Below are 69909 nucleotides of genomic sequence, written 5' to 3'. Positions count from 1 at the left end.
ACCCCGAACCCCCGAACCCCGAACCCCGAACCCCGAACCCCGAACCCCGAACCCCGAACCCCTGAACCCTGAACCCTGAACCCTGACCCTAGACCCTAGGCCCTGAACCCTAAAACCTGAACCCTAAACCCTAAACCCTAAACCCTAGACCCTAGACCTTGAACCTTAAAACCTTGAACCCTAAACCTTAAACTCGAAACTCGAAACCCTAAACCCTAAGCTCTAAACCCTAAACCCTAGACCCTGAACCCTGAACTCTCAACCCTGAACCCTAACCCCTAAACCCCGAGCCCCGAGCCCTCAACCCTCAACTCTGAGCCTTGAGCCCTGAACCTTAAACCCTCAACCCTGACCCCTAAACCTTGACCCCCGAGCCCTGACCCCTGAGCCGTCAATGTTAAACCCTAGGCTCTCAACCCTAAGCCCTAAGCCCAAAGCCTTCAACCTTAACCCCTCAACCCTAAACCCAAAACCTTAAACCTTAAACTCAATCCCCACACCCTGAACCCAAAATCCTAAACTTTGAACCCTAAACCCTAGAAAAAGATTGAATTGCCATCGAAAAGAGAGATTGAATTCTCAATTAACCTTGGTACCCAATACTGAGCCGATCTCTAAGGCTCCGTATCACATGGCTCATGCTGAACTAGAAGAATTGAAAAAGCAATTAGAATAGTTACTTGAGAAGGTATTCATCTGGCCAAGTGTATCACTATGGGGATCGCCTATGTTGTTTGTAAAGAAGAAAGATAGGAGTATGAGGTTGTGTATCGAGTACAGGCAACTTCATAAGGTGACAATTAAGAACAAGTATCCATTACCACGAATTGATGACCTGCTTGACTAATTTACAAGAGCTGCAGTTTTCTCTAAGATCGATCTAAGATCCGAATACCACCAATTAAGGGTTAAGGCAAGTGATGTGCCTAAGATTGCATTCAAGACAAGATATGGGAACTATAAGTTTTAAGTAATGCCCTTCAGTTTGATGAATTCTCCTACAATCTTTATGGACTATATGAATAGGATCTTCAGACCCTACTTAGACAAATTTATAGCAGTTTTCATTAATGACATCTTGATATACTCCAGAGATGAGGAAGAAGATGCAAGACACCTGAGAATAGTATTGCAAGTGTTGAAAGAGCACAAGTTGTTCTCCAAACTAAGCAAGTATAAGTTTTGGCAATGATAAGTGAAATTTTGGGGTCGTGTTGTTTTTACTGACAGCATAGTAGTAGATCCACATAAGGTTAACGCAATACTACAATAGGAGAGACCAACTTCTGTAACCAAGATTAGAAGTTTCTTGGGTTTAGCTAGCTATTACCAGAGATTCATCTAAGGGTTCTCTCAGATTGCTTCTGCTTTGATAAAGCTAATGCAGAAAGATCAACCATTTGTCTGGGTAGAGAAGTGTGAAGAGGCATTCCAAACTTTGAAAGAAAAGTTGACTGCATCGTCAATACTAACCATTCCAAATCTCAAATAGCCTTGTGTGGTCTACACCAATGCATCGCTTAAGGGGGTTGTATGCAAATGCAAGATGACAGAGTTGTAGCTTATGCATCTAAGCAGCAAAGTCTATATGAGGAGAGTTATCCAACTCATGATCTTAGTTAAAGGTGGTGGTTTTTCCCTTGAAGATATGAAGACATTACCTTTATGGTTCATAACTTGAGGTAAATGTAGTGTTCAAAAAGAATTTCTCTTTATAATGTGTTATAGATGAGTGATTGATAATGAATATGATAAAGAGGAATATAAGAGGTTAAAAGTGATGTGTTTATGTGTTATAAGTGAAAATGAGAATTTATGCTCATTTGGGTAGTGCATGGTCATGAGCTCAGCATGTTGATGTTGATATTAAATAATTGAGATTATGAAAATTGAGTGAACATCATATATGGCATGATCAATGGGGTGGAAGTTCGCCTAAGGATTGGAACTAGAAAAATTTATATGGTATTTAAGCTGCCCTCCAATGCACGGGGGTATAGCATTATCTCATAATGTGTCAAGAGATTGTCCCATAGTTTGTTGAAGGATTATAACTTAATTATATCCACCAGTTCAATGAGGAGAATAGCTTAAGATATACGACACCTCAAAGATTCAAGAGTAGGAGAAGCCGTGGTTTGAGAGTAAGTCATGTGATATTTGGTCGGATCATAAATCACAATTGGTGAGCTTAGGTAGTTCAATCACACAGACGAAGTCCTATTCAATGTTATAGCCCACAGTTTCAGTCAGAGAAAATAAAGAAGGTATAAAGTTGGTTGATCATTGCCTATGTAAACTTATGACATGTCATGAAAATGTGCTAACTGGATTAGTAAGATATGATATGTGTTAAAACATGCTTTACGTACTTGGATTCATATGCATATTTTTTATTTACAATTGATATATAATTGCATAGGTAAGTTTTACCTTGATTACTGAGTAGCTAGGCTCACACTTTTTCTTTAACATTTTTCAGGCAATAGCTCTGGTGCTGAGAGGGACAAATCTACTAAGGCTTAGGAATTTATATATTCCTTTAGTGTGCCTCTTGTATCTATTTATTTTGTATAATAGAATATGATTGTCAATTTTTAGTTGCATATCGTTGCACTTACACTATTTTGTTGTTGCAAATATCTAAGTTATATTTTGGGCCCTAAATATTTATGTATGATATATATATGTTGCACTCGAAAAAATGTGATACGGATGGTGCGCGAGCAGAGTTCCCAGCCTTCGCGGCGGGGACAGGATCGAATGAGGAATCGCCACCAAGATTTTGAGGTAAATCTTGGAAAATCAATTAATGGAGGATAAGGATAGTCTGTAAAGACAGAGAATAGGTTTCGGAGTCGGTTGAGTATGAGAAAGGTGTTGGGCACCCAACAACACCCGTGAGAACGGTTACCTGAAGTTTGTTATGCTCTACTAATATAGTTTTATAATTATTTTAATTATCCCTTTTATATTCATGCGTTTTAAAAAATGATAAGAATTAAGTAAAAAATATTTATTTATTTACGAGGAAGAACTTGACTTAGAATTTGACTCTAAAGCCTACGTACCCTATGATAGGAATCAAAGTCCATATAGTTCCGGCTTGAAAGTTGTTGGTGAAAATATTTTTTGAAGAGAAATTAATTAAAAATAATTCACTAATTTGCAAATAAAAAATTTTTGAAATTTTGATATGTGTTTTAAATTGCAAAAAATAATTTAATTTTAATTATTTTCTTGATTTTTGAATTTTTGGAATAAAGAAAGAAAAGGGTTTAAAATTATTTTTCTTTATGTTTTATGATTGGGAGTTTTAACTGCTATACCTGCAGAACCTTATTAGTTCATACGGTAATGCAGTTGTTCTAAATATATGCGAAGATTCTAAAATCTCACACGATAAAAAAATTTAGTAATTTAATTTATTTATTTTTAAATGCTAGTAATAAATTATTTAAGCAAGTATGTACATGTTTTTTTTAAAGAATTTTAATCATCATACCTGCATAGCCGTATTAACTTATACAATAATATAATTATCCTAAATATCTATAGAGATTATAAAATCTCACACGATAAAGGAATTAAATACGTCTTTAATTTAATTAATTTAATATATAATTTATATATATTTTAAAAAAACATAATCGTTATATCTGCAGAGTCTTATTAACTTATACAATAAATACGATTATCTTAAAAGTCTATAGAGATTCAAAAATCTCACATGACTAAAAGATATAATTGGTAAATATGATTACAATTTAAATACATTAATTTAGTTAATTAATTTTCTAAATTGTGCATTATATGATTATTTATAAAAATCACAAAAATCACTTATTTATTATCGAAATTGAGAATCACTATATCTACGAAGACTTATTATTCCACATGATAATATGATTAATTTAAGTCCCTACGAAAATTCTTAAAATCTCAAATGGAACTTAAATAAATTATTTAGATTATAAAAAGATAGTTAATTTTAATAGTGGGTCATTAAAACTCTTAATTACTTTATATAAATTGGATCTCTATACCTGCGAAATCTTGTTGATTTACACGGTAAGAGATCATTTTCAATGCCTGCGAAAATTCTTAAAATCTCATATGACAAGTAAATAATTAGAAAGAAATCTTCTCTTATTCATTTCATTTTTTTAGATAAGAATCCAATTCTTTCCTCTCAACCTTTTATAAAATAGGCTCGTCATAATAATTGAAATCGTACATGTTGATAGAAAGTGTCATACGGTATAAGTGTAACAATATTATAAATAAATAAAGGACCTTAGAACTAATACAGAGATGAAAAATCGTGCCCCTACATTTTAATATTATGAACCCTAAACCCTGAACCCTGAACCCTAAACTCTCAAACCCTAAACCCTAAACCCTGAACCCTAAACCCTAAACCTTAAACCCTAAAACCCTAAACCCTAAAACCCCAAACCCCAAAACCCTAAACCCTATAACCCCAAACGCCGAACCCCAAACCCTGAACCCTAAAACCCTAAACCCGAACCCCGAACCCTAAACACTCATCCCTGAACCCTAAAACCTGAACCCCTAAACCCCAAACCCCAAGCCCCAAGCCCCAAGCCCTCAACCCTAAATGCTGAACCATCAACCCTAAATCTGAACCCTAAACCCTCAACACTCAACCCTAACCCTTAAACCTTAAACACGAAACCTGAATCTCGAACCTCAAGCCCCAAACCCTATAAACCGTAAACTCTATAAACCCTAAACCTTAAAACCCTAACCCTTAAAAACCTAAACCCTGAACCTTGAATCGTGAACCATGAACCCTAAACCCTAAGCCTTAAAATGCCAAACCCTAAAATCCCAAACTCTAAACCCCCAACCATAAACCCTCAAACCCAAAATCCTAAACCTTAAACCCTATGCTTATTTTTTGTGTGGGGTATGCATTGCGTTTTTCATCATTTGTCTAAATGTTTTCTCATGCCAATGAACATCCCAATGAGATGTTTAATTTAAAAGTCAATTAAGATGTATAATGATAAAAATAAACATGATTTTTTTATATATATTTTCGTGACTAATTTGATATTATAAAGAAAAAATAGATCACAAATATAAAATACATTGATAAATTAAAAATATTAGTTTTTAAAAGGTAGAATGAAATGATAAAAAAAATTTCAACTTTACCCATAGGCACTTATAATATGAAGGAAAGGAGTATATTTTTATCAACTCGTTTTGATATTTTCAAGAAAAAATAATAAATTTAAAAAAATCTAAAATAAAATAATAAATTAATACAATAAAGATCTTGACTGATTGGCGTATCATCACCTTCCTCTTTCTTCCTCTTCTCACCTTATCTCTCATACCCTCATCCATAACAGCACAACATGTCACCTCTTTCCCTATCATCTAATGGATCCCTCCCTCAAAGTCTTGCCTCACTTTGATCTTTTGCCAGCAACAACAACCTCCAGTTCTTTCAATCTCTCAAAGATTTAAGGTTTATGTATCACATGGAGGATATGGCATCTGCACACAAGTCGTTTGTATGTGATCCTGATCAATTGAAAAGTGCTAAAGAGGATATTAAGCATATTCTTAAAAGATGAGAAGAAGCTTTGGTTTTGAATTTGTCAATAGTGTGGGTTGAGTTTGTGAGTGGTAAGCAAGTAGAACAAAGAGTAGTTCTATATTAGGAGGAGAGAGGAAGGAAGCATGTGAAAGAAACAAAAGATTTGCATAAGGTTGAAGGCAAAAAGAGGTAAAGATAAGCAAGAGAGAGAAAAACCTGAACGCTCATTATATCTTGTTTGAAATTTTTTTTTAATTCAAACAGGATCTAATGAATTTTTTACCCCCCCTCCCAACTGAGGTTTGAGCCATCCCAATCTCAATAAAAGGGTAATCCAAACACACACTTCATATTCCCCTTCTTATCTTACATCCTCTTCCTTTCCATGTGTCCCTCTTGCATTGTCTGTATCCTTCACACCTCTTCCTCCCCCTTGATCCAGCACCTTCCTTCCCTTTTTTTAATAAATGTAGAGCTCCTCTCCATACAATATAACATTTTTTGCTGGAGGCAACATTTTTTATTATAACAATTCTAAAAGTATTGCTTAATGTAGATATGAGCAACATTTTTTATATGTTGCTATTAATACTCACTTTAAGCAATAAATATTTAGTAATATTTAAAAATTATTTTTTAAAGTAGAATAAGCAATAATTTTTAAGAGTTGCAATAAAAATTTTAAATAAGTAGTATAAAAAATTGTTGCTTATAATGGCACTTTTATCGCAAAACATACACACATACATACAGTTAGGGGTGTTCACGGGACGGGACGGGACCGGGACACCCCCGTCCCGTGTCCCGTCCCGAAAAAAATATCGGGACTGAATTTTGGTCCCGTGTCCCGTCCCGTCCCGAAAGTCGTCCCGTCCCGTTAAGAGTCGGGACGGGACCGGGACAAGATCGGGACGTCCCGCCGTCCCGATAAATGGAATAATATGAAAAAAAGATTTGAATAATAACATTTTTTAAAATTTTAAATCATATAATTTATTAAGTTTAAAATCAAAATAACGCAAGTACATAAATAACAATAATTTAAAATCAACTATTGAATTATATTAATCACACTACATATTATAATAAAAAATACAAGTGATCTTTATGCTATAAGACTAGCAACAACAGGCAAATCAAACACAACATTAAATAATTGTTCTTCTACTTTAGTGAAGATGTACTAAGCCAATTACTCTTCTAAAAATAAGTAAGAAATATGTTATAAAGAAAATTTTATTAAATAGATAGATATAAGAATAAATTATATTAATATAATTAATATATTATAAAGAAAGATATCGTCATGTTTACTCCATGCCATTAAAATATCAATATAAAAAAACTTTAGTTTTAAATAAGAATTACAAGTATTAAAATTATAATTGATATAATTAATATAAGTATAGATTATGTTAATAATTAATATATTTAAAATAAAAAATAATATATATAATATTCGGGACGGGACGGGACGTCCCGATGGTAATCCCGTGTCCCGTCCCGTCCCGCACTCCTTTCCTGTCCCGTCCCGTAAAGTCCCGTCCCGATTATTTTCGGGCCGGGACAAGACCCGTCCCGATATGATCGGGACGATACCGGGCCAATCGGGACGGGTCCGGAATGAACACCCCTACATACAGTGGGAGTGAGGGCCACTCGGTTCGAGCCTTTTTTAATAATTTATTAGGTTTCAAAGCTCAATTCGTTGTTTTGCCGAAGAACTACTTGATACTGGAGTGAACTGGAAAAAAAAATCCTTGGCGTAATTATGTTTAATCCTAGGCGTGCAGTCTGAACTCGACTGGTGACAGCTTGACCTTCTCTTCTAGATTTCCGCAAAAATTAGATCCGCTGATCCTACCAGTTCCAGGGCGAAACAGTATCAATTCCAATGGATCCACGACTGGTCGAAAACGACGAATCCTCAGTCTTGATTGATCATCTATCTCCCCATTCCTACCCTCAGCACGTTCCTCGCGAAGTTCGTTTCGATGAAACTGATAATCACTCTCCCATAAATGTCAACTGCTACTTGCACTCGTGCTCTTCTTCTGACGATGACAAGGATGATGGTCCTCACTCTATTCCTGCCGCCAATTCCATCAAATCCACCAATAAACGTCTTGACTACATGCTTCAATTTCTTGATCGCAAGCTCTCTGCCGACCATCACAACGAACATTCAGGCCAGGGGAGCCATTCCCGCCCTGGGTTACCTGAGTTTGTTGCCAAAGGTGGAGGGAATGGTATCTTCAAAGTTCCCACACGGGCAGCAGTCCACCCCTTGCGGCCTCCCAGTCTTGAATTGAGGCCGCATCCCCTGCGGGAGACTCAGATTGGGCGTTTCTTGAGGGTTATTGCAAGCACCAAGTCCCAACTGTGGGCTGCCAGCGAGTGTGGGGTCAGGGTCTGGGATTTCAAGAATCTCTGTGCAGCCTGGTGTGGCGTTCAAGAAACTATCAGGAGTGGCGACGAAAACACTGCTCCTTTTTCGGAGTCCGTAGGGACTTCACCTGCACTGTGTTTGGGTTTGGATGAAGGAAACAGATTAGTATGGAGCGGACATAAAGATGGCAAGATTCGATGCTGGCATATGGATCAGGATTTAAATGAGAACTGGAGCCGGAGGACTGGATTTCAGGAAAGCTTGTCCTGGCAGGGTCACCGCGGCCCTGTTCTTTCGATTACTATTACGTCTTATGGTGATTTGCTCAGTATTTATGCTACTGCTTTGTTTATTCCCTGATTTCATTGACTTCATTCTTTAAAATAATTACAGAAACCCGGAATAGGCTACCCCAGGCACATACGAAAATTGGGATGATTTTTTTTTTTTTTTTGGAGTGGGGGACTTGCCACGTTCTCGGAAGTGAAATGGAACAGCTGAAAATAATATCTGAATTACGATATGTAAATGAAATTTGCTAAAACAAAAAAGGAGCTTACATGTTACAAACGACGATAATATATCTTACTTAGCTGGGTACAAGAAGAAAACGAAGCAGAAACAAGCAAGGTATATGGCTGATAATGCTTTTGGGCACTGAATTACCAAGAACCATGGCTCTTTTCTTTTTAGGTCTACTTCAAGCCTCTTAAGTAAATGATCCATGTTCTTTTGGCTAAAGAGTTCTTCTCTTATTCTTTTCAATCCTTTGAGCAACCCGCAAGACTTTTGGGGAAGAGACAAGATGAGTAAGAGAGATAATTAGTTAAAGAGTAAAAGCTAGTATAAGAGTCACATCTTCACCCCAAAAAAGAAAAAAAAGAAAAGAAAAAGTGATCTTGTCTTGAAAGGTCTTAAAAATCTTCAATTAAAACATGAATAAAATTGTTGTTATCTAATGAAGGGAAAAAAATTTTGTCTTACAGTTGAGATGATACCTAAACAGAAATGAGGGAAACTTGTTAAATCTTCAATTAAAACATGAATAACTTTTTAGGTTTATATTTCTTAGACATGCTGGCAAAAGGATAAATTGGTGAATAGGGTTATAGTACACATTGTTCCTTGTTATGATCTCCATTTGGCAACAGGAATAGAAGGCTTTCAATATTTTCTTTTTTCCACTTTTGCTATTGATTATTTTTGGTATGAAATTAAAAATAATGTATTTTATTTTCATTTGGCTCCCTTATTTTATTACTTGAAGAATTTTCAGTTGACCCTTAACCACTTCTTTTTCGGCCCAATCTGCAGATAATTTTTGTGGTCTCCCGTTGAGTAGATGAATTATTTTATCAACAAATATTTAGAGAAAGGAAAGAAAGTTTACCCACAAGTAAATTGATGAGGACTGGCATGCGAGTAAATTATGTTAGCAGACTTATTGGATATGATTTTTACTACCTTCTTGCATTTTAATTTGATTAGCTCTGTAAATATTGTTTCTTTTCTTCCAGTCCAGTTTACCCTGAAGTACTGATGATGTGCTTTTTTCTGGCATTAACAAATGCTATTGCTCCTTTTCTCACACCTGTTAGTAATGCAATATTTGGTAGGTAGAAAAGTGTTATCTAGAAGTGTTTTCCAGTTAGAAAAGTGTTTGGTAGGCACTTATCCCATTTTCTTTCTAGGTACATTTCTCATTTCCTTTCTGGAATGCATTTGTCTATGTACCAAACATGCAGTAACTACTCATGGCTTTCTGAGCACAATGTTGTTGTCATTATCTGTGTGTGCACGTTGATAAACACAGACATTGATGCAAGAGTTAGTCATCTTTGGATAATGAAACAAAGTTACTGCCTGCACAATGCATCAAACAAAAGCCACAAACAGAGCCATAGCAATATGAAAATTGAGTGTTGATGGCTAGGCTATTATTTCTAATGTTTGTAATATATTGATCTTTCTTCTTCCCCTTATTTTTTCTGCATTCATCTTTATTGGCTTGATCCAGGGGATTTGTGGTCGGGCTCAGAAGGAGGAACTATAAAGGTATGGCCTTGGGAGGCCATTGAAAAATCTATTTCCCTTGCAGAAGAGGAAAGACATACAGCTGCCTTATTGGTGGAGAGGTCCTATGTTGACTTGAGGTGCCAGTTGTCAGCAAATGGTTTCAATAACATGCAAACTTCAGATATAAAGTACTTAATATCTGATAATTCAAGAGCAAAGGTGTGGAGCGCTGGGTTTTTTTCATTTGCTTTGTGGTATGAATATGATTCACAGGCCTAGTCTCTTTTAGTATTAGCATTACGCTTGACATTTTGTATTTAAAATTTTTTAGAGGTTACTAACAAATTTTTCCTTTTCTTCCTCCCTCCCTTGTTCTTCTTCTTCTGTTTAGTTGGGGACATAAAGTACCTTTTGTTGAAAATGTTATTAAGTTATTGGAGATAATAAATTATTCATGTTAGCAGTTTGAGATTTTTGATTGAAATAGTTTTTGACATAGTTAGAAGCATCTATGACCAATTGTTAAAAGTTTTATCTTTAAATTTTAGCACAATGTATGGTGGTTTTGTACTTTGTCCGCACTTAAATGTCCAAAGGACTTCCACATGAGGAGGCATATAGTCTTTGAACAATTTGAGCTCTTGGGATAATGTAGTCTTTGGCTAAGATGGCGATGTATTTGTAGAATTTATGGCCAATATAAGGAGATAATGATGGATGTAATTTGGTGCAGACATATTCTAGAAGGAATGAGACAGGTGAGATGGGTTAGTCCGGGGAAGTAGAGAATATAGGCTGGGTAACTATTTTGGACAGGAATCTTGTGACTTACGTGGGAGTTTGGCATGATAGTGTGGTAGGCAGATCTTAGACTTGGTGTGGAGAGACTAGCCTCTGAAAGCTAGACCTCTTCTTCCTCCTCCACATTTTTCCTTTCTCTACCACTGCTATTCACCTCTGCTGCTCAATTGTTGACTTGTAGTGTCTTTTGTACCTTCATTTTATTGATATTCTCTCCTAGTCTCCTTGATAACCTATTAGATTTGTCATCATGTGTCCAAAAGATGATGCGTGTCTTATGCCAGTGGTTGTTACTTTACAGGGATGCACGTACAAGAGAGATTCTGAAAGTGTTCAATGCTTATGGCCAAATTGAAAATCGGGTGGACATTTCATCAATGCAAGACTTTTCAGTTGAGCTTGTTTCAACTTCTAGGAAAGACAAAGCACAAAGTTCTATTGGGTTCTTTCAGCGTTCACGCAATGCCATAATGGGTGCAGCAGATGCTGTTCGTCGAGTAGCAGCAAAGGGTGGTTTTGGAGATGAGAACCGAAGAACTGAAGCAATATTGGCAACCATTGATGGAATGATCTGGACAGGGTGTTCAAGTGGCTTGCTGTTGCAATGGGATGGAAATGGCAATTGCATGCAGGATTTCCATTACCATGCATCTGCTGTTCAATGCTTTTGTGCTTTTGGGGCACGTATTTGGGTAGGTTATGTGACTGGTATTGTCCAGGTGTTGGACCTCAAAGGTAATTTGATTGGGGGATGGGTAGCTCATAGCAGTCCAATTGTAAAAATGACTGTTGGAGCTGGTTTTGTTTTCACACTTGCTAATCATGGTGGCATTCGTGGATGGAACATCACTTCTCCAGGACCCCTTGATAGTATATTGCGCGCAGAATTAGGTGGCAAAGAATTTTTATATACAAAAATAGAAAACCTAAAAGTCTTGACTGGCACTTGGAATGTCGGACAAGGAAAAGCGTCTCAGGATTCACTTACTTCATGGCTCGGATCTGTAGCCTCAGATGCTGGAATAGTTGTTGTTGGGTTGCAAGAGGTTGAAATGGGTGCTGGATTTCTTGCAATGTCTGCAGCAAAAGAAACTGTTAGTCATCATTCTTGTTTTATACTAGAAGCATATATATATATATATATATCTTTGTTATCAACAAATGCTAACTTCTTTGTTAGAAAACAAAATAATGCTATGGTAGAACAAACTTAAAAAAAAAAAACTAAATAATGCTATACGATTATTATTTGGATGAATGGTGTTTGTTAATTAGTGTCTTGCCATGTGACACCCAGCTCTCAATGCTATCAGTGTAGCTCTCAAAGTCAATGATTTCATGCTCTGTGTCTTCTCATCATCTATAGCCTGCTATAGCTCCTTGCTGCAGCCTTTAACCATCTGCAACAGGCCCTTGTATCGCAGGGGTAGCATAGCAACCTTGTTGTATTGCAGCTATAGCAAGTGCTACGTGCACTGTAGCAACTTGTCCCAAATGCTTGTTATTTTGCTATATGGAAAAGGGGTAAGTTTCTATAATTCTATTGCAATGCCTTTGCCTCCGTCCAATGGTTAAGGTTGGCACTCTCACTTTAGAGGCAGTTTTCAACAGCATTGAGGTAACTGGCAGACATGTCTCCCCTGTCACCTGATCCTTATCCTAAATTTTTGCTGTGATTTCCACCAAACTATGACCAAATGGCATGGGATTTTATACTCCGAATATGATTTTATTTACATTTTATTCCATCTATAGGATGGTGCTTAGGATTCTGATCCTTTTTAACAGTCTGATGCTCATATTCCATTTACTTTAGCTTATTTCCCTGATTTGCTTCCCTTTTTGGGGCCCCCTGTTTGTCAGTTTTGATGGCAGATAATAGGAGTTGTGTTTTAGATGTTAGTTTCTGGTTCTGTGGGTGTCAGATTCTCCATATATGTACTCACTTGGTGTTGCAAAATAACGTGGAGTTTCAGATATATTTTTCTACCTTTCTGCTTCAGATTGCTTCACACAAAAACCTTTCAAATTGCCTAGAATTGTCTACAATATTAGACTTATAGAGTTGATCGATGTCTCTTGTGTTGTTATATATCTCAGGAGGCTGGCTGTTAATCTTTGTGAAAGAATGGGACAAATATGCTTTGGTATTTGTTTAATGGAAATGGAAATTTGACCTGTGGGCTGTGGGTTGAGTGTTCTTGTGTTTTTGTGTTTGTACTGTGAGCACAGCTCTTTTCTATTTTTGGTGAAATATATATATATATATGATGCTTAGAGCTATTAGTTAGCCTAACTCTTCATTCATCTCCCCTCCCCTAACCACACCTTGGGAATACATATAGGTAGGACTTGAGGGTAGTTCTGTCGGGCAGTGGTGGCTAGATATGATAGACAAAACACTGGATGAAGGTTCAACTTTTGAACGTGTTGGTTCCAGGCAACTTGCAGGCTTGGTCATTGCTGTATGGTGAGAATCTAATGTAAATAATTCAAATTAGCTGGGAAATCCTTTGATGTTTCACCAAATAATGCCCACTTTTTTGGTTGTCTCGTTAGATGATCGTGCTTTTCTTCCCACTTGTTATAAATGATATTTATGTTTGGAATACATTGATATGTATGTTCTTTCCTTGTTAGTCAATTTGAATGTATGTTTTCATGTTTCGATCATTTATTTCCCGTGGTATCTTTCCTTGTTGATTTCTTCACATGTAGTAGTTTGACTCAAACTTATCTTCTTTAGGGTCAGAAATAATATTAAATTTCATGTTGGGGATGTTGATGCGGCAGCTGTTCCTTGTGGCTTTGGACGTGCTATTGGCAATAAGGTAGGCTTGCTTTGTTGATTTTCTATTATTGTTTTTAAAATTCTAATGCTGCTCTCATGATTTTTAGCCTTGTTTATGTATGACTTTCCGATACGGATGCTAAAAGCATGAAAATTTTGTTAGGTTTGCCATGATATGGTATAGTTTTAATCTCACGTATAAGGAAATGTAAGGTTTTAAGAACCTTGGCTATTGAACCAGGGAAAACAGTGATTCAATAATCAATGGTTGGATCGTGGTGGAGCTAGTTATGATTAAATTAATATAAACAAACAACAACAAGCCTTTATCCCACTAGGTGAGGTCGGCTACATGGATTGCAAGACGCCATTGTGCTCTATCATTTATTAAGCTTTTACATGGTTTTAAGCTTTTATGATTAAATTAATATATAATTAATTTTATGTATTAAATTTAACATTCGAAGTAAACATTTTATAGAGTATTACTTTACAAAATTAAAATTATAAGATGAGATTAAATAAATTTTTACGTTTTTATTATTAAATTTCACTTTATTAGTATGTAAAAAATAAAAAAGCAAGAGGGTGAAAGGTTACTTTCTCTTCAATTTAGCAAAAATCTCATTATAATTCTTCAAAATTACTCAATTTGACAAATCTTCCAGAATAAACATTTATTTTATTAAAAAAGGACAAAGCATCATGCATCTTTTTAAAGGCTTATTAAGACTAAATTAATAAGAGAAATTTTGAAACAAAAATGTAGATAAATAATTGGAAGATTATATATATATATAATTACATTAAAAGAATAATTGTTCAGGTAAGCAAAATAAATCAAGGAAACTTAAGGAAAAAGAAGAAGGAGAAAAAAGACAAAGAGCAACTTGATCAAAGATGACAACGATGACTACAACAATAAGAAGCCTGCTCCCTTTAGGTGGGGTTGACTACATAGATTATACGATGTATTGTGCTCTATCATCAACCAAGTTTTAGGAATATTGTTAATTAAGAGGCCTTATTCAACAACTTCCGTTAGTATTCTCTTTAATCTTCCTCTACCCCTCTTTACAAAACTCAAGTCCGTTTCACTCTCTTCATCAATGCCTCCTACAGCCTTTTCTATACATGTCTAACCCCAAACTATTTCTTATTGTTTTTTCTTAATAGATGCCACGCCCACTTTTTTCTCGTATATGCTCATTTCAGATTTTATTTTTTTGTGTATACCTACACATCTATCTCAGCATTCTTATTTTTACTACTCCAACTTTACACTCCTGTTGCCCTTTTAAAGCTCAACATTTACCATCATATAACATAGCTAGTCTTGTAGTAGTTCGAGAAAACTTTCCTTTGAGCTTATTATGTACCTTTCGATTACAAATAATTCCTTTAACATTTCTTCAATTAAATCTTCCAACTTGCATTCTATCTGCAACATCCCCTATCAATTTCATCATTGCATTAAATAACAGTTCTCAAATATCTAAACTTTTTCACTTAAAATATAATCTGATCTCACAGTCTCACATCTGCTAAATTACTACTAACTAACCTCTTATTAGAATTACAATGTAAATATTTTGTCTTACATGATCACAGAGTATATCTAATATTCTAAAATCTAAAGCCACACATTGACAACTTGAACCAAGGGCAAGACTCCTTTTTATAAAAGCTGATCAGGGACAAGAGGTGTTGTGTAAGAGTTGTTAATGACCTGTAATTTATTTATTTATTTTGATTTGATTCTTTTGTTTTTTAAAGTTCTTTTTTTTTTTTAATTAGTCTAGTTCATATCATGGAATTAGTCTATTTTTGGTTGGTTAGGCTGGTTTTTGGTTGGTTCCCTCAATGACCTATAATAGGGGTTGTCATGGATTAGACCAAGGCCAGTTCCACTCCAACCAGTTGAACCAATTTGTCTAGTCCAATTTTTAAAACATTGAGGAAATGTATCAATTGTTTATGTTGAAGGTTAAAAAAATTAATTATCAACATTAGCAAGTAATGAGTGATCTAATTATTGAAACTCAATTGTCTCTAATCATTTCTACCAAGAGAGGTAAACCTACTCAATGTCAAGTGCAGACTTCAGAAGTCAAGCAATTGATTTTTAGTGATATTGTTTTAATACCAAATAGCTCTCAGATGTCCAAAGTATTAGTGTATTGTTTTTAACCTAAAAGGCATGGTGCTTTTAAAGGTGAAGGGGCAAAAATGTCTTAGAAGTTTTCCCAAATGAGCACTCAATACCCTTACCTTTTAGAAGAAGCAAAATTGGCTACTTGGCCTTCTTTACTAACCTCTCCTCCTCATTCTTCTTCGACTTATTGGGGTTGAGGATCCAGTAACACCATAGGATGAGGAGGGCGTGTTCCTCATTGGTGGTGGCACTAAAAGGGATGGACTTCAGGGTGAATGGATTTCATAACCACGACCAAGAAAGGAGCAAGAGGGAGACAAAGGGGGAGAAGTCAAAGGGAAAGGACTCAATTGCTGAAGAGAGAAATGGACTCAGATGCAAAAACATTAACTGACCTCAATTTTCCTCATTAGTGGTGGTGCCAAAGGGAACGGACTCGATTGCTAAAGAGAGAAGGCATGTGGGAGAAGGCAAAGGTGAATGATGGGCAGGTAAGGTTTGCTATGCTAATCCACATGGAGTACCATTCAATGCAAAAGACTTGCTAGCTATATATCCAATAGTCAAATGTTAGTCAAAGGTTGAAAAAGTGCAACATTGCTCTACTTTTAACACTTCCGAGGGCATATTGCTCCTCCTAAAGGTACTGATTGCTTCGTTGGGAAAACTTTTAGGGTATTTTTGCCCCTAAACCTTACTCCTAAATTCACGTTATGTTTACCCAAGCTTCATAGTATTTAAAAAAAATGTTTGAATGCATACATCATGCATACATATACATTTGAGCATTAATATTATTTTATTATTAATTATCAAGGAAAAAGGGCTAGGATTCAATTGAGCATCATGCATTACTTTGTTTTTATTGTAAAGGAGAATTATGCTTAAGGACCAAAATGACAAGTCATATAGATAAGGACCTTAAATTTCTAAAATTATTTTACAAGATCAAGTTTCTTCTCAAAAAGTTCAAAAAAAATAGTGTGTGATGACTGAAATACCCACAAGACATAATTTATTTGAAAATTCCCGATTTCTTAGCAGTAAATTCCCCATATGTGACTGCTAAATGAGGTAAATTATTGATCTCATGGATATTTTAGTTATTACACAGCTTTTGTCTTTTCAGAGAAGGTGATGTGAAAAATGGTAGAAGAGTTAGAACAGAGAGATAGAATAGAATAGAAATAGAAGAAGGAGAATTCAGGAAGAAGAGAGAGATAGCAGACGGAATCGAGAGAGACAATCAGGAGGTTTTCTGAATAATGCATTTTATTATCATGATCAGGCTAATTACAACTGAGAGGGACCCTAGTATTTATAGGATTTAGGCAGAATAGTCAAATGAGAATAATAAATGACTTAACTACCTTTAATAACCACTAAGGACCTAAATGACATATGTTTTTATTATTTTCATATCAATACCCCCTCCCAAGAGACCTTTGCCCTCAAAGGTCATGCATAGCAGTTCTAGGGAGCTTTTGCTGAAATATTGAAGAGGAAGCATTAAACTCTTGGAAGCTACTGTTCACTATCATTGTGCATTGTCATTGCTCACTGTTGACGCCGGAATAAATGGCAGAAATTCATTCAGACTTGACCCTAATAGCATTTTGATCAATTCTCCTCTAGACCACAGCAAAATAATTAAATGGGTAGGGAGTAATTGAATTATTAAAGCCCAGCAAAGAACTTCCTTTGTTAATGGATTTGTAAATAATATTGTCCCTATGATTTGACCTTTGAGGCCATGTATTGGTAGTGGATGATAGCTGGCACCCACTAAGACTGCAAAAGTAATACCCATTTGAAATAGAGGAAATCTGTCATTGACCTATGCACCCACCTGTGCAATACTTCTACAAAGCTAACACCTGTCCATCCGCCCAGTCATGAGAGACCTTAGCCATGCTGCTGCCCTTTTTGTCCTTTTCCTACTTCTTTCTTACTTTTAGTAGTTGGTATCACCTTTGCGGGTCCCACCAAAAGAAAGAGATGGGTGCCTTTAACTTTTCAGCACTTGAGGCAGATCCCCACGTGATTTGAGCAGCGGAAGCGAAAAACTCACCTAGAAAAACAATGACACAATATTTTAAGAAAAGAAATGGACAGCAAAGATGGCTTCAAAGATACAAAAACAGACTGCCATGGAGAAACTAGAGAAGACAGCAATGAACACAACAACCTTCCTAACCTTCTTTGTATTTGCTCAAGTAACCCAGCCCTCGATCTGAATTGGGTCTTCAAATGCAAGTGACAACAAACATGTATGCAAACTCCAGCTGCGAAGGACTCTGAACAGCCCCATTTGCAGAACCTTGAACCCACACCTTTGGAATCGAACTCACACCAATGCTCCTTCTTGATGTCACCATCTTGCACCAAGGGTTGTTGCACTCTGTCACATGTTTCTTGAGGGGAGACTAAAGAAGGCCCACTATCTCTTTGAGTGGCAGAGGGTTCTTGCTCATAATTTAACTCGAATGGGCTTGTTGGGGAGGTGACCAAACCAAATCTAACTTCTTCTTCAACATTCTTGTCATCTTGTGATTCTTGCACGTTAGTGCATTCATGGTTTAACGATGGGGAAGAGAAACTTTCTTCTTGAGCCAATTGACCCGCATCAAATTTGAGGTGCAGAGGTTGAGTATTGGCTCCAGCACCCACATTTGCACTATTCTTGACAGGTGCCCTCTTCTCAGCTTGCCATTGCAACATAATCTCTTGCAACCATGCCAAACTCCCCACTTCCTGCATTGTTCTTGGTTTGAAGACACGTACTGGACCAACATAGTCTTCATGCAAGCATCTCATATATGCATTCGCCAAATATTCTTGTGTAAGTTGCAGCTTGCAAGAAATGGAATCAAAGGTGGTGTTGTAGTCTACTAAAGTCCCTTCTTGTCGTAACCTCATTAAGTTACCCATAGGTGCTTCATATGAAGACCCAAAGCATTCTTTAATGGCCTGTTGCAATTCATCACCTTCTTCTTGATGATGATGGTGCCCATTTCTACCATTCCTGCCACAACACCCCAGATTTTTGGATTCTTCCTCTCGATCACGCATCAGGAGTTGAATCTGGTTGGAAAGACCAATTACTTGGTCACTGAGCATGGCAACGGTATTCAGCTTGGTAAGTCTTTGTTCAACCTAGTGCAATATTCCTCCATTTCTTGTTGAGTCTGATTGCGCGTGTTCACTATACACCATCAGACAGAGGGAATCGAGAGAGAGAACCAGGAGATTTTCTGAATAATACACTTTATTATCATAATCAGGCTTGTTACAATTGAGAGGGACCCTAGTATTTATAGGATTTAGGTAGAATAGTCAAACAAGAATAACAAATGACTTAACTACCCTTTAATCAGCACTAACTACCTACATGACATATGTTTTTATTATTTTCATATCAGAAGGACCTTGATCCTCTAAAATATTTTCAGAAATTTAAGTTGGTTGTCTCCAAACAACTTGTTGTCTTGGTCCTTGTCTCCTCGAGCATAATTCTCCCCTTATTAATTATATAAACCCTCAAGATTATACCAAGAAACTTATATTACCATTTTTGTTGATTATATACCATGTAAATTTCATTATCTATATTACCATTTTAGAAGCACGGTTGATGTACCACAGAGATTGGGATGTTGTTTTATACCACTTTATTAGGGAATGTAATATAATATGCTGATCATTTGGCTAGGTCCTTGCATATTTAGATGGAATATTTTGTATTTTTTATCATCCCCCACCTCTTCAGCAAGAGGCGGTGAATAATGAGGGAGATCTGTTGAACTCTGTTAACTCTCTATAAGTTCGTTTGACTAATAATATATGTGCAGCATTTTATCCACAAAAAAAATTTCATTATCTATTTTTTTATTGTTTTGAGGTATTTTCTAATTTCTATGTATTAGTATATATTGCCATACTTATGCCTTGTGTATTTGACAGATTCATGTATCCCATACCATTCCCCACACCCATGTAACTTAGGATGGAACATCTTATACTGCAATTGTTGTTAACTGTCTAAGTAGATGTGTTCCAAATGTTGAAAATTCTTTTCTGTATATACCATGCTATTTTATATGTATATCTTATGCTTCTTAAACAAATCTTATACATCTTATACCATGCTATTTTCTGTATATACATTGCAAGCAAACTAACATATGGTTTGGTTCATTGAAAACAATATTTTCTGTTTTAACAATATCATCCATTTGTGCCAATTTACTTTATACTTCTTGCATTGACATGGGAAATATATGTCTTACCAGGGAGCTGTTGGTCTGCGGATTAGAGTATATGATCGGGTGATGTGCTTTGTTAATTGTCACTTTGCTGCACATCTGGATGCAGTTAGTCGTCGTAATGCAGACTTTGACCATGTATACCGAACAATGTCTTTTTGCCGGTCAACAAACCTCATAAATGCTGCAACTGGTACCTTACTGTACCTATCCTTTTCTGCTCACTTGCCTTCATGTTTATATTTTGGTCTTTTTATGGGTATGGTTTCCATTGGTCCTTTCTGTTGCAGCTGGAACTTCATCTGCTGTTACAATGTTTCGTGGGATCAATGTATGTAAACACTGTTCACTCTATTTTTTAAAGTTATTCTTCATGCTTGACAACACAATTGGATAAGTGTTGATTCTTGGTATTAGTTTCAGTCATCAGAGGGGCTGCCTGATTTATCTGAGGCAGACATGGTTGTATTTCTTGGCGATTTTAATTATCGTCTTGATGGCATTTCTTATGATGAAGCAAGAGATTTTGTTTCTCAAAGATGCTTTGACTGGCTTAGAGAAAGGGATCAGCTTCGAGCAGAAATGGAAGCTGGGAATGTATTTCAAGGAATGCGTGAAGCAGTTATTACGTTTCCTCCCACATACAAGTTTGAACGGCATCAAGTTGGCTTAGCAGGTTGAGTGATTTGTAAAATTTATTGGATTAACTTCTTATTTGAGTGTTGAAGGAGAAACCAATGACTTAGAAATAAGTTTATAGCTAACATTTATGTGAATTTCTTTTCATTGAAGCTAAATAAGCAAGTCTCTTATTTTTAAATGTTCTATCTTTTTTATGTGGTTCGAAATGCATGTAAGCTCTTCATACTTTTGCTATAATTAGATCAAAATGTGAATTGTTTTGATGGGTACGGACGTGAAAAGAGAAACTCTCCCTCAAAATCTACTTATTAAGATGGGAGAACCAGTCAACTTAATACTAATGGGGACGTGGGTAGTATAGAATGCCTAAACCTTGCCTAGAGTAGTATAGGATGCTCTAAGGGGTATTAAGTGGCTTGGTTCTCTCATCTCAATAGCTAGCTTTTGGAAGAAGTTTCCCCATCCTGCTTGAGTACTCATCAAAACTAGAGTTGATGGTTGATAGTTAATATTGGCGATGAGATAGAATGTCTCAAGGATAATCCTATATCTCGTCTTGTCCCGAACTCCTTTCTATCCCATCTTGCTTTTTTTCAAGTGGCGAATGACCCGTCTTGATATGACCGGGACATAACTAGACTGACCAAAATGGGTGCAAGTTGAACACCCCTAGACTATTACCTGTTGGTGGATACTTACTCAAATACAATGAGAAACCCTTCATCAAAAGCGAGCTATTAAGAAAAGAGAATCAACCTACTCAAGTATCCCCATTAAGCATTCCATCTTAACTAACACTTTTGTCTCATTCCAAGTTAGAAGCAGTGCTGTTTATATTTGAGTTCTTTGTCATCTGGGTTGCTTCAAATTCTTCTGGAGGACATGACTTCAGAACTGTGTGTATTGTTACTTTTGAAGGGTATGATTCTGGTGAAAAGAAGCGCATCCCTGCCTGGTGTGACAGAATTTTATACCGTGATAGTCGCTCTTCTTCAATGGCTGACTGCAGTTTAGAGTATCCTGTTGTCTCTTCAGTACTAGTGTGAGTTCTTGAGTTTAGTTACCCATCTGTAAAGGGACTTCTTTTATTTTATGAGATGTAAAGCAAGTAAAAATCAGTTGATGGACATTGCCTCTTTCAATTTTTCTTGCATAATCAACTGACGGTAATTTACTCTCAACAGGTATGAAGCTTGCATGGATGTCACAGATAGCGACCACAAGCCTGTCCGTTGCATATTTACTACAGATATTGCTCGAGTAGATGAATCAATCAGGAGACAGGAGTTTGGAGAGATTATTGGTTCAAATGAGAAAATCAAAGAGTTCCTGGAAGAGTTGTGCAAGATACCTGAAACTATCATCAGTACAAACAACATAATCCTTCAAAATCAGGACACATTGGTTCTACGCATTACAAATAAATGCTCAGATGACAATGCTTTCTTTGAAATAATATGCGAAGGCCAGTCTACTGTTATGGAGGATCAGAAAGCATCCAAACGTCAGCTGAGAGGTTCTTTTGGCTTTCCTAGGTGGCTTGAGGTGATGGTTTTTCTTTCTTCCTTTTTTTATATTATTTTTTGGGTAAGGATAGATTGGTGCTTTTAACAGAAAATGCAGGCTTTTTCTTGTCATGGTATATAATCTTATTTTGGAGAAAATTAAGTTCAAAGAAAAAGAATAACAAAGTATCTCTCCAGCCTTCAAAGATGCAAAGATAAAGAGTTATCTAGCCTCTCCTAGTTGAACACCAGAGTGTCAAAACAATCTTGTCCCAAAGCAAGCCTTGGGACAAAGATGTTTTTCTGTTTAAAAACCTGAGCATTTGACCACAGTCAAAGATGCAATAAGAAACTATACTGTGACCGTCTTGCTCTAGCCAAAGCCACTGAACTTGAAAGAAAATGCAGTGTTTTTTGTTTTGGCCGCTAAGAAAATGCTCCATTTGAGGGCATGTCAAGATTCACTGGACATGACTAAAAAGCCTCCTCCAAAATTATTTGTTGGGAAAATGAAAATAAGACTGCACCTATACCTGCATTTGGTGATTACATTACACATACATTAGGATAGATGATAAGGACCCAAAACTGTTGCTGACTTATTCAAGGAGCAGAAATTGTAATAGAGAAGAATTAGGAGCCTAACGGGTAACAGCTACATTTGCTGCACCCACCTGCACGTTAGAGAAGTTTTAGCATCTGTTCAGATATTTTTGTTGATATTTGCCTGTTTATTTAATTCAATATATCTGTATTTTTTTCATTATAAATAAGAAAATGGCCAAGAGGAATAAACACATTGAATTATTCAGAAATTGTTTCATTTACCTTGGAGATTCTCCATTGACTATTGAAGTTGTGAGTTAGATTCTTGCTTCAGCTTTCTATTAGATTTTTTTTCTTCCTAAACTTCATAACTTCCTTGGTTCTTACCAATAGAATGATAGTGTTTATGATCGTGGTCCACATATATTCAAAATAGAGGGAGGTTTGCATTTTTGACCTTGAATTTAAGGTTGGTCAAAGTATTTTTAACGGGGATTAAGGCAGTGTGGCATGCCAAAGTCTCATATCGAGTAATGTGGAATGCTTTGCTGGGTATTTAAGCAGATTGGTTCTCCTGCCTTGCCTTAATAGTTAGCTTTTGAGGAAAGGTTCGAACCTTACTCAAGTACCCATCAAACTACATTTGTCAGTTAATTCTGGTCAAGTGTGCCTTTGTCAAAGTGCGATTATGAGAAAAGGCAGCAGTGGTTGGGGGTCTGATGGAATGTAGTGGAAAGTTAAGTGCATGATCCGTGCAATTATACTATGTTAAAGAAGACCTCTGGATTCCTATGCAGACACGGTAACACACCAAGCTTGTGAGATTATTTCATCCAGCCAATATTGTGTAATCTGGTTTTTGCTTTGGTAGGTTTACTTCTTCCTGAAAAGTGTTCACAAAAAAATAATGAATGTTAAGAGAGAATAAACATCTCTCCTAGAAAATTTGGCTTCTTTAGCAGTTGCTATTCCTAGAGCAGATTTCTGTGTGTATCAAATTCAAACTTCTTGGTATGGACAAGGCATCTGTTTTTTGGTAATTCTCTGCAGGGTAATTTGCCTGTATACTTATGTTTCAGGTAAATCCTGCTACTGGTATAATAAGACCAGATCATATTGTCGAAGTATCAGTGCATCATGAGGAATTTCACACTCACGAAGAGTTTGTTGATGGCGTTGTACAAAACTCTTGGTGTGAAGACTCCAGAGACAAGGAAGCCATGTTAGTTGTCAAGGTTCGTGGCAATTACTCAAGCCAAACCAGAAATCATTGGGTTTGTGTGCACCACTGCTTTTTAGCCAAGAAAAATCAAACGGACTCGCAACCAAAGAGCTCTGGCCGTGTCCAAGGAAGTGTACTGCACCGAGCTGATTTTCAACATCTTAGCAGTTCCTATGATGTGATGGAGCAGCTACAGAATTTGCATGGTTCTTCTTCAAGCACCAATTGAATTGACTGCTGGTAAAATTAATTCATTTTTATGGTGGCGGATTGCTAGATGCTTTTGTCAAGTGTACTATTGTTTAATGAACGACGTGATGCCCAGTTGCTGGTCATATATGATAATGACAATGATTTGTTTTGTTCTCAGTTCTCACAGGCTGCGATGGGCGGATTTAAATGTTCATAGAAAGCAAATTCAAGACACAGAATGGGACAGCTTCTCATGATCCATTGTTTCATTTATTTACATGACTTCATTTTTACTTGTATAATATGTACCTCTACTACACGAGGCAGGCGAGCAGCAATTAGTAGGCAAAATCAGTTCGTGTTCATTTTCTGATACCGTCTAGGTTATTTCCTTGCACATGGGAAATTCCTACTCAAGCATTACCAAAAATACACATACATACACACGTATATTCACATATCTGGAAGTAACAGTTTTATGTATATATTTGGTGGAGCTAAAGGGAACGGGGGATGGTGAGTTTCGGATGTACGGGGAAAATCGTTTGGGTTAGTTCGCCTTTTGTGACACATTAACAATGTTTAGGATTTACCAAGTGGAATGGAAATATATCTTAGTATATACTAAGCCCTCCATTTATGTGAGCAACATGGGACTTTTCTTGTCAACACAAATATAACAATTTTTTACATGTGTCAAAAGAATTATTATCATTTGTGTTATTCACACGAAAAATAATTATTTTGAATTTAATGTCTTTTGACTTAAATTAAATTTAGACTAATAAAAACTTAACTTACAAAAAAATCAGCTTGGGCTTGCAATAGATGTTTTATTTGTTGGATTATATCTCTATAATTTTCGTTGTTAATGATGGTTTTGTGTATTATTCGTCATGTGCATGTCTAATTTTAACAAATATTTTAAAAGTTTTGCCACAATTTTGTAGGAATGGCTTCACTCCACATTCATATATGTGTTTTTATTAAATGTGTACTTGCAATAAATATATCATCCATAAGTGAAAGGGACATAAAATTTAGTGCTGGCAAAATTAATAAATGATATGTTCTTATTTGTTAAATCTTCTTTATGGGATTTTTAATTACAAAGGTTGGGTTCTCATCATTATTAATTTTAAATAAACTTAAATCTCATACCCCTTGACATTTTAATAATTAAAATCATTCTTAAGGGCTAGTTAACTAATTTGTCAAATTTATATCTAATCTCACATAATTGATTAAGATAACTCCCTTTTTTAGCATGATTTATTGTATCCCAAACAATGTATACTTAAGTCATTGTTCTTTTTGCAATGACTATTGCCATTTGGCAATTACACAAATTATTGATATAGTATGTCTTGATTTTACTCTCAATACAATATTTACTAGAAAGTTTCTCAACTACTCAATTTCATTATCAGCCAACTTCAAAGTAATAAATATTGGCTCTCATAATATTTGATTTGGTTACCAATAGATTGTTCTTCATTTAAATATAAACTTCAGTTAACATTATTATATTATTTTAAGATAATGAAAATCCATTAAACATGACACCAACATTTATAGTATCCCTTAAACACTCATTTGTCTCATTCTCTTATGAGATTATTTGATATACTCAATCTACACGTAACATGGTAGCATGGGATTAACACTGATTACTACAACAAACTCTTAAAAGTTTGTACATACATACATAGATTCAACAATAAAATCATTTCATTTTCATTTTTTTTAAATGACATATTTGCATGATGGGAATGTCTATCAACATTAAATGTTGGATTTACACCAAAATAATTTCTAAGGAGATTTTCCACAAGTTACCTTCTTATTTTTAGAGTAATGAACTTTGACTCCATTTTGGTCATATTATCGTATTTGTTTTTATCACCACTAAAGATGGATCATTATCAATGGATTTTCACATATGAATTTATAATTCAATCAACAACCATATATCTTATACGACAAGAATTCACTATACACAATATCATAATTCATAGATTGTTTTGAATATTTCATTTATCTCATGGGACCATAACATATAAATGATTCATTATTCGCAACAATGAATATTTGTGCCTAGATAATTAAATAAGCTATGTACCTATTTTAAAATACATTTATCTACACAAGACAAATGATTAAATTTTGTGCCATCATCATAATGCTTATGTCAAGCCATATAATTTGTTGATAATTAACAAACTTTACCCTTAGGCAAATAATACCCTCTTTTTAATTAAATTTATGGCACAACACTTCTTTTCTCAGTAAAGCAAAATAATTTTTGCAAGAAACTCCACACATTATGCACGCCCACTGATAAGGATGGTCACTCACCTCTCAAAATAATACTAAACTAACCCTATTGTAGTAAAGGATTAACGTAAGTCATCTTCCAATGAAAGTTTTCACTAGTTCAATTATGAAAGTTGCTTTAGCAAATTAGGTTAAACTCCAAATGTTTTAAGATTCAATTTGATTGCTAGAGCTATTAAACTAATGAAAACAAACTAGGGGTAGAACAAAGGTGTTTGAGAATCAAGTATGAATGGGTAGGTTCCTAGAGTTTGAATTAGGGAGAATTCCTTGCTACTTAAGTCATTAACTAAAAATTATGCTCTCACTAGTCAAAAGTACAACTAAGTTCAATTAAACCTAGTTGGCTTTAGCCAATGACCTAAACCTAGTCCTTACTTAAGCAACCAAGTCACGGCCAAAAGCTAAATTAGAGACTTTTAGTGTGTTTAAATGATTCCAAGGCCACGACTGTAACATCTAGAATTTTTAATATAGAATTAATTACTAATTAAAGGAGAAATTAGTTAAAAAATGATTAATTAATTTAATCATGTCTCTAGATTGTTGATTGACTTTTTTAGACATATATGGCTTTAGATTGGGCTAGGGTGAAAGTTGGATTGGATCAGGTTGAATAGGAGAACAAAAGCGATATTTTTCTATCTGCGCTGCGTGCCGAGACATGTGTGTCATGTGCTACAGTGCACAACACAGTACCGACAGCATAAAGTTGTGAAATCAGCTAGGAAAGGCAGAATTAGTTAAGGAAAAACACAGAACTCAAAGGAGAGGAATTGGATCACTACTAAGGCTTCAATTTAGTAAATTTGAAAGCTAATTTGGACCTTCAAACTCTTAGACAAGCTTCCTACTTCTCTCTTCTACCTCTTCATCTCATTTTTCATGGAATTTGGAAATGGGTAAATTTGCTCTAAATTGATGAGGCTATGAGTCTATGTTTTAAAGTTTTCATATGACTCTAAAAGTTTTATTTAAGTTTTTTAACCTTGGATAAGTGTTAATGTAAAGCTTAGGTGTCGCTTAGAATGAGTTGGATGAGCCATGGTTTCAGATTTGGAAGTTTTGAAAGTATGGGAGTTGATTATGAGTGTAGGAATAGCTTGTTAGTTGTTGAATGAAGATAAGATAAGTTGGTTGTAGCTTGAAATAGCTAAATGATAGAAGTTAAGGATTCCAAGTAACTAAATTTAGTTAAAAGGTTTTTACATTAAGTGAAAAAATTAACATATGATAACTATTATTGTATATTAAGGTATATAGAACCTCGTTAAAAGACTAAAGTAATGATAGGGGAAATCTAGTGCTATGGATAACCTTTTTAGTAACAAAAATAGTTGAAGTAATTAGATAATTTACATTATCTATTAACTTGTAAAAGTTATTGGCAAGTTAATTTTGTATAATTGGTTACATACATACATACATACATACATACATATATTGTAAAAGTTAAGTATTTTAAAAAATGTGTAAAGTATTAACTTATGAAACTTCATGTTTTTGAAATAAGTGATAAGAATGTTCATTATACTTATTTAAAAATTTGATATGCATAGTCTTGTAAAGATATGTAATGAAATGTGGCATGTTAGTAGGTAAAAGTTCACCTTGATAGAGATAGTAAAGAAAGTCCATATAACATTACTTGCACCTCAAGACATTAGATGCAACTTATATCTTTCCTTAATGCCCTAAAGGGTATGGTGTTAGAGAATTGCTCTCCTTAATATCCAAAAGGGTGGAGAGTTGGTGACTATACTCCTTGTTAACATCTGTAGGATGCAATATTAGAGTGACAACAATAACTATATAATCTAAAATTCTAGATTTAGAGGTTTGATTTAACTCTCCAAGACCTTAACTAAGGCAATGGGTTCAGCCATTACCCAAGAAAACATGAAATCAAAGCCCCACAATACCTAAATCATTAGAAAGTTTGAATATAGGGAAAAGGAGAAGTGTAAAAAGCTTACCCAAAGCTAAATTTTTCTCTAAATGTTACTAATATGGTCTAAAGGCTGAGCCTTAGCACCAATCGGTCGTCTATCGTCATCTCTCCACATTCTCTCTATCCTACTTCTCATTTTCTATCTGATTTCACGAGCTAATAAACACAAATTTTGCACATACATCATGGTGTATCGGCTCATCTACCACGGCGTATGGCATAGAGAACCCCAAACTTGCTTTGGGCCTTTCTCCATACCACAGCCCACTCAAACTCCAATCTAGCCTTCTTCCAAGGCTGTCCAATGATCCATTAGATACATTAGTCTCCCAAAACATCATTAACCAAAAAATCACTTAATTTGACTAAAATAACTTTATAAATAGTAAGAATTCTCAAAGTTAAAATCCAGGATATTACAGTGCTTGTGCAATCTACTTCCCAAAACAACGTAGACTGCAAACCTACTTATATAACTTGATGCCATCACAAGTGCAAAAAATATGATATGGGTGTCTATAGAAAAAGTCATTCAACAGCAAAATATACTAAATAAATAAAAATCAGATATATTTCAATTTCAAACTAATTAATATGAATATGGTTTTCATCTCCTTTCAATCCTTACATTGAATTGGAATTCTAACATCTATTCTTGGTGTGTCTAGCCTAATTACATCTTCAGTAATGATACACCTTTTTATTCTAAAACTATAACTCTCTTTACTTAGTACGTGGTCATCCTGGGGGACGTGCAGTCAGTGATAATTTCAGAAAGGTATTATTTTCATAATCTTCATAATGCAACTTGGTCAATTGAGGCCATGTCAATAATTTTCACTGAAATCATTATAAAGCTATAAATTTTTCCTTGTGCATAGATGGTGTAGCATTCTTCAATGTATGAATACATATTGCTGTAAACCAATTTTATTTCTGCACATGCACATGTACAAGGAATTCCTACCATCTTCTATTCTTGACAAAAGCATTCTTGTCATGTCAAATTCACTTTTGAGTCATTATTTCCTACCTTCATCAATATCATATTCACAATATAATATTTAGCTACATAATTTTAGATCTCAATACATTCTCTCTCAACTTGGCTTCAATACGAGGTCCAACTCTATTTGACTTGTTTGCCATTTTTGTCTTGTTGTTGTATAGCTTCCTTGCTAATTTTGCTCGGTACTTATTTATCAATGCACATATATGATGTTTTCTCTCTTTCACTAGCCAAGCATTGATTTGTTGTTATGTTATCCCATCTTGTATATGAAAATCTTTTAAGGTTCAACAATCTATATCTCTATTTGTTTCTAACTATCTTACCAATTGTGAGGAGAATTACTTAAAGCAACATGAAATTCTGTTTTCAACCTTACATGTTCAATATTATCCAATAACTTAAATACATCTTCCTTGGTTTTCTTATTAATCCTTCGCTTGCCTTTTTAATTTTCATAAACTCAAAGCTATAATTTTCTTTGAGACAATAACAAAAAATATGTCGAATACTCCATTGCTCTATCTATAAGTTCATTATCATTTCTCTCAATATATATGTGTGCATTAGATGCAATATTTTATAGTTTTTAATTGAAATTTTAATGTTTTATGATCCTTAATTGGGATTAATATCCTTAGGGGGTCCTTAGTTGTCATTTCCCTAAAATACCACCTTTAACTATGGGCATTAGATGTAGTACTTTTTTAATTTTGAATACCAGCTACTTTATTTCCAAATCAAATTGCATAAATGTTTAGTCTATTGCCAATAAAAAAAAACTATTTTCACTAAAATAACTCACATTAAAAACGTAAAGTATCTCTTTGATAGCTATGTTCATAACCTACATGGATTTTCAAAACACACTCGGAATTCTCAGCTCACAAACCATCATTTAAGACTCGATAATATACCCATTACTAAACATGTTTCAAATAGCCTAACAAAATTTTGAGTAGCAATTACCTCAAAAATGTAAAAGAAAATTTCAGACTTAGCCAAAAGGACGCAAACACTAATAGCAAAGTGATTTACGTTGTTGTACTATTGTATTGTCCTTTGTAATACTCCGCCTGTGACTTACCCTGTTTCACCAAAAAAAACATATATGTATCTATGGAAGAGGATCAAGTCCCACGGATGATTCATTGATCCTAACACCATTAGTGTTCATATTAGGACTTTCCACCTGCAATGTGTGCTTTTGATGTTTTTAGTAAGTCCAAATTTTAGAGTAAATTTGGCATTGTTGGTGTTCATATTTTCACCATTACCCATTTTAGCATATACTCTGTATATCACATGCACCTAATTTCCTAACATTCAATTTGTCTATAAAGATCATCGAAACTCACTGCCTTGTCACACACCTCCACTTAATCTAAACCTACCAAACTTAGTATAGCTTAACAAGATTAACTTGCCAGAGATAGCTTTTAAGATTGTTGGCAATGGTAGATAAAATTATAGTTTGGGTCGTGCTCTAACACACTGTCTTTAAAAGCTGTCCTGTAACACTAGGTTGATTGCGTGGTAGTTCCCAATGATTAAACATGCTCTTCTTCTAAAATGAATAAGGACATAGAATAACAAAAATTCATAAAATAAACTAAGGCAACAACATACATAAAACAATATGATAGAAAAGGAGAGAAAGCTCAAAAACTCAAAAGCTTAGTATACAACTTGTGGCAAATATTGCCTTTTATATGTACAAATTTTAAATCATTGAGCAATATAACCACCTTAATCATAATTAAGAAATAATTTCAAATAATAATATTATTTAAATTATATGTTACAAAATAATAAATAAACTTAAATAATAATAAACACTATTATTAATATATAATAATAATTCCTTTTAAAATATTCATGAGTATTCTATCATATCCAACACATGCTTCGTAAACCAGTTGCCACCCCTGAAAGCAAAGGGGCCTAAATATTCTACTGGCTTTTTACAAAGGAAAGATGTCAACAACGTGGATTTCCTTTTGATCTAACTAATCGATTCCATTATCCAAACCTTTTGTCTACTATGGAACCAATATGGACTTGATCCTCCATGAAAGAATGAGTGACTACAGGATCAAGGACGGGATGTTGGATACGAGGGAGTTTATTCTACCTAAAATCATTAAGCAAGCAATGCTTGTCAAACTATCCAACCCCATCACAGTCTATTGGATCAAGTAGGTAAAGTTACATGTTGTGCAATGAAAACAAGAGTTGAATTAAAGTATTCATCAACAAGCTAAAGTGCTCCCTCGCTTAATGGCCAGGGAGATTAGGAGATTGCTTTTGATCATGTCTATAAAAAAACTAATAGATGCGCCAACTTAATGCCTACAAGGTATCAATAAAGAATTTTGATATTAGCTTATTTGACAATTCACCTATTGACTGTATAAGCTTTATAGCTTTTGATATTACTTGATCTTGGTTTATCTACAGGATTTTGCCATGGCCTTGTATTAAAAATAAAAGTGCTCCCCACCCATTGGTATTTTGGTAGAGTTATTGATAATTTTGAAGGCTTCAGACTTATTTGATACAAATGATTAAAGAAAAATAACATGTGCAATGATTGGATGGAAACCCTCACGCTGTTTTTTTTTTAATTGAAGGCATAGGCACTAATGACATGAAATTATAAGTAAGATCAAAACTATAAGTTCTTACAAGGAAATTGACTTGTTACTAGGTTATAAGACCATTGAACTCCACTCTAATTTAAAAAAAAGAAAATACTTGAGAGTTTATTATTTGATAAATATCCTCAATAAAATTAAATACATTCTAATGTGAGAATGGACAATTACAATTTATCATATCTTTGAGGAAAAAATATATACTTACAATTTACTAAGAAGTTAGATCCCTTCCCACGAAATATAGAAAATTCTCATGGTCTAATTTATATAAAATTATATAGTTAGTTTCTTGCTCATAATATAACATCTAACTTTCCTTTTTCTATTACCTAACCTAGAGGCAGTGATGGATCGAGGGGGGCATGCAGGGGTTCTTCCCCCACACCTGCCCCCCAAAAAAAAAAAAAACTAATGACTTTTCTTCCTTTTTACTTAAAAAAATGAGAAATCTAATTTTAGCCCCCCCACTTCAATAAATTTTTTCATTTTGGCCCTCCCACTTATTGGACTCGTCCCTGCCTACGTGTCTTATATTAAAATATATATATATATATATATATCTTCTACAAAATTGATATTTTTCTTAAAGAAAAACCTTATCGATATTTTTCAAATTTCAACCGGTCGCATATTGCACGTGACTTGGTTGAAGGATTGATGAATACATGTTTATTTTTCTATTTTGTTGTTTCTCAAACTATTAATATTTATTTTCACTTTAATTAACCTATAGTTTTCTTTGACTATAAAAAGGGAAGAGAGAGAAATTAGAAATTTGTGATTTGAGCGTAATAAATAATAAATATTTTTTATTATTTATTTCTCATATAAAATTTTATTTGCAAATGTTTTTATTCTATATTTCAAAAATGAAGGAATTTATTCTAAACAGAAATACTTTTTTAAAAAAATAATAATAAAATTCTTCAAATAATATAAATAATAATTTAATCTCTCAAACATAATTCCGCTGAAGTTTATAAAAAATTTTATATTGATAAATTTTAAAATAAAAAAAATCCTTTTATATTTATTAAAAATAATATGTTTCGCTAACAATTTTTGTTTTAGAAATAATTTTTGTTCTGTGAATTATTGAATAAAAAATCATAATTTATAAAATATAATTTTTGTTATTAAAAAATAAACTTCAATTACAAACCTTTATTTAAGGAATAATATTTTTTATTTTGTGAGTCATAAAAAATTAATAAGAAATTAAAATTTATCAAATATAATTTTTATTATTAAAAAATAAATTATTAAAATAATAAGTTGCAATTATAATTTTTACTAAAAAAATAATAATTTTTATTTAAAAAATAGTAAGAATTTAAAAAAATTATAGTTTATTAGTAATAATAAAATAATTTTTTTAATTTAAAATTTATTAATATAAAATTTTTTAAAATTTTAATAAAATTATAATATTTTAAAAGATTGAATTGTATTTATATAATTTGAAAGGATTTATCAGTTTTTCTACTTTTTATCATTTAATATGCTAAAGCAATTGCAAACAAGACCAGGTTGGGGGGAAAATTGCGCGCTTTAACATTACCCAAAATCGTTGGCGCGAAAAATGACTCCCCTCTCTCACCCATTTCATATTATACGAAAGCCTTTGTGTCTTCCTGACATTGGCCACAGAAAGGTGAAGCAGGGGTCATTTTAATTTCAGGGGATTAGGGCTTGAACTTTGAATCTCAAGGCGAGGGCATCCATCTCCGCTCATGTCTATCACAGATCTCCGATGACTTGGCTGTCATTTCTGTTTTTGTCGGAATCTGATTAACAGCGGGCTTTCTTTCCCTTTCGTCTGGTGCGGGGTGCTGAAGGAGCTTGAGAATGGCAGGTGCAGCCATTGTTGACGCTGATGTTGGAGTTAGTAATGAGGACCGACAACCGAACTGTCATGCTCGCCCTAGAAATATCCGGAAGAGGAAAAGGCTCGCCTTATCGCTGGTAAATCTGAGCGCCAAAGAGAAAGAAGCCCACATCAAAGCCCTTCAGAAGGAACTTGACGGACTTTTGGAATACTACAAGGAGGTCAAGGATCAAAAAGTGGACGTCGAACTGAGCGAGTGTGCTTCGAGGAATGCGGTAATCGCTGTTTTAATGGAAGAGAGCGAGCTTCCCTTGTCGAGGCTTGTTGACCAAATTTACGGCAAGTTAAATAGGGCAGAGAACGGGCTTGCGTTCGATCCGGTGACATATGCGTCGGTGAAAAGTAGTGTGCTTTTCGTGGGCCAGAGGCTGATGTATGGTGTGCCCAATGCTGATGCTGATGTACTGGAGGACGATTCTGAGTCATGTTTTTGGTGTTGGGAGGTATTTTTTTACCGGCTTTTGCATATCTCTGTTAATAATTTATGTAATCTTTAACCTTTTTGGGTATCTTATTTTAACCTTTTAATTTTTTCGTATGTGCTTCAGCAAAATCAGATTCGATAGTCTCAATTGTAAACGCTAGACTGTGTTCTGTGTCCTTTTGATTTTCAATTCTTTTAATTTTTGCGTGGTTATCTTCATGGCTATAGTTAATATTTATCAGTGCAAATTGTTAGTACTCATTTTGTTGTTCAATGCATTTTTTCTTCTTGGATCTAGTTAGCGGTTCCTTGTCATTAACTTCTTTCACCTAAACACTATTCAGTCACACATCTTAATGTCGACTTATAGATGTCGGTATATGCTTTTGTATTTTTGCCCGATTCTTGTCTACCTTAATAATCTGTGCTGGCACATTGACTAATTTAATAAACATGCAGACTCGAGATGTGAAATTGATACCAGTTTCTGTTCGAAAACAGTTCACTGTTCGGAGAACCTGCCGCAGAAAGATCCATGAGAGAATTATGGCCGTTTCTGGTACTGCATTTCCATGCTCTTGTGGTTAGCTTTGGTTATCCACTATATTCTAAATTGAATTAATTGTCTATTACTCTCATTGAAAGAAGCCTACTACAACTCATGGCTTGCTGTTAACTTTTGGTGTTGCTGTGGTGATTATGTGTGGAAATTGTCAGATGGAGATGATATATATCTTCCTAGTTCTATGTAGTAGTTACTAGTTTTCCCCCCGTGGAAGCACTGCCTAGTGCCTACATGAACATCTAGGATAGCATATCATCAAGCTTTTAGTTTGGCAACTCTTATGAGAACAGCATAATGCTTTTATGAAACTCTGCCGTCTGCAAGGACATAGTTGTAAACAGATAGTTTACTATTTTCTTGCCAAGTCCAAGATCCTTGTGGACTGTAAATTTTGTGACATATAGACGTGTTTTTATATTGAATGTTCTTTTGAGTACTGAAGCTGCAGGGACAGTTCCAGGTGATAGCTTTCAGGGGTAGTCGTTCCCTCTATTTCCCCTCCTTATATGTAGCACGCAAGCAAGTAATATCTTTTATAAAAATAATTGTCCCTATCCCCCCTAAAATTTTTATCTTTGCCCCTCAAACTTTTTTTCCCTGTTTCCTTTGATGTTTTAGTTGTAATACATAAGAAGGGTATAATAAATTACATATTTTGTTTTTCTGAGCAATGAAAAGGAATGCTATTTCATGTTTGTCACCAAACACCCCCAAGTCTTAAATGCATGCTTTAAAGATGCATCTAGTTACCTTGATCTTAGAATTACATTTTTATGAAACAAATAAATGATAATAATTAAGACTTCTTAAAGTAGTTTCTTATCTCTGTACTTGAAGAATAATTAACTATATGCTATTGACACTTATCTTTTCATTTTACTCCATGAAATTCCTCTGTTTTTTTTAAACCATACACTCTATGCATGTAGAAACTTAGCCTAATGATATGAACGATGACTTCATTGCATATTATTTGGCTATTTAAATTGAAAAGTAGATTGCAAAAAAAATTCCAAATAGAAGAGACTATGGATAAATTCTATCCAACTAAAATTCAAAGAGCAATCCTAATGAGTGACTTGTTATTATCAATGGAATATATACGTTCATTATATTAGGGAAGTCATATCTCTTATATGATTGTTGTATTTCTCTGCTCTTTTTATTGTTATGTATCTCTGTTTTTCAGTTTTAATAAATCTAATTAATTTTAATTTTGCATATATTAAATTTTATTTTTATTAATTCTCAATGGCTGTATTAAATACAAATCTTTGCCTTCCTTACCATTTTCTCTTTCTAGTTTTATCTCCATGAGACTGTAGAGTGGATAGTTTTAGAAATTGCTATATTTTAGTACGATGTCAGGTGCTGCTTTGAAAAATTAATTTCTGGTTAGTTTAGTGGAAGGCATGCTTTCTCATATGCTATCTATTTTATAATGCTCCTGCCTCTTTTTCAGAAATGATAACTATGCTGATGAAGCCAGAGGGTGAACAGATATCCAAACAGAGCTTAATAAAGGCGTCAGAGAAGCTTGATAAAGCCTTAACTGAACCAGATATCCGCTTGTTAGTGGATGGCTTACAGCAGAAGAACAGTGTTGACATGTACATAATCAGAATACTCTGGACATATACGACTGCTCCTTAAGATATATAGTACCTTTTATTTAATTATTTACATTATAATTTTAGGGCTAAAAGGGAAGCAAGGAGAGAAGAGAAATTGCTACTTAAACAGTTGGAAAGAAATAGAAGAGGGATTGAAAACGAGAACAAAGACACTGTCCATGGAATGCAAAGGGAAATGTTGCCTGGTGTAAGTATTTGCTGTTTGTATCCTCTTATCTGGTGTTTATCGGTACAGTTCCTGACCTACATAGGCATTCTATATAAATCTTCATGTTAAAAGGTTTCTATTGGCCGAGGTGATGGAGATATTGACAGAAGAAAAACAAAAGGTTTCTGCAGGAAGTTTAACTGGGAAGGGGGATTGACCTGGTGATAGAACAATGTGATTCTCGGTTTCATTTATATTGGATACAGCCTTCCATAGTTTATTATCATTATAATCTTCTAACTTGTTAATCTATCTAATGAATATTAATTTATCTTTTGACTGTTGAAGACTGTCTTTTCCACCAACTGCTCAATTATTGCAGGAAAATGTTCCACAAAGAGAGGCAAGAAAAGATGAAAGATGTGAAAATGATGGATTTGAAAAGAGGAAACAGCACAGAAAGCAGATAGAGGATGGTGACAAGGATCAACGGCGTCAACAGAAAGAAGAAGCTGAATTGAAAAAGAAGCGTTCATTACAAAAGCAAGCCTCTATAATGGAGCGCTTTCTTAAAAGAAGCAAAACCAGCCCCTCATGCAAGAGTGACTTGTTCTCAGCTAAAGCAAACATGTCTAAATCATCAAATAGAGACGGTGAAAGTTTGTCTGGGTCCATTACACAATCAATGGATCATAGTCTTGCATCAAGTAGTGAGATTAGTATTGAGGATCTTCGTAAGTAAGTTTTTTTTTTTCCTTTCTTTTTTAAATTATTCTTTTGAGAAGTAACTATTAGGATCATTGCAAGGGGTTTTTTCGGGGCCCCAAATCTATTTTTGGATCTCAAGAAAAGATGCCCAACTATGCAGGTTGCATTTTTCTTCATGGCACAGTTTAGGTCAGTCAATTTGTTCAAACAGAAAATTTTGCTGGGGCTTACGTCAGAAGCCTAAGATTGAACTTTTTAAGGAGCTTAAGCTGATGACTACTAGAGTAATAGCTCCTTATGATGAGCTAGGCGTGGAGAAGCAAGTAGATGGATTGAGAGGAAATAATTCTGACATCTTAACATGCATGATGAATCCGGATGATTCTCTGCTGGAAATCAAGAGGTGCTGTCATGGAAAACAGTTGCTACAGTTTGATAATAGCCATAAACCTGCCTTTTATGGTATGTGGCCCAAGAAAAGGTTAGTTCCCTAATGATTGGGGTTGGATTTCAGTACAGCTCACTTGGTCCTAAATTCTTTCCTAGAAATCAAGGTCTCAAGTTTTACTGTTCTTCATATGCATCTTTTTCTAATTTTTAATGATTCTAATGTATATGTACTTGATAACTTCATGGGTTAGAACTTGTTTTGTATAGGCTAATTATACTTTCAATTAAACTATACGTTTCATGTTCAACTTCATCATAAGTTGCAAGTCTTTCATAATGTTATGTATTCAATTACTTTTTTTTTTTGCCTTTGTTTAATTACTTGATATAATTTATTAAATTAAGTGATGTACGCATTGCTTTTGACTCACTTTATTGCTTATTACATGATGAGTACTTCATTGGGATGGTGATTCCTCTCCTAAAGGTAGTTGTTGAGATGGGAGAATCATTTCATTTAAATACTTTACAGAGCATCCCATCCTACTTTATGCAGGACTTTGGATATTACTTAGTCTCCTTCAATTGCCCCCCTTGGAGAGCTAACATCCTAGTGATTATACTTTATGACACTTCAATTGGCTTTCTTGTCTCTCAGAACCAAATCTTTTGTAGGTAGGTGATACATGGGAATTAGGAATAGTAAGGATAATTAGGGGTAAAAGGATAGGTTGGGAATTTAGTTATATTCTTTATAAATAGGGCCGGCAGATCTGCATTCCCTATCTTTTTCCTTTTTTTTTTCCCTGCTGAAGAGAAAGTTCAGGTGAGTTAAGTCCGGATAGCTCATTAGGGTCAATTCATGCCTCTAGGCTCAAAGAGCATTTATAAAGGTACTTAAAAATCACCTATTAACAAAGTCCTCACATCGGCAGTGGGATTTGATCTCATGATCTTGTGAAGTATTGGCCAAATCTTTACCAGCTGGATCAATTTTTGTTGGTGTCTATAATCCCTATCTTGTGAATGATATTACTAATTTCTTAGTCTCTGCCTCTTTTCCCTCTATCGATATGCCCTTTTGAAACTGTCAACCATTAGTTCTAATACCAATTGATGGGTATTCAAACATCTTATGGAGTATCTCATACTACTCTGCATGTGGGACCAAGCATAACATGCTACTTGGGTCTTCATCGTTACCCAATCCTCAGACCTTGGTGCCTTTCATAATAAATTCATTTGTTAAAGAAGTAAGCCTACTAAGCAAGCAGTAGTTACAATTAGCTCTTAGACTCTTACGTGCTCATGAAAATTTAAATTTTACTTTAAGGCGGATTTTGATGCCTCATCTAGTAGAATTGCTGTTCATCATGGACTGTGTTGTCTTATTCTTGAGATCGCCTATTTGTTTCTAGTCATGTTGTTGGGCCACGCCATCCTTTCAGAAAGGACCCAAGCCTGGATTACGATATCAGCAGTGATGAGGAATGGGAAGAGGTACGTTGAATTTTCATTTTCAATTTGAATAAAATATGATGGATGCCATCTAGTACCAACATTCTCAATTGTCTAGGAGGATCCTGGTGAAAGTCTTTCAGATTGTGACAAAGATGAAGAAAACAGTTTAGAGGAAGGTTCAAAATCTGATGATGAAAGTGAAGATGGATTTTTTGTACCTGATGGATATCTCTCTGAAGATGAGGTAAGTCTTTGGTTTTTGTCCCCTTAAATGAAGTTGCATTTGGATGTTTACATATGATTACTGAAAGTAGAAAAATGTGTGCTGGAATCCCATTTTCTTATATATCATCACTTCTCCTTTGGAACACTTGCTAGCAATTGGAATTTGTCAATTAGTGACACTACTCACCAGTCTCCTATTATCTGAATGCAGGGTGCACAAGCGGATAGATTAGAAGCAGATTATGAAATTGACATTGAGGGCACTGGAAGCTCAACCGGATGTAAAGATATAGAAATTGAGTTCTGTACGGTTCTTCATCAGCAGAAATATCTGAACAATTTGACAGAGCATGCTCTTAGAAAAAATCAGCCCTTGATAATAACAAATTTGATGCGTGATAAGGACTTTATGTTATTGAGTCACAATCTTAGTGCTAACCCTAAGCCAGAGTTTGTGAGCTTGCAAGCCTTGAGCATGCGCTTAATCCCTGGTAGCTCATGCATAGAAATATGCATGGATAAAATGCAAGATGAGGACCAAGAAATCTGCCTCTCTAATGGTAAAAGTGCTGCTGCAAACTATTTCATGGAGGAAATTTCAGAGTCAGACCTACCTGTCTTTGTAAGCTATCCATTTCAGCTCTTTTATCATAAAAAAACTATATCGCATAATTATGCTAGACACCAGAGTCAAATCTGCCTATAATTGTTAGTCGTGCATTTCATCTGGTATAATGTCTAAGTGGCTAGATACAGTGGCATGCAGTTGAAATTATAAGTTACTAAAAATGATAGAGATTTTAATTGGGTGATTTGAAAGTTACTGTGATTTTGAAAGGATAGATTGTTCACAATTTCCGTTGAGATGCTTGTGATGGGTTTAGCTGGAAAGACCACCAGACTTCAGCTGATTTTGGGGTGTAGGATGCAAATTTCTCAAGCATATAGTTATTTTGCCTTATTTTCTCTCCATGCTTCCAGGTTACTGCTATTCAGACTTGTTCTGAGGACATAAATAAGGTGTTAGAGTCTTTGCAACACAAGTTCCCTGCTGTCTCGAAGTCTTTTCTGAGAAGTAAAGTGCGTGAAGTATCAAATTATGTTGATAACCGTCTGCAGGTTTGTGATTAGTGATATAACTCAACCTAATTGATTTTAAGCAACCCTTGATTAGTTTTATAATGAGAAAATGGCAGGTCATAAATATACTTAGGAAAATAATTACTGAAAACTAGCCAAAATTGCATAGGTGTCTAATTCTGCGCATGAGTGGTACTGCCTAAACATTTTAGTGACCATGAAAAAGCTTTTTGAAGTTAAATGAAAGCAATTTTTGTTGAAAGTGCTTTTAAACGAGTGGTTAAAGTGATTGAATCTTTTGCGTGATATTTGCAATTTTGTTCAAGGTCACCCAGAAATGCTTGACCACTTATTCTTTGAATGTGCTATATCTTCTTATATTATTAAAAAATTGAGTTGATATTGGCTCTTTTAGAATATCTGTGTAGCAGCATAGGAAAAAGCGTAGTTTAGAATATAAATTTTGGGTGGCTGTGTTCTGTGATGCGATCTATGTTGCTCGGCAGGCTAGGATTTCGGCAGGAAGTCCTAGATAATGCTTAAATCTGTTACAAAATTGTACATGATATAAAAATATGGAAATGCTTGTAGTTGGGAGAAATAGGTGTGCTAGGAAGTTGGGTAGAAGATTTAACATTTTTTAAATTGGTCTGTTACCTCTTGTAGATCATTTTCTTTTGTATGGGGATATGCTTCTCTTGATGTGATTTTTCTTAGAGGAATATAATTCGTTCACCTTAAAATAAGGGCAATTTTTAGCCTTGCACTGGATGAACAGATTTCATGGACCTCATTGCATTCTGTTGGGTGCCGTTTTTTAAGCCACTTGAATGAAAAACGTGAAACTTTGATTTTTGAACGGAAAGATCTGAATGTTAACAAGTGAATCCCGTGCCAAAATGATTGCTCGCTCCCTTTGAATGAAAAACGTACACCCTCTGGTTGACTCTTGATTTGTAAGTTTGCTAAATTTATAGCTGAATTATCATGCAGGTAAAGAAAGAAATTTTGATTAAGCTTGGCTTGGCATTCTGCCCTGGTATGCAGCAATTAATATTTTTTTTTATCATATCTAGGTGCCTCAACCCGGTTTGCCCATCTGAAATTATCTTTGATAAATTGGCAGGAAAGAGCAGCAGGGGAGCCAGGAGTATCACTACCTTTTTTTCGAAAAGGTGTTTGCCTCCTACTGGCGAAAGCGTGAGCCCCGGTGAAACTTCACTCTAGTCCTTTGTGAATAATACTTAACTATTTTTTTTTTCTTAAAACCTTTTTGTAAGTTCAGGTTGGACTTCGCAGAAACTTCATAAAAACGATATCATAGTTCAGGTTCTTTTGAGTAAGCCCCCTGATGCCATTTCTCAATTAGCAAGAGATGTTATGCTAATCGGCGACTCGTTATTCAAACTCAGCTAGTGTCTCGCTTCTGACCAAAAAAAAAAAAAAGGAATAGTGTCTATCGCTTATTAGAAGTTTGGAATAAAATGTTCTTGGGTAAATTTAGTAAGCCGTTATAAGAGGTGTTCTTAATTCAAATCAGATGCCTTCAAATTCGCCGTCTTGTGCATGTTTCCGTTCATCTGTCGAGGCGTTTTCTGTAGTTTTAAATTGGCATTTGAATAAAGATGCACCGTGTTAGCCGCCAACAACATTAATGAATTGATGATGATGATTATTATAGTAGTCATAGAATTGGTAGCAGTAATAAATTCTCTTGAAAAATTACATATCTCAACCGAATACCTTTTTGAAATCTGGCCGAAAAAATACAATAAATGCAAGCCATACATAGATGATAATAGAAAAGTAATTAAACATTTTTTTAAAGAAAATAGTAATTGCGCATTGATTTGTCACGAACTCGAGAGTGAAATGTAAATGCTAGATACACGGTTAAGACCAACGAATTAATGAATGGAGTTGTGAGGAGGGGCAAATTGTTAGACCTGGAAAGGCCACGGCCAATCCTTCAAATCCTCCTCCTGCTGCACCTTGGCACTTCTCATAGCCATGGTATTGACCCCAGAATCACCATTAAGGTGGGCGTAATACTTTAGGAAAAAAGCGAGCGTCAAAACGACCCACTCCAGGCAAAATATCAAAATACTTAGCCCACCGGCCAATTTGATTATGACAGAACCATCCTCTTCTCTTACATAGGATTTCAACTGACCAAGAAAATCCCCAGTTCTTGTAAAGATGAGAACAGAAACGGAACCCTGAAATATGGCTGTTAGCACGGTGGCTACCATATGAGCAGAGTACCAGCGGCTAGCCCCAGCGGAAGCTGCAGCACATCCTGAGACAGCTCCTGCTATGGTCAAGACGTGGAGAAGAATCAGGAAGAAGCCACAGACAGAGGGTATGAGGCGAAGCGAGAGGGTGAGAAAGATGCAACTGGATGCCGCACCCAATAGTATATAGTTGCAGAAAAGGAAGACCTTGTAGGTGTGGCAATGCCGAGTGAATGAGCTTGCTGCTGACTGACCGTTCGCAGGAATACCCATTTCCGACGAGTGTGAGGAAGATTTCGCTAGTTTATAGTAGTTTGTGTTCTTGTGGATGGATCTATGTGTTTAATGGCCTCCAGCGCTTGCTTCCTCATTCATTATATAAAGCCAGAGTTCCGAGGCCGAACGGTCATGTACTCATATATTCGTTAGCTGGGACTCAAGCTGGGTGGAGTGGAATATAACCGTTAGGGAGTACTTTAGAACTATTGCAAGTTTGTAACGGCTAGTTCTATAAAAGTCACATATCCGTTGTTTCCATATCTTTAAATCAATTTAAGAGTTTTAATTGATATTCCTTTATCCCGCAATTTGGCGATGTTCGTTGGTTTTGCCCCCCTTTCAAATTTATTTTTTTTCAATTTAATTAAACTGGTCAAAAAATAATTTTATAATGTCGTGTTTTTCTAATTTTTGACATTGTTAAAAAGTAAACAAATTTTTTGAGTGGACTGTTTTATTGGATATATTTATTTTTAGAAATAATTCATGTCAAAGAATAATTAAATAAATTTTTATATTATTAAAGAATAATTTTTAGTATACTTTACAATATAACTAAAGGTATATTTCAATTAAATATTATTATAATAAAATTATTTTATATGAACAATCACGCAAGAAACCAAAAAAGAAAAAGAAAAATCACAACTAAGGACCTCTATTGCATCTTATTCCTCCAAAAGGACCAAAAGAATTTCAAAATGATTTTGTAGGATCAAGGGATTAAAATATAATTAAAATTTAATATAGAAGGAAAAAATACTCCACATTTATTTGATTGAACATGAATGATTTTATTGGATATATTATTGATGATGTGATCCATCTAATCTATATAAAAATTTCTTTACACATACTAACTACACTTTCAAGAAATCTACTTTTACCATTAATAGGTGTTATAATTAGAAATTTTCATGGGATGGAAAATAATTGAGACACCTCTATCCTGTAATTCATCTCAAAAAATGATTGAGAATAAACTTTTACCTTATTATATTTCAAAAGTTATCATGTCTTGTTAAAAATTAGAATGGAATTGTAACAAACAAGTTTTAAAACTCAGATTGACTATCATCCATTAAAAAAAATGAGCTAGTTCAAACATTTACCTCGTGTCAAGTTGGCTTGCCTTGGACCGGGCAATTTTTAACCTCAAGTTTGTGGGTCAAAACAGGTCAAATAAGGGGTAAAATTAGCATTTTAAAAATTTTAAACCCTTCATTTTCTGAGGCGGTTGATCGTCTTGCTTCCCACTCTTACTTATCTCACTTTGTCTCGTGTCTCTCAATTCTGTGTCTCGCGCGAAGAACGGAGTCGGACGACGGCGTCTTCTTCATTCTCAGCGTCGACTTTCTTTTTCATTCTTCATCTTCTTTCCTACAAGAGTTGCCCGGTGGGATTTTCTTATAGTCTCATTTATTTATCTCTCTCCCCAAATTAACCTAATCTCCATCCGTAGTCCTACTCCTTTCCTTATTCAAATGGGACCTTGCTTCTGGGGCTTTTCTTCATATAAGCACTTGTCTGGTTTTGTGCAACGAGGAGGCGAAAAAGAAAATATGCCCTGTTTCTATTTGGGAATCCCTCCTTTCTCTGTATCTCCCGTGGATTTTGGGTTATAGTTATAATAAGTTAGGGCCCTGAGCCTTCACATGTCTTCCCTGATTCAATCTTTTGTCTAGTAATCCATGCTTTAGAATTATCATTTACAACGCTGATTGTAGGTTTTGTTTTATTCTGTGTCTTTCCAGCTAAATTAGAACAGGCTCAATTTAAGTTAAGGGAGGTAGAGGATGATTTGGGCAAAACACTGGGAGGTACATCTTTACTCACGCTTTACATCTATATATTGATGGATTTTAATTTGAATTGCTTTGGATTAAACAGCATAATTTCATTATCGCAAAATATTTGAACATGATCGCTTTTTGCATTTTTACACAGTGAAGACTCGCAATGAGGCCAAGTGTATTTCTCTGATGGATGCTATTGATTCCACAAACACTAGGGTTGAAGATATGAAGGATATGAAGAATAGTGTTCAGGAGCAAAGAACCATGAATTGTGAATATGCTGCAATTTTATCTCAGCATATTGTAGTGTTTTTGTTGCATGAATGACTTGGGGCGACGTTGAATTGTTGTATTTTATTTCTTGTTTATATATATATATATATATTATTTTTATTTAATTATTATGCTATATGTTTGACTAGTTTAACTATAAGACTTATGACTTATTGATATTTTTTGTTGGTTTGAGTTTTAAAACATTAACAAGATTAGGACACCCCAACAAAGCAAGTAATGTAGGAGAAAGATCTGGATAGCATTATTTATTAAAATATTAAATTACATAATTTGTTAAATTTAAAATCAAAACAATACCATTACATAAGTTACAATAATTTAAAGTTGATTATTGAGTTATATCAATTACAATTATAAATGTATAATTTAAAGTTAAATATATATATATATATATATGAAATATAAAACATCATAACAGTAATTACAAGTGACCTTGTAAAAAAAAAATTTACCTTATATTTTTTGTTTTGTGTCATTAAAATTATTAGTATTAAGAATTTTTAGTTTGAATAGGGATTCCAAATGTTGAAATAATAATTAATATATTTTTAATATATATATATATATATATATTATTCGAGATGAGAAGGGACGCTTTGAAGATAATTTCATGTCCCGTGCTAAATCCTTCCTTGCCTTGTCCCACTTTTTTTGAGCAAAGAAAGACCCATCTCCTATATGATTAAGACGAAATCTGGCAAACTGAGATAAATATAAGTTTAAACACTTCTAATTACAACATCATGTGAGGTGGTTATTCGATATTAGAGTATTTATTTGTTTTGTTGGTTGTTTTTTCTTGGTTTTTCTTAATTGATTGTTTGATCTTTGTATTCACCCAATAGTTAAATTTAATTAATAAATTAATTTAAAATTGTAAATAAAATTAAAAAATTGAATTCTTCAAAAAAAAATTATGATACTCAAAGTCAATTTATCACATTAATGTATCAAAAAAACAATCTTATAGAATCATTTGATACTCATAATGATATAAGCCAATATGTAGCTGCAATGCTAACTATCCAATGAACACATTAATTGCCCTCTCACAAAGTATATTGACATTTAACATCTCAATTTCTACCAGCAAGTCTCTGGTATACGCTCACGTTGTGATTGGAACATGTTCACCTTATGGCTGTCTAGGCTGTTAATGACAAAAAGTAAATCACTTTCTACAATGTCCCGTCAATGTCAACGTTCCCAACACATCCTTAATTTATCTGTATCTAACACAGGCCACAGCTTCGCAGGCACAACATCTGTTATTTCAAGGCTACGTGCAAATCCAGCCACCCAACTGCCTTCGTCCCTTACCGCGCACCACCGCCCCAGCGACCCAACCTTTTGGAGGTAAACACCATCCAACGACCAACATGAATAATTTCTGTATTTTGGATTGGAGCTCGTCACTTCCCATCTAAGGGCTTGTTGGGTTTATGCAAATCACTTTTTTTTTTAATACATATGCAAAGTACTTTTTTTTTATGCATGACCGAATTAGATGTCTTCATTTCATTCAGGTCTCATAAAAAAAGTTGTGTATTTTTCCATCTCCGGATGACTCAAGGAACTATGACAAAGTTTGCAGGTCAATCATTGTCACCCGCTATTCTAAATGCATTGTGCAAATTTTAAAATAATCACTTGTAAATTTATGAATAATTTTAATTGTAAATTAATGATTTAAGCATTATTTTCTTTTTCTAAATATTCATTCATAATTGACTTTTCATAAATTTATAAATGATTTAAAAAACTTACACTTGCAAGTGATTATCTTTAATTTATGAGTGATTACATATAAATTCATGAAATTATCTATTCATCTATAATTGACTTTATGTTAATTCATGAGTGACCATTTTTAAATTCATAGCTATTTTTTTTCAAATTCATTAATGACTTTTTACTGGCTGTTTTTTATGAGACTATTCATTTATTTACAGTTAACTTTTATATGTTTCACATTTAATCTTTACAAGTGAACTTTCTTAAATTCACAAAACTTCCTTAAATTCATGAGTATTCTATTGAACTATTTATTTATTCACAATCGACTTTTTTTATATTTAATTTACAAATGACCATCCTAAAATGCATAAGTAACTTCCTTAAACTTACAAGTGACAGTGTATAAATTTGTGAGATTATTGATCCATTGATTTACATATGACATTCCTTAATTTCACAAGTCACATTTCCTCACACTCCCTCTCCGTCTCCCCTCCCTCCCTCCCTCTTGCTCTCCCTCACCTCAACATGGTCATCCGCCTCTGATAGCAAATGTTTTGACATAGAGATATATGCTTTCAGCACCAGATTCATGAGATTTTTCTCTTCCATTTTTGTTCATTTTTATGATGCTTTTTTTTATGACATGCAGTCAAAGAATGGATTTGCTTTCCTCACCCAATTTTTCCTTCCAAAAAAACAATTTCCCCTATGGAGTCAATGAATTTCTCTGACGTTTTCACAACCCCATTTAAAAAATTACTATTGGAATTCGGTTTTTAGAATCCACCACTCATACTCTAGCCAATTTTCGTTCTTTGTCGCTCTCTCAGTCTCGCCCACAAAGCCTTCTCTCTTATTTCTCTATCTAACTTCAATGACTTCCTCATGTCTTTGCTCTCCCAAATTTCTAGTCTTCCTCGTGCTAAAGAGAGTGCGGCAATTGGGATGATCAAAATCGATGTTTCGTCCGGACTTTCTTTGAAGAAGGAATCGGTCAAATTCCAGTGATGGGAGTGAAACGCAAGGCATTCGAGGAGATACTAGCGGTCAAAGACGCTGATTTGACTAGTAGAGGAATTGACAGAGGTCTGTGACTTCATTCTACATCTGCAATTTTTCAGATCGGTGAAGGTACTTCTTTCTAGATCCGTGATGGAGATCTGCAATTGTTCCAGAGATGGAGCAGACCCAAAGGAGGGAGTGGCAAAGAGAGAGAGGGTGGGGAGAGTTTGCCCACACCAATGATTAAATAACCATTTTGAGGATTGAATTGGGTTGGGCTATTTTAAACCAACAGTCGTATTTTGAATTAGAATTAAGTCGAGAATCGAATTCAATTTTTAAAAACTAGATTGTTAAAAAAAATTATCTTTTTTAGTTTTTTATCAAATTTTTTTTAGAAAATGATCAATTTTTTTAATCATTTGATGTTGTGTTATATCATGTGGCTTGTTGAGTTATGATAATTTTAAAATATTTAGTTTTATTTTTAAGTTAAGTGAAAATTTTATATTTATTTCTTATATTTAGATCATTATATACATATATAATTTTTTAATTTAATTATTACGTCATCGATTTGAATATTGGTCCAACTCGATTGAACCATACGAACAGTGAATCGTTGACCTTTCCAACTCAATATTTGATCCGATTTTGAAAACATTGGCCTACACATAACAAACACTTGTTTAAAATTAATTATAGGGGTTACATTGTTTCAAGTTTAAATGTCTAGGGTTTAAAGTATACCAAATACAAGTTTAAGGTTCAAATTACTCATAAGCCTGTAGTTTAGAGCCGTGTTGCCATTTAATCTTAAAGACAAAGAGAAAGTGAAGACCAAAGCATAGAGAAGGATTACTTTATTGAGTTAACAATTCAACCAAGGTCATATAACAACCTAGGGAAATTTAATTTTAATTAACTAAGCTTAATTATGATAATTAAGTAATTTGATGTGATGCGTGACCAAAGAGGTCTAACGAGCTTGTTTGGTTGCTACTTTCAACTCTAAATGAGTCCGAGATGAAGTTAGGTTATCCAGGTGTGAAAAGGAAGAAAAGTTAAGATAGTTGTTTTGTGCCATATGCCACGACGCATGTGTGTTAATCAGTGAAAGAGAGATCTCATTGTACCATGTGCCACAGTGTATGTTGTGTCTGTCGTGGTGCATTGTTAAATTTTCTAATAAAAACACGCAAAACGTACTAAAATCAAAAGAGGAAGAAATAGAAAACAAAGAGAAAGCAAAAACCTTTGCTAGGGCTTGCTTCATTGAAGTTTGTAAAGTAATTCTAAGCCATCCTATGCCTAAGGTAAGATCTATAAGCTTCCTTCTTCCTTTCTCTTCCATTTTCTTGAAGAGTTAAGTTAAAATTTGAGTTAAAATGATGATTTTTGATCCATATAAATTACTTTGTGTGTGAGTTTGAAAGGTTGGTTAAAGTGTGAAAATTATTTGAATAAGAATATTGATGGTTATCCTTGTGTTTGAATTGTAGATTAAGTAAATTTGGTAACATTCAAGCTATCAGGAAACTTTGAAAGTTTATGTTCTAAGGGATAAATTTTTAACCTCTCAAAGATTTGAGATAACTAGGAGAAGATTTAATTTGTATAATTGCTTATTAATTAATTAATTCCTGAACTAAAGTGTTTGGAACTTTTTTTTTTCGATACAAGGAACTTATTATTATTTTAAATTCATATTCAATGCAAAGATTGGCAAGTCATTGTGATATGCATGAAAATATGTTAGTGAAATGACAAAATGTGACACTTATTTTTTCATGCATTAATCATGCTAGTCAATAGAAACATACATATGTAAATGTATCATCATGAATATCATGAGATTTGTTATATTTGATGAGATTTATGGAGTATGGATATGGATTTGTGGTGAATGCGATGCTCAATGATGATTATATATAATTGTGCATAATGTGTTAATGTGTGTATGGTATGATCATTAAGGCAAGGGTTCGCCTATAAGGAGATGAGTATATTGATAAACTCATGTGGTAATGATGGCTTACTATTGGAATCAAAAGCTTGTCTTGGTATTGAATGTTGAAATTGAGAGATTGTCATTGTCCCATGATTGATTAGGAACTGTCTCACTTATTTTTTGAAAAACTCAAACATAACTAATCCCCATCGATTCATAAAGACACTAGATTAAGGGTATGACACTTCATGATTGTAAATATTAAAAAAACTGTGAATCACAACTGAGTGAGGTAGCTTTGGCTAAGCAGCTTCTCACAAGTGAGGTAGTTTGAGTCATGGACATAGCTACTCAAAAGCCACCAATGTTATGTCGGAGGTATTAGGAGGGTATAAGGTTGGCATTGATCATATATTTCATTTTTCAACTATATGATTGTCATTATTATGGTTCATTGTGTTTTATTAGGAGTGCATGGTTGTTATTATTGTGACCCTATGTATGCATTATTGATATATGTGATAAAATTTGTTTGTATTCACCCACATGGTTGTTAATATTGTGGTCGAGGCAAGCTTTGAGTTATGCATAAACTGATTTTGAAAAAAATGTTAATTGTCATTTGCTTCTATGATTAATTGATATGCAATTCTATAGATTAAATTAACCTTAGTTATTGAGTGGTTGTACTCATCCCTCATTTCTCAATATTATAAGGCCTAACTCATTGGATCAAGATTAGGAAAAACGACTGGAGGCTTAGGATGTTGTGTAAATCTTACTAGTAGCCCTCATAGTTTACTTATGTATATTTTGTTTTGTTAATTATCAACTAGGTTATTATGTAATTTATTTTGACTACTTATATTATTATTGAGAAAAGTGATTAATTATATATTTTGTGTCTTAGGCTGTGTCTTGTGCTTAAAAGTTAATACAGAGTCAAAATACTAAGCAAAGAAAGGTGTGGATGAATGCATATTATGATTGGTATGCGAATCTATCTCCCCCTCATCTTTTAGCAGCATAAAACTGACCATACATGCCTCCAAGAAAGTTAAAAAAAAAAGAAAAAAACGTAGTTCTTGTGCAAGTGAAGTAGATAAATAAAATATAGTTTTTTCGATTTTGCTTTTTTTTAAAAAAAAAAATTGGATTTGAATTTTAGGTATATTAATTATGATTATTAGTATAAAAAAAAGTAAACAAGCAAATAAAATTAAAATTAAAATTACAACTTATGATCTATTTGTTACCCCAATAGCCTGCAATTGCAAATGCTGAAACTTGAAGACACCCTACCGCCCCTATCGAACACTGCCCCTTTGTTTACATTCACATCCGCGGTCGGAGCGGTTTTCATCGCCTTGGCTTTGGCTGATTTTACCCAATTCTCCCAGGCAATCCCTATGCTCCCGTGTTCCTGTTATTAGACATGCTACCCTAGTATCTATCGGTTATTGTCTCAATTTAAGAGGTGCAAATTTATATCTGTCTTTTATGCTGGATATATCCTCTAAATTTAACTATGTGTCGTCTGCAATTTCGACAAATACGGTGAAATCTCAGTTCACATTGCAAACTTAACTGGATTTAGCATTTTATATTGATATTGATCTTTTCAATACTTCGTTGGCTTGTTGTGAGAACATGTAATATTTCGATGTTTTTAATTCTTTTCCTTCTATGACGGAACCTTAGTATCGGGGTCAATTGTTTCGATGCTCGTTTATCTGGTTAACTCTTGCCTTCTCTTTTTCTTTTTTCTTTTTTTCCCAATAAAACAGTTCGGGCAATTTTTGGTTAGGCTTTATGCTGGATTGGTCTTAAATATTTCTGAAACTTGCCTAATCGTTAGAAGAGTATTGAAGTTATCGTTAGCTTCATGATGATCCAGATTCACTTTTGAGACCCTATGGATAACTTAAAAAGGCGCATCAATATACTTGGGATGCTTATATGAGTTACAATTTCCATGCTCTATTTCTTTGACAGCGACCACAGGTTTTGTGTTGATTGCCAGGCGTGTTATCAAATACCTGACTTAGGCAGAAAATGTTGAAGTTTGATCTTCACAGGTTACATTGCTTGTCGTCATTAGTGGCTGCTAATAATTATGGATTAAAATAAGAATTTGGCATACGAATGCTCTAAGTGGACAGAACATCAGAAATAAATACAAATTTGCTAGTCTATTCTAAATTCTGATCCATAGCAATAGAAGTTTATATCCTTATATGTCATTATATCTCGCACTTTGACTTTAAAGGGGATTACCCTTTATCTTTATTTTCTCCACTTATTGATCTGTTAGGCGTTGGCATTCAGGAGTATGTAAATTCTGTGGCATGGAAATAAAAAAGACAAGTCTGATGATTTGAATGTTGGTCATTCCATTCACTGAAAACTTCCTTGACAAAAAGAGGTTTACTGTCCATTGTGGAGAATGTTCAGCTTTCTGCAATTTCGTCAAGTGCTCAGGGAGATTCCAAAGGAGTTGTTGTTGGTTAGTTGTCGCTGGCTTGTCTCAAAATGTTATATGATTGATCATTTGTATCAGGATAGTTCTTTAAAGGATGCAGAATAATAAATTTCATGAACGATACATTCTTTTTTTGTCATAAGTGGTTGTTATTGTTCAATATTGCAGTCCCTAGTGCTGTCTGTGCTGCTCTTTAGTGTGTTTGGCTCAGGATAATGCTTATATCTACAAGAGTTATTCTCACCTCTCAAGTATATGACATGGAACATGGTCATTTTTATGGCTGGTCTTTCACGTTTAGGCTATGGACCGTGGTCTCTAGGGCCGGTTCTATCTGACAAATAGTCAAATAGAACAAAGGATTAGAAAACTTATCATATTGATGACTTTGTGTGTGCGCATGTCTATTCTATGATTTGCTTTTTCTTCTTTGCTTTTGAGGATATCTTATCCTCCTCTGTCTTTTTGCAATATTTCATTATTCCTGGGGTTCTTATAATATCTCTTCTGTTATAAAAAGTGAATAGATAAATAAATAACAATAAAAGCATAAAAATTAGTAAAAATAATTTTGTTTTTTGTCACAAAAAGGTGGTCACAACTGTCGTAGTCTGTAAATTGCTTTCTTCATCTTTTTTGGGAATTAGCTCGTTTGCCTTTTGGTAATTGCAGCCAGCACGTGGCCTATGTCTGTTTGAGGAGTAAAATTGCAGTATGGTCTAAAGTATTCAGTAGGCTGTAGGCTTTGGACTCCCTATGCACAAACACACACACACACGAAGTTGTCAGTAGGGGGAATATGATGATAAACCTGAGTAATTATCAGATCACATGGGTTCCAGGAGAGGGATTATGACCATGATGCTAATATTGATTGAGTATAATTGATGATTAACAACTTATATATGCCCTTGCCCTCTCCGGCTCCATTACTACAAGATCAGATATATGGTTGATTAGTTAACCACATTTTATATTCAAACTTTTATCTTTTATACTGCTGATTTATACAGGATGGTAATATTAATCTTAATCTTTAGCACATTGCAAATGTCAATTGAAAATCTAAACCATTTTGTCTTAGATCACTGATATAGGGTTGCTGAAAATTTTTTATTGAATGCTTTAAGTTTTAGGCTAAGACCTTTTGTGTAATGAAAGAATGTCATGTTATTATTTCATCTCTTGGTAAGAATGGTCACATACATTTTTGCTTATTACTTGGGTTGGATTAATAAAGTTAGAGTGGAAGGGTAAGCTAGAATGGGAGCAGACGAAGGGAAAACAAGGATAGAAGGAGGTTGAAGTATTGATATTTGTTGGTTTCACCTCCTTCTGTATAGTTGTCAATTAATATCTATTTAAAAATTTCTACCAAAGATAACCTTAAAAGCACCTATAGATGCAATATCATAGAAATGCACCTCAGTTATTTTTGTCATTACAGCTCCCTTTTGCTTCTGGGTCAATTAATGCTCCCCCTTTTCCCAAGTGGCAGGTAAAATTATGTTCAGAATAGTTGTAATCATCCTTACTTTTCTTCTACTTCCCTGTCTTTTTTTTGGAACCAAGCTTGCTATTTTATCAATCACTTATCCATACATATTTTGTGGGAAGTGCCTGTTTGCTAGCCGAATTACTATTAATCTCAATTTGTACAATTTGTTTCAACCTAATCTCATTAAAATTTATAGCATTGTCGCCCCTATTGTTTGACTTAATTTCTTAGAAAGTGAAGAATAATTTATATAAATCCTTTTAATAGGTTCGTTCAAGATTCAATGTGAAAAATAATGATGATGGTGATGATGATTTTTCAAAGAAATTTAAACCGAAGGGCTCAAACTTTCCTGGTTCTTCTGATGAGTTCTTTCTTAACAAGTAGAATTTTACAAAGATTGTCATCCTTCATGTTTTTCTTTCCATACACCAAGCCTGGATGATAAAGTGCCAAAGAGACCTCATGGGCATCAAGCTGCAATCACTTGTTCATCATCTTTATTCTAGAGAGAAGAGGGATGAAGATAACTGATTTGTAATAAATAAATGAATAAGAGTTAGTTTTAATGGGCGGTTAGGAGTTAATTGATTAGTGTCTGTAAAAGGAATAAGAAAGTCATTGTAATCAGGCTTATGAGTAATAATAATGGATTGAGTTCTCTCTGTCTCTCTCTTCCTCTCTCTGCGCCTCGTTTCTGTTTCAGTGTTCCTCTATGTCTCTCTTTTTTCCTCCTCTTCCTACTTTTGTTGGATAACTATAACACTAAAGGAAACATGTCTCCTCCTCCTTGAAACATGGCTTTTGAAGAGACTATCTACCAAAAGAATGAAATTTTTACGTATAGATAAATAGATAGATAAGGCTCCATTTTTTTTAAAAGAAATATGTTAACTTCTCATACATTATGGCAAAGTTTAATTGAGATTGTGGTGTGATTCTCTAATTCTTTTTAATCATGCTAGGTGACAGTGTAGCTTGGGAGCCTAAGCTCCATATTGATTATGTATTGTTGATTGTTTCCACACACTGGCAACTCGTTGGACTGGCTGATGGCTTTTTGTAATGAAGAAGAGAAAACTGAGGATTACCTTTTCAAGATTGTTTTGATTGGTGATTCAGCTGTTGGGAAATCAAATTTGCTTGCCAGATTTGCCAGGGATGAGTTTTATTCTAACTCAAAATCGACCATAGGAGTAGAGTTCCAAACTCAGAAGATGGATATCAATGGAAAGGAAATTAAAGCTCAAATTTGGGACACAGCTGGGCAGGAGAGGTTCAGAGCTGTTACATCTGCCTACTATAGGGGTGCAGTTGGAGCTCTTCTGGTGTATGATATTAGCAGGCGCCAAACATTTGACAGCATTGGTAGATGGCTTAATGAACTTCACAGTAAGAATTGCAGTTATCAATCTTGTTTTAACTTTTTTTAAGTCTCTGTCGCTAGTGTTATTATTTGTCCAGTTATACTGAAATCACTGACACAACGTTGAAACAGGGTTCTGGTTTTACTATATCAATGAAAGAATATAATAAATCCATTCAGCACAAGTAACCAGTTCTTAAAATATTTTGGGCATAGTCAGAAAACATTAATCAAAAGCAGGGGAGTGAAATGTACTGATGAATAGGAACAATAAGACCCAAGCTTCATTTCATTGCCCTCCGTTTCTTCAAGTCAATTTAAAAAAAAAAAATAAAGCAGATCACTCCATATACAAATTTCCATAAAATGGAGTGCCCTAATTGTCTCTGTAAATAAATTGAAAGGGCATATGTGAAATCCCTTCGGTTTTATGCATATTTTCTTTGCTTCAGCTTATTCTTAACTTGTCAAAATATTTATCAGATACAATGTTGTCAATCATTTATGCAAGTAGGAATTCAGAACTCTCACCAGCATCAAGACCTTCAATATGCAACTCCAGTGTCCTTCCTTTAGAACTCCTTAAGTTGCACCGAAAGCTTTCCTTGCAACTTGCTTGATAGCCAAATGGCAAAACTTGATAAAAGAAGCATATTCTGGGAAAAACTAGCTTAACTTTTTTGATCACATGGTCACTCATGCATATACACACAGAGAGAACATCAGCTTAACAATAATACTAACTTCCTAACTGAGCTGACCACCTATAACTAATTTAGTTACAGCTGTTGCCCCTGGCTCCATATCAATCATGCTTAGCCTAGATGTAAGTGAATGAAAGGGACCAGGTGCAAAAGGCTTGTTATATATATCTGCCAGCTGATCAGATGAGTTGAGAGGGAGTACATAAACAACCGTAGCTTGCTGTTTCACGTTAACTGAGTGGCAGTCAATCTCTATATGTTGTCATGAAAGGTAAGATTGGTTGAATTCTGTAGTGCTGATTGATTATCACATTGGAGAAGCGGAAGGTGAGAGTGAGGGACATGTGAATCAGCGAGAATATGGAGCAAGAACTGTATCTCACAAGCTTTGGATGTTAATGGCTTATTCTCCGCTTCCGACAATCTTGGGATGGCATACTGTTTCTTTGATATGGGAGCTTGATCCCAAAAATCACAAAACTCATAACCCACCTCATGGAATCAATGCAAGTTGCTCAATTAGAGTCACTGAATCCCTTCATCCATAGGTCAGACTTTGATGGAAAATACAAACCTTTTTTCCTGCAGATCACATGATGTATCTGAAAATTTGATGAGCTATTTGTTGGTGCAAGGCAATGAAAGGGACTAAGTGCCTAAGGGTTTGGTACTTTTATCTGCCAGCTGATCAAATGCGCTGAGAGCAAGCAGATAAACAACCTTTGCTTGCAGCTTCTTTCCAACCAAGTGGCAATTATTCTCTACATGCTTTATCCTTTCATGAAAGCTAGGATTGGCTGCTATGTGTTGTGCTGATCGATTAGCACAGTAGAGAAAGTGCAGGGTGAGAGCGAAGGACGTTTAAATTAGCAAGAGCAACCGCCATGTCTCACGTGTACTAAATGCTAATGCCTTGTACTTATCTCCATAAGATCTTGAGATAGGATACTGCTTCTTTGACCTCCAAGATATGAGGGCTTGATCCAAAAAGACAATCGTGTAACTAGCCTACTGGTATCAATGCAAGTTGACCAATCAGAGTCACTGATTCCCTTCATGTCTCTGACATTGATGGAAAATGCAAAGGCGGCTCGTGCTTCTTTCACCATGAGCAGTATTCCCCTCATGGTGCCATGCATAGCCTTCCTCACTTCACGGAGTTCCTCTAATACTTTCTTCATTAGAACCTTTTCTCTTTCAAATTCCACTGTCCATTTCCCACGGTCCAAATGAGGAAAAAAAAAACAAGAAGAAGAAGCTCTGATAGCATTGGCATGAAGAAAAGGAACAGAGAGATGGCGGGGAAAATAGAAGAGCCAATAGAGAAGATAGAAATAGATAGATAGGGTTGAGGGAGACGGCATAGAAGAATTCACTTCTGATTTTGGCAAATACTCTAACTACAAAACTACAAAAGCCATCCATAAGCCATGGTCAACCTTCTTATGTCACTAACTGCTCCAACTTTGCATGTTTTAGTTATCTCCTTATTCGTTCATGTTTCTACATGTATATTTATAAACCTTGCAATACAATGGTGTAGTATTAATTATGGAACAGGTGTCTGGTTCTTTGTTGCTGGCTCATTGTGGGCCCAGTTGTTTGTTCTGTTGCTGGCTTCAAAAAGATTTACTCAGTATTTGAGTTTTAGATGTGATGAAGAGGATTAAGTGGGTTTATCTATTATTTAACAGCTCATTCTGATATGAATGTTGTCACGATACTTGTTGGGAACAAGTCAGATCTCAAGGAGGCCAGGGAGGTGTCTACTGCTGAAGGCAAGGCCTTGGCTGAGGCGGAGGGTTTGTTCTTCATGGAGACATCAGCCCTTGATTCATTAAATGTAGCTGCTGCTTTCCAGACAGTTGTGAAGGAGATCTACAACATTTTAAGTCGAAAGGTTATGAAATCTCAAGAGCTGCAGAAACAAGATGCTGCCGTTATTGGGAATGGAAAGACTCTTGTTCTGCAAGGGGAAGAGAACTCAGAAGTAGTTGTGGAGTCGAAGAAGGGTTGTTGTTCGTCCTAACGTTTGCATTGGAGGTTCAAGTCAAGACTCCACTTGGCTCTTCCTTACCCCCTTTTTTAGTTAATATGACTATTCAATGAACGATGAATATGCAATTTTAGTTATTAGCACTGAAGACTGAGAGGAGTAGAAATTGTAAATGGCGTGAAGAACAGTTACAGAAATGACAGGTCTTGAGGTAATTTGATTTTTTTTTCCCCAGAAACAAAAGATGAATCCGATGTTTGACAACATTCTTTTATGTTGCTTTCTGGTGTTTCAAAATGTTAGTCAGATTTTTTAGAAGTGTTCTAATTATAAATAGTAATAATACTATATAAACATATTTTTTAGTAAATTATGTAGACTCTTTACTCTTGTTGAAATTTGGATGGTCTTTTTAAAATATTTTTGAAATATATAGAAACTTCCTTTTTAAATAAAATAATTTGCTGTACTTTAGCCTAACTTTAATCATTTTATTAAAATGAATTCTCTCATTTTGAATTTATTTCTTATTAAAGTATTTTCATTTTAACTTGAATCTGAAGGGACAAAATTTGTATACTTCACTTTATATAGTAGTTAGCATCCAATTCACCAATTATATAATAACATGTAAAATATATTTTACCCATCATTTGTCTACTTGCTAATTTCCACTTGACACTGTTAGGGGATGGAAAAGGTGATATTAATTTTTTTAAAACTAAAATCTTGGAAATCCCTGATTCCCATCCCAAAAATCCCTAATTCCTGTCTCGCTTAGATTTATATTATGGGCAAAGTGAATCTGTTGACATTCTCTATATGCACAATTTTTGCAATAAGGTTGCACAAAGGATTAAATGGGACTGGATTTTAGTTTTACCAGAAGTTTGTTCTCTTACATAAAAAGGCTTGAGTTAGGCAACCTACAGCCCGATTTGGTTCAATAATAATCTAAAGATTAACAAGATTAGACTTGGTTCATAGGATTAAGAGATTGGTTGTATTAGTCCGGTACTCACTTATCTTTTTTTTTTTCTCTATAAGAGGCTATAATCCATTTCAACTTAATATAAATTCAATTAAAATAATAAAAACGTTTACAATCATAATCAATCTATAATAATTTTCAACAATAAAAAAAATATTTCAATTGCAATCCAAGTAATTTAAATTATTAAATTATTAGTCTGAAGGTATGATTGTGCCAAAAACCAGATTTATTAAATTATTAATAGTCTTAACTTATTATTACAAGTAATTAGTAAATTAATTATAATTATATTAAATAAATTTAAAAAAACCAAACTGGACCAAGTGGTCTAGATGCCCGTCTCCTATCCAATCCAACTCAAATAAATAGTCCAATCTTTTTAATCTTTTCAATCCTAAAGGATTAGCTTTTAATAAGACCAGCCCAAGATTGTACCTTCTTAGATTAGATTGAGTTGACTAAAATTAAAAGATTTCTGTACTGTCTCAGTTTGCAATAGTTTTAGAATATGAAAATTGACCCCAAAGATCTATTCCAACAGGAGCATTTACAAAACGAATGCCATTGAGGAGTCTTGAATGCATGATATTTTTTATCGCATTAGTGAGATCCAATAGCATTTGGATTCGTTTGTGTGATGAAAATTCCTTTTCCTAATCAGCCAATCACCACTTGCTTGACTGGAAGATGGGTGGTTGAATAGTGAGAAAAGAGGTGAGATAAGTTTAAATGATGTGATGAGAGCTGAAAATGAAAATTGCATATTTTTAAGATTTTAAGTCTAACTTAAATTATATCAACTGTCTTAAGTGAGAGTTAGTTACTAGATTGGTGATTGGATGAATTGGATGTTAGCTAAGATATGGATGAATTGGCAATTAAAAAGATGACAACGACGACGACGAATTGGATGTTAACTAAGATTATAGTAAGCATGCAAGTTTCCTCCAATATAAAATAATATATAATCTTCAGACATGCTTTAACTAATAAAGATAAATTGAGCATATTTATTTTAATTAAATATATCAAATTATCTATTAAAATTTAAAAGGTAGTATTTTAATTAAAAAACTTAAAAAAATTATATTAAAGGTTTTTTGTTTTTGTTTTAGAGGATGTCAGATATATTCTGAAACTGAAAAAAAGAGTTTTTTCCTTAAAAAATAATTTCAATCCTTTTTAACACATGGCATCCTGTAACAATTTGAATGAGACATTTAGAATGATTTGTCATTGCGTGTATAATCACTAAATTAGAATATTGTTTGAATCGATCAAACTATATTCATATCATTTTTATTAAGAGAAAGTTGAGAATAAAGACTTAATGATAAAGATATTTGAGAAAAAAGATATAGAATTCTCTAGCCAAAAACACGAGAAAAAATGCATACAACGCAAGCTAAAATGCGGAACATGGAAGACAGGCTGTGATTTTTTTCAATGCAACTAGTCTTTCATGTTCAGTATTTTAGGTTGTGTTTCAAGCACTTTTTCTTCTCTGTTTTTGGTTGAAAAATTCTAAATCCTTTTTCCCCATACATCTTTATCATTAGGTTTTTATTCCCAATTTTTCCTTTTATTAACCACTAAATAGAGCTATCAATAAAAGGCAGGTCTAGTGGATTATCCTTTTAGACCTAATATTTTTTGAAAGTTGAATTTGAGAAAGTACGAGATTTTATTGTAAAAGGACTTTTATACATTGCCATTAAGTACTCAATCTCAGTCTAGCCTTAAGCTTTTATAACTTTTTTTAACTTAATTTATATAATTTATTTAAAGTTTTGAATTAATATATGAGAATAATATAATTTTTTTAAACATTTATTCAAAGTGATAAAAATGAAGTTAGTGATGAAGTTGAAATAACACCACTTCTTTCAAATAAACTACCATATGAAGAAGCTTTTTAAATGAAGATGGATGATAATAATAACTAAAAAAACTTTTTCATTTTATATATTTAATTAAGGTATTTTGTAATTTTGTATATGTATTAGTATAATTAAAAAAGTTATGCAGGCTTTCAATCACGGCCTTAAACCCTATCAACAAGAATTGTACTCAATTGAGTTTCTAAATTCCATTACAAGCTCAGATTTGCCTCCACACAAGTTGATCTTGAAAGTTGGTGCTTCAATAATACTTCTTAGAAATATTAATTAAACTTTTGGATTATGCAATGGCACTAGGTTGAGGAAAACTAGGCTTAGCTCAAGTGTTATTGAAGTGATCACTTTGGATGGGTCAAAGCCCAATGAAAAGGTACTAATTCATATGATGGATATGAATCCTTTAAAGAATAGGTGGTCATTTCAAATGCAAAGAGACAATTCTTTGTTAATCTTTCATTTGCCATGATAATCAATAAAAGTCAAGGCCAATCTCTAAAACATGTTGGTCTATATCTTCCTAAACCAGTATTCACTCATTATCAATTATATGTTGTACTTTCTAGAGTTAAAAATATGAAAAAATTGAAGATTCTTGTACATGGCAATGATAATCTACCAAAGTTAGCAATTGCAAATGTTGTGTACCAGAGATTTGTTATCATTTGGATCGTATTTGATTGTGCTGATCCATAGATTGTTATGGTTGAATTTATTAGTTGTCAATCAATTTTGTTGTATGTGCATTAAGAGCCTGTTTGGAAACACCTGAAAAATCGATTTTAGCCACAAAATCATGGTTTTGATAATTTTTACCCAAACACCCCACGTTTCCAAAATTTCATTTAACTTCCCAAACTCCATTTCAGTGAAGCAGATTTTTGTTCCATTCTCAAAATCAATTATGACCGTTAGCATTTATTGTAGTCTGATGGTAGATAAAAAATTAAACTTTCTTTCCTACCCTTCTCCAACCCTCACGTGATCTTTTTGACTCCTAAACCCTGAGCTTTTGAACTGCAAAACTTCTTCGTCTTCTCCCTCAGAGCTCCAGATCGTGAATAATGGCGTCTCATGAGTGGCGGCTTGCGGAGCTTCTTCTTCACTTCAGTTTGATGTGAACGGCCTTCCTTCGGTGCTTTTGTCCAAGTTCGAGCTCCTTCCTTACCCTTGTTTTTCATCCTCAATCGTTCTTCATCCTCGATCTGGACAAGATCTCCAGATCGTGAGTGGCGTCTCATAAGTGGCGGCCTGCAGAGCATCTTCTTCACTGTAGTTTGATGTGAACGGCCTTCCTTCGGTGCTTTTGTCCAAGTTCGAGCTCCTTCCTCACTCTCGTTCTTCATCGTCGATCTCCTCCCTCCAGCTTCGATCTCCTTCCTCCAGTGCTTCTCTGTCGAACTTCGACTCTACCTCCGACATCCGGTCTGTCCTCCCCTGTTTTAGGTGTTCTTTTATATCCTCTGCAAGGTATGATTTTTGTTGTGCTCTTTTTGTCTCCTCCGACCTGTACATGCGATTTCTCTGTGTCTATGTTTTTTTTTATTTTTGAATCTTCGACTTCCGACCTCTGCACAATATGCTTTCTGTTAAGGAGATGATGAAACAAAAATAAAAAAAAATTGGACAGGAGACGATGAACAGAATATTTGGCCTTTTTTATTTTTTTATTTTTGTGAACTGAACTGTTAATAATACCGAGCCTTCACGTTTTTATGTTCGTCAAATTCATCTTTCATATATGTTTTCGGATTTTCATATATGTTTTCGGATAATTTTTTTGATAATCCTCAACATGCTTACTATACGGTTGCTGGATAATTTTTGATTTGTGATATGCTGAAATTGATTTTTATATAGTACAATGACTAAGGATAAATCGAAAGCCTCATGGGATATGAGGAGCACTAAGATTTTTATTGACTTATGCTTGGACTAAGTGCACAAGAAGCAGAGAAATGGTGGTAGCTTTAGCAAAGCAGGCTGGATAAATATAGAAACTACCTTCAATAGTAAGACTGGAAGAAAATATGATAAGCAACAATTCAAAAACAAATGGGATAATTTGAGAAAGGAATGGAAAGACTGGAATAGATTGATTCTGAGTGAGACTGGGCTGGGATGGAATCATGAAAAGAACACAGTAGATGCTCCGGATGATTGGTGGGAGAAAAAGATATCGGTATGACATTGTTATGTGAGGTTATATATTTATTTTCTTTATTCATGTGTATTGTGTAATATTATCAGTAATATATGTGCAGGAAGATCCAACATATGAAAAATTTTGATATAAAGGATTATCTTTTGCAAATGAATTATGTGAATTGTTTCAAGATACAGCAGCCACAGGAGGCAGATCATGGGCTCCATCAAGTAAAGCCCTCCCTTATCAATATCATAGGGTTGAAGATGAGGAAGAAGATGAGTATCGCCCATATATGGAACAACGAGGTGTAGATCTTGAAGAAGGTTCAGGGGACAGTGATGAAATTTTAGGAGTTGCTACTGGAGTAAGTGGTGAGTTCCAAAGAGTAATTCTAAATACTTCACAGGGAATCTATAGTGAAGGTAATGGGAAGGAATTGGGAACCACAAGTGGTGGTAGTGGGAAGAGGAAGAGGGTTGAATGCAATAGTAAGAGAAAGAAAAAAATGACCACCTCAAAAGTAATAGCTGATGCAATCAGTAAAATAGCCAGTGTATCAGAGACAGAAGCAACTCATGTAAATGGAACATCAATAGCTGAAGTTATGCAACATGTTGATGCAATTGATGAAATCAGAAATGACTATGATCTGTATGCACGGTGTATTTCACTCCTCATGGACCAGACTGCAAGGGAAATGTTTACTGAGATGAGGAAAACTAATATGGGGGCTTGCATTGCATGGTTAAGATATCAATCTTTTAAAAATGGATGATTATGAGGTGTATTAAAACTTGTTATTAACTTGTTAACTTAGTTATATTAGCTTGATTTCCTAGTATTGTAACTTTGTTATATTAGCTTGACTTTTTGGTATTGTAACTTAGTTATATTAGCTTGACTTCATGGTATTGTAATGATTTTTCCTGACTCTATGGTATTGTAAAGCTTTTTGTTGACATATGATATTTGACTTCATGGATGATTATGATGATTTTATAAATGATTATGCATTTACTGTTGCTTATCACTTATTCGACTTCATGAACAGTATTATTGATAAAGTGTACATGTAAATATGTATTTGACTACAGGTACAAAGAACTATGGCAGAGTCATACAAACAACGATTAAAAAGAGCTCAAAAAATTAGTGCCATAGTTGGTTTATATGTAGTAAAACATTTGTGCAAGGAGCCTCGAAGAAATAGTGAGTACACAGGTCAATGTTGGGTTAATGAGATTTTAGAAGGGCATCCAATTCGTTGCTATGAAATGTTTAGAATGGAAAAACAAGTGTTTGATCAACTATGTATTGAAATGGTAAGGTGTGGATTGAAAGAAACTAGGCGAATGGGGGTCCAAGAAATGGTTGCAATATTTTTAAATACGCTTGCACATGGGTTAGGAAATAGGATGGCACAAGAAAGGTTTCAACGCTCAGGAGAAACTATTAGCAGGCACTTTCATGATGTTTTATCAGCTTGTAATATGCTTGCAATGGAATGTATCAAGCCACAAGATCGAACATTTCGTCATATATCAACAAAATTGCAAAATGATAAACGATATTGGCCTTTTTTTAAAAATGCAATTGGAGCAATTGATGGTACACATATTCCATGTGTGGTCAATGTTAGTGAACAACAAAAATATATTGGAAGAAAAGGAATTCCAACACAAAACGTAATGGCGGTTTGTGATTGGGACATGTGTTTCACATTTGTCTTGGCTGGATGGGAGGGTACTGCACATGACTCTCGCATATTTCAACATGCTCTCACAACTCCTTCAATGAACTTCCCACATCCACCTTCAGGTATATTTATTTTTTAAAAAAATTTAGTTATCTTAGACTTAAAATTACAAACATGTCAATTAATCTTGTTTTTTTATAAGGTAAATATTATTTGGTGGATGCTGGCTATCCAAACCCAAATGGATATGTTGGACCGTATAGACGTGAGCGCTATCATCTTTCTGATTTTAGGAGGTCATCTTCATTTGCAAATAATAATGAGGTCTTCAATTATTATCATTCAAGTTTAAGGTGCACCATAGAAAGAACTTTTGGGGTTTGGAAGAATAGATTTGCAATTTTACGCCATATGCCTAACTATGATTATGATACACAAGTTCAAATTGTTGTTGCAACAATGGCAATACATAATTTCATTAGAAAACAGTCTGATTCTGATTATGAATTTATGCGTCATGAAACAGAAGACCACATAGAGCATGAAGATAATGATCATGTTGATGACTATTCATCCTTGCCTTCATCTACAACATCCTCATCAGATATGGCTCATCTTCGTGATGTTATTAGAGATCAGATAGTTTATTATCTCCCAAGTCATTAGTTGTTGTAAACTAGATGTTTAATATTTAAGATTTGTATTTGTCTCTTTTATTAAATTTACTTTAAGTTAGATACATTGATTTATATTTTTGCATGGATTCATTTTATCAATATTACATTAAAAAAATTGATAAAAAATTATTACATTATAAAAATAAATGTCCTTTATTGTAATTTATTCATTCAAAATTGATTCTGAAAAAATTATCCAAACACCTTCAATTTTATCAAAATCAATTTTTAAAAATTTATCCAAACACCACCACGTTCTGATAATCAATTTTTTCTATAATCAATTTTTCAAATTGAAATCCAAACGGGCCCTAAATGTAATGCCAAAATCAAATACACTTATTTAGCTCATGTAACCTTTTTTTTTTTTTAAGTGTTTAACATTCTACTGAATTTCTTTTGTAGGATATAATGCTTACCGTGCAACGCACGGGAGTAACTGCTAGTTGAGCATAAAGAAGTTGTTGATGGTTGAGTAACAAGGCTTATTGAGTTAGGCTTACAAGGGTGTCAATCTTTATTGACAACCCTACTGCTAAGTGACCAAGGATGGACATGACACTGCACATTCCATAGTATGTAGGATCTAGATATCCGCCTACCAATTCATTTCCTTTCCTTACAATCTGCATTGTGATTCCGTGGTCATATTGCTTTGGGACAGCGGGAGGGAAGAAAAAAAGTAGACAGATTTTGGGAGCCAAAACCTCATTGAAATGGAAGTAGACAAAAAGGCGTTGTTACGCATGAGGAGAAATTATCATGACATCTATTGAGAAAATGTTCAAAATCATTTAAAATAGTTTAGACATGTGCAGAAAATATCAAGGGAGACAACAATTAAAAAAAGTTGGTTAAATGATTCTTAGCCTTGTGAAAAATAATAGAAGAAATTAAATAAGAACACCAAAAAATTATTAATTGGAATTTATTGATTATATATCTAAAAAGTTGGTTGTTGATATAGTATACAATCGATACAGTCATGGGAAAAAAATATGAAATCTTCCACGAAAAGAGAAAAGCAGTGACCCTCTTGAATGTTTCGGCTAATCGACGACCATGAGATTATCACATCAGGTTGGTGCCAATACTCCCAAAGCTAATAATTACTAACGTCAAAGCATGGCTTGGTGGGGGGAAAGAAAAGAAAAGGGAAAAAAAAAAAAATCATTCATGGGCAACACGAATAACTTGCTTACCAACATTCTTGCCGGCAAAAAGTCCAGCAAAAGCAGCAGGAGCACTAGCCAGACCTTCACTGACGTCTTCAACGTACACAATCTTGCCTTGTTTGTAGTAACATATAACATGTTCCAAAAAGCGTGGGTACAAGTGCAAGTAATCACTTTGCAGAAAACCCTGCATCCTGATGCGCCTCGTTATAAGATTGAACAAATTGTGAATCCCCTTGGGATTAGAGAGGCTATGCTGAGACACCATCCCACAGACGGCAATCCTACCGTGAATTCTCATGTTAAGGAGAGCTGCATCAAGTATTTCGCCGCCGACATTATCAAAGTATATATCAATGCCTTGTGGGAAATACCTGTCAGGCGGGCAAAGAAAACAAAAGGCATGTCCTTCAGTTTCCAGAGTGGAAAGTTTGTACAAGGAACATTATTTCTTTCCATTAAAAGGGGGGAAAACTGCGGGTGTTGGTGGAATCTTATTGCCTATTTTACGACCATATATTAGTAAGTATCCAAGAATTTTTCATCATCATTTTGGAACTCACCTTTTTAAAGCTGCATTCAAGTCTAGTTCTTCTTTGTAGTTAAATGCTTCATCGAATCCAAGTTTATTTTTCAAAAGATCGACCTAAAAGGACATTAAACGGGAAAATGTGTTATTTTGAACATGATGGGCAAAAAAGTAGTATCGATTCAAAGAATAATTAGCAAAACTGACTTTCTGGTTTGAGCCAGCACTTCCAACGACATAGCACCCATGCAACTTAGCAAGTTGGCCCACAAGCTGACCGACTGCACCTGAAGCTGCTGATACAAAAACATGCTCTCCCCTGCCGGGGGAGCAGACCTCATAGAATCCTGCATAAGCAGTAAAACCTGGCATACCTACATAATTGAAAAGATGAAATGACAGGTACACTAGTTACCAAAACTGGTCAACTGGATCACTTGATGATGACATCTAAGGGAAATTATAGAACAAGTACGGGTGGGAGAATAGATGATTGCTCAGCAAGAAAAAGAGGGAATTCGCTATTCAAGGTCTTAAAAATGCAACCATAAAATAGATAATTGCACCCATAAGCAAATCTCAATCAACCAACTTGTATTTCTTCAGTCCAATAAAAAACCAACTTGTATTCCTGATAAAAGCAAAGAAAGAATGTGCAATGCTAAATTGCTTAGCCCGACAAGTCAATGACTTTACATTAAAAAGGCTTGAAAACTTCAAGAACTTAGATTATTAACTTAGGCTCTTGACCAACGTCAAAAATTCATATCTGGATGGCCAATTAAAATTTATTTTAAAGTAGAAAAGATAGAGCGAAGCAAGATACCATTAGTTGATTCAGTGGTTTAAAAGAATAAACACAGAATAAAGTAGAATACACATGCGTGCGTATGCATATGTAGCATGAAAGATAGGAAAATTATATATCCGAACTGAGCAAAAGAATCCAAAGGATTATAAGGCAGCAATATTAATTTATGTTAAAACCGAGGAGTGCCATACCAAGAAGACCCACATGGTACGAGAGTGGAATATCATCTAGCTGAATTTTTCTCAACTGCTCAGCCTTTTTTATCAAACTGTACTCTTCCCAGCCGGTCAAGCCCGAAATCACATCACCAGGCTTGAAACTTGGATCATCAGAATGTACAACTTTAGACACACCGAATCCTTCAACGACCTTCAACAAAACACATTAACACAGAGCAATTACCGGACAAAAATTCCCCAAAAAGAAAAGCTATATTCTTAGTAATGACTATAACTGATTATATCATAGTCGAGAACTCTAAGCAGACTGCTGTCGAAGGTCCAAAGAAAACGATAGAGAAGTTTATCATTGGAACCTTTCAAGTTTCAAGGAGAGAGTAATATCCCAGGCTGTTTTTGTTTGTCCTATATATCATGTATCCTTTTCTTTGTTAATTAGCTTGGCGTTGCGTACCGCGCATGCTAGATGCTTAGTAACCAACAGTGAGGACTCCGGAGGAATGCCAAAGCATTCCGGAATTCCGTTGAAAAACTTAAAGGAGTATAATAATGGAATCGAGAACTGCTACGTATTTTTCAAGAACCGGACGAACAAGCATTTTGATTCTCTGCCACCTGATCGGAGTAAGCGGTGAGCGCTGGAGAGAAGTTGTCCTGAAGAACAATGGGCTTTCTACTTTTCGTGACTTCGTGAAACGGTACTGGAATTATAGATAAGTTTCCAAAATTTAAAACTCATACATGGAGTGGGAGAATTAAGACGCACAACTAGTGGAGTCCTTCAAAGAATATACGTTGGTTTTAGAGCAATTACTGAGCCTCCAGAGATTAAAGGCGCGTCAAAAGAAAATGGATTTAGCAAACAAAGAGCCTTGAGAGGAATAGGAGGAAGAAAGACATACCCGACCAGGAACGAAGGGCGGAATATAGGATCCGTGGAAATCACGCATGCGACCCCGCATGTAAGGGTCGCAAGAGAGGTAGAGGTTCTTAACGAGAAGAGCTCCTGATCCTGAGGGAGACTTCAGCTCGACTTCTGAAACCTTGAGTTCCAGATCCGTCTCCTGAGGAGCTCGTTCTATGAAATCTTTAAATATGACCTGCTTGTTCTCCATTTTCGCCATGATTGGTCAGAACGGTCGCGCAAATAAAAAATGATTGGAAAAAAACAAGTAAGCGAAAAGAATCAGTTCAAAGCAAAGGTTATGGCTCTGTGCATGCCTAGCGACTAACAGGGAGCGAGGAAAATGTGGTCCATGCGGATTGCCGTATTCAGCGAGCAGCCACTCCAAGATCTCAAGCCAACGGAGTTTGGTGTACCTAACCTCGGCCAAGCTCCTCCCCACCAAGGGATGCTGCCGCGTGGGAGTCAGAATACCAATACGTCATTTTAAATATAATTTAAATTTAATTTAAATCAGAACTACAAGTTTTTCTAATGTAAGTTCTTCTGCTATTAGTAATACACCGTAATGTGATAGTAGGAGCCAAAGGACCTGGCTAATTATTTTCTAGTAATCATTATTTGATGTGTGACGGAGATATCCACAACTATTTGAATCATAATCAAAGTTTATTCATTGACTTCATACATTATTTATTGTTATTATTACAATGATGAGTGTTAATTGATAATCAAGCATGTTCGAAACCACATGCATATGGTTGATAGCGTGGGAAAGATGTGGGACGTCACATAGATAAATTAGATGGATTCTGTCCGCCACAAACGTTAACATGTCAGTCACGGGCTAGTACTAGCGGATAATTGTTATTGGATCTTGTCATGAAATATATTAAAAAAAATTATTAATAGATAGCTCAAAAATAATATCCACACGAACGCTCTTGATAATAGTTTCTAGTCAATTGAATTT

General features: G+C 34.6%; 8 protein-coding genes across 12 annotated transcripts; 6 read left to right on the top strand and 2 right to left on the bottom strand.

Moving 5' to 3' along the window:
* The first annotated feature begins 7295 nt into the window (after nt 1-7295).
* Nucleotides 7296-24721, top strand: LOC129305824 (type II inositol polyphosphate 5-phosphatase 15-like). Of its 2 annotated transcripts, none has more exons than XM_054945948.1 (12): nt 7296-8280; nt 9982-10234; nt 11083-11875; nt 13127-13251; nt 13528-13612; nt 20020-20185; nt 20283-20323; nt 20410-20668; nt 21553-21676; nt 21819-22179; nt 23765-24147; nt 24278-24721. In XM_054945948.1, the coding sequence occupies exons 1-11, from the start codon at nt 7470-7472 to the stop codon at nt 24134-24136; spliced, it is 3390 nt and encodes a 1129-aa protein (XP_054801923.1). In that variant the 5' UTR covers nt 7296-7469; the 3' UTR covers nt 24137-24147; nt 24278-24721. The 2 variants fall into 2 exon arrangements, with proteins under 2 accessions (XP_054801923.1, XP_054801924.1); XM_054945949.1 differs by having other exon boundaries at nt 7297-8280; nt 20416-20668.
* An 8960-nt stretch (nt 24722-33681) lies between these two features.
* Nucleotides 33682-41922, top strand: LOC129305842 (chromatin assembly factor 1 subunit FAS1). The gene is made up of 12 exons (XM_054945988.1): nt 33682-34387; nt 34828-34927; nt 36396-36543; nt 36631-36754; nt 37098-37453; nt 37584-37904; nt 39232-39313; nt 39390-39518; nt 39711-40121; nt 40481-40618; nt 41573-41618; nt 41706-41922. The coding sequence occupies exons 1-12, from the start codon at nt 33905-33907 to the stop codon at nt 41804-41806; spliced, it is 2439 nt and encodes an 812-aa protein (XP_054801963.1). The 5' UTR covers nt 33682-33904; the 3' UTR covers nt 41807-41922.
* A 308-nt stretch (nt 41923-42230) lies between these two features.
* On the bottom strand, nt 42231-43184 carry LOC129305843 (uncharacterized). The gene has a single exon (XM_054945989.1). It carries the CDS (start codon nt 43084-43086, stop codon nt 42520-42522), a length of 567 nt encoding a protein of 188 aa, XP_054801964.1. The 5' UTR covers nt 43087-43184; the 3' UTR covers nt 42231-42519.
* An 825-nt stretch (nt 43185-44009) lies between these two features.
* Nucleotides 44010-45280, top strand: LOC129305676 (uncharacterized). The gene is made up of 4 exons (XM_054945641.1): nt 44010-44043; nt 44270-44488; nt 44847-44912; nt 45040-45280. The coding sequence occupies exons 1-4, from the start codon at nt 44010-44012 to the stop codon at nt 45213-45215; spliced, it is 495 nt and encodes a 164-aa protein (XP_054801616.1). The 3' UTR covers nt 45216-45280.
* Nucleotides 45281-51145: 5865 nt separating this feature from the next.
* LOC129305162 (ras-related protein RABA5a) lies at nt 51146-58198 on the top strand. Of its 4 annotated transcripts, none has more exons than XM_054945125.1 (4): nt 51146-51355; nt 52207-52384; nt 54831-55250; nt 57623-58198. In XM_054945125.1, the coding sequence occupies exons 3-4, from the start codon at nt 54911-54913 to the stop codon at nt 57955-57957; spliced, it is 675 nt and encodes a 224-aa protein (XP_054801100.1). In that variant the 5' UTR covers nt 51146-51355; nt 52207-52384; nt 54831-54910; the 3' UTR covers nt 57958-58198. The 4 variants fall into 4 exon arrangements, with proteins under 4 accessions (XP_054801100.1, XP_054801098.1, XP_054801099.1 ...); XM_054945123.1 differs by having other exon boundaries at nt 54824-55250; XM_054945124.1 differs by having other exon boundaries at nt 52193-52384; nt 54824-55250.
* Nucleotides 58199-63000: 4802 nt separating this feature from the next.
* On the top strand, nt 63001-63740 carry LOC129305675 (uncharacterized). Its single transcript, XM_054945640.1, has 2 exons — nt 63001-63013; nt 63154-63740. The coding sequence occupies exons 1-2, from the start codon at nt 63001-63003 to the stop codon at nt 63738-63740; spliced, it is 600 nt and encodes a 199-aa protein (XP_054801615.1).
* Nucleotides 63741-64317: 577 nt separating this feature from the next.
* On the top strand, nt 64318-65327 carry LOC129305674 (uncharacterized). The gene is made up of 2 exons (XM_054945639.1): nt 64318-64783; nt 64864-65327. Exons 1-2 carry the CDS (start codon nt 64318-64320, stop codon nt 65325-65327), a joined length of 930 nt encoding a protein of 309 aa, XP_054801614.1.
* A 925-nt stretch (nt 65328-66252) lies between these two features.
* On the bottom strand, nt 66253-69384 carry LOC129307228 (2-alkenal reductase (NADP(+)-dependent)). Its single transcript, XM_054948119.1, has 5 exons — nt 68935-69384; nt 68045-68222; nt 67250-67416; nt 67077-67159; nt 66253-66887 (listed from the first exon to the last, which is right to left on the bottom strand). The coding sequence occupies exons 1-5, from the start codon at nt 69154-69156 to the stop codon at nt 66509-66511; spliced, it is 1029 nt and encodes a 342-aa protein (XP_054804094.1). The 5' UTR covers nt 69157-69384; the 3' UTR covers nt 66253-66508.
* Nucleotides 69385-69909: the final 525 nt, after the last annotated feature.

This window comes from Prosopis cineraria, unplaced genomic scaffold (assembly GCF_029017545.1).
Source record: "Prosopis cineraria cultivar Desert tree isolate PC_DT_omini unplaced genomic scaffold, ASM2901754v1 PC3, whole genome shotgun sequence".
NCBI lineage: Eukaryota > Viridiplantae > Streptophyta > Magnoliopsida > Fabales > Fabaceae > Prosopis > Prosopis cineraria.
The sequence above is the reverse complement of the archived record's forward strand: the minus strand, read 5'-3'. Positions and strand labels throughout refer to the sequence as shown.

Coding starts and splice junctions, on each gene's coding strand:
- LOC129305824 (XM_054945948.1), top strand. CDS start 7,470: ATGGATCCACGACTGGTCGAAAACGACGAATCCTCAGTCTTGATTGAT. Junction 11,876..13,126: donor TGTCTGCAGCAAAAGAAACT/GTTAGTCATCAT, acceptor GAATACATATAG/GTAGGACTTGAGGGTAGTTC. Junction 21,677..21,818: donor GTTGTCTCTTCAGTACTAGT/GTGAGTTCTTGA, acceptor TACTCTCAACAG/GTATGAAGCTTGCATGGATG.
- LOC129305842 (XM_054945988.1), top strand. CDS start 33,905: ATGGCAGGTGCAGCCATTGTTGACGCTGATGTTGGAGTTAGTAATGAG. Junction 37,905..39,231: donor GGTATGTGGCCCAAGAAAAG/GTTAGTTCCCTA, acceptor ATTTGTTTCTAG/TCATGTTGTTGGGCCACGCC. Junction 39,314..39,389: donor GTGATGAGGAATGGGAAGAG/GTACGTTGAATT, acceptor TCAATTGTCTAG/GAGGATCCTGGTGAAAGTCT.
- LOC129305843 (XM_054945989.1), bottom strand. CDS start 43,086: ATGGGTATTCCTGCGAACGGTCAGTCAGCAGCAAGCTCATTCACTCGG.
- LOC129305676 (XM_054945641.1), top strand. CDS start 44,010: ATGGGATGGAAAATAATTGAGACACCTCTATCCT. Junction 44,044..44,269: donor AATTGAGACACCTCTATCCT/GTAATTCATCTC, acceptor GGGTCAAAACAG/GTCAAATAAGGGGTAAAATT. Junction 44,489..44,846: donor TTTCCTACAAGAGTTGCCCG/GTGGGATTTTCT, acceptor GTGTCTTTCCAG/CTAAATTAGAACAGGCTCAA.
- LOC129305162 (XM_054945127.1), top strand. CDS start 54,911: ATGGCTTTTTGTAATGAAGAAGAGAAAACTGAGGATTACCTTTTCAAG. Junction 55,251..57,622: donor ATGGCTTAATGAACTTCACA/GTAAGAATTGCA, acceptor ATTATTTAACAG/CTCATTCTGATATGAATGTT.
- LOC129305674 (XM_054945639.1), top strand. CDS start 64,318: ATGGGGGTCCAAGAAATGGTTGCAATATTTTTAAATACGCTTGCACAT. Junction 64,784..64,863: donor CTTCCCACATCCACCTTCAG/GTATATTTATTT, acceptor TTTTTTTATAAG/GTAAATATTATTTGGTGGAT.
- LOC129307228 (XM_054948119.1), bottom strand. CDS start 69,156: ATGGCGAAAATGGAGAACAAGCAGGTCATATTTAAAGATTTCATAGAA. Junction 67,417..68,044: donor GTACCATGTGGGTCTTCTTG/GTATGGCACTCC, acceptor TCAATTATGTAG/GTATGCCAGGTTTTACTGCT. Junction 66,888..67,076: donor TTGAATGCAGCTTTAAAAAG/GTGAGTTCCAAA, acceptor CCCGCCTGACAG/GTATTTCCCACAAGGCATTG.